The 72,089-nt window shown below is 34.6% G+C and overlaps 1 protein-coding gene across 1 annotated transcript; it reads right to left on the bottom strand.

Moving 5' to 3' along the window:
- Nucleotides 1–27,765: 27,765 nt before the first annotated feature.
- On the bottom strand, nt 27,766–67,342 carry LOC149551751 (zinc ion binding protein). Its single transcript, XM_089787254.1, has 4 exons — nt 67,083–67,342; nt 66,395–66,590; nt 36,776–37,279; nt 27,766–28,081 (listed from the first exon to the last, which is right to left on the bottom strand). Exons 1-4 carry the CDS (start codon nt 67,250–67,252, stop codon nt 27,902–27,904), a joined length of 1,050 nt encoding a protein of 349 aa, XP_089643380.1. The 5' UTR covers nt 67,253–67,342; the 3' UTR covers nt 27,766–27,901.
- Nucleotides 67,343–72,089: the final 4,747 nt, after the last annotated feature.

Below are 72,089 nucleotides of genomic sequence, written 5' to 3'. Positions count from 1 at the left end.
TTCCATTGTTCTACAAGGAATAATACATAGATCGTTTGGACTTTAAGTTCATTGATCTTGCCCCTGAAGCTATTTGAGCAGTGGGTGCATCTACCTTCCACAACTCCTAACAGGGATTCAAAGTCTCCTAATAGGGACTGATATGTATTGAATATTTTCATAGACTCCTAAAAGGCTCCATCCTTTAACAAGGAATATTTATATTAGTACATCATCTTGTGGGTTCCATCCCCACTAGGCTTTTCCATCTGATCAAGGGTTTCCCTAGTTAACATGTATCGTGTTATTGTGCACAAGTATCTTGTTATGGTTTCCAGCTATCATAGTTAACGCCATCAAAATTAGGACTATCCTTTCTGAAATGACTTGTCATTGATCTCCCAAAGTTTTTAAGCTTTCCCTTCAAGGACCTAAGGCTCTAATACCAATTGTTAGAATATATAGTCCACCAATATAATTGGAGGGGGGTGTGAATCAGTTATCCAACTACTATCACAATTATTTAAGATTTAATAAGGTTGATAATTGTGATAATAGTTGGATAACTAATTCACACCCCCCCACCCCGTTATATTGGTGGACTATATATTCTAAAAATTGGTATTAGAGCCTCGGGTCCTTGAAGCTTAACAGCTTTGGGAGATCAATGACGAGTCATTTCAGAAAGGATGGTCCTAATTTTGATGGGGTTAACTATGATAGCTAGAAAGGATAAGATGAAAACTCATCTGTTATGTATAGGTCCAGCAAAAAGATATTTGTTTATGTGTAATATGAGAGCCAGAGAAGCCTTTCTATCAGCTCTTCCAGAGAATGAATACCATCAGGTAAAGTCACTACTAACATCTTATGAGATTTGGAAAGCTTTAGAATCTACTTTTGAAGGTGATACACATACAAAAACAATAAGATTGCATAATTGGATATGCTTGTTTCAAGATGCTAAAATGATGAAAGATAAATATGTAAGAAGTTATATTGGTAGGATATCTGAGATTGTTGCAAAAAAATCAAATTATATGGTGGAACCAAAGAAGAAGATGAAGTTGCATGGAAGATCTTGAAGACCCTGACACCACCATTCAAGCAAGTGGCACAGATGATTGAACTTTTGATACCCTATACTGAGAAGTTCACCAGGGAAACCTTGCTTGGAGATTGGAAGCAGTAGAATATGGCTTGAGAAAAACTGGAGAATTGAGTAGAGTGGAGAGAGCTTTTAGTGCCTTAAGTGTCCGTCCATGTCTATCTAGAAGTGCAAGCACTCATGGAGATTTTTCTAGTAGTAGTAGAACTAGATCTGACAAAGATAGGAAGATTGAAGAAGGTATAGTCCTTCTTTTAAGAAGAGAACTAGATGGTAAGAATAACTTTAAGTGTTGGACTTGTAATGAATTTGGTCATTATGCATCTAAATTTCCTAAAAGAGAGAAAATGTATAAAGGGGAGTTTAAGCCTAGAAGACCTAGAAAATTTTTATATGCAAATGAAGATGAGGAATATGAGGAAAGAGTTCAAAGTGAAAGTGATGATGAGCTAGGATTTGTAGCCATTAACGAAGATGATCTTGACATAGAAATTAGAGAAGATAAAGCTCAAGTTTCCCAAGTTGAAATGAAATATGATTGGATAATAAATAGTGGATGTTTACATCACATGACTGGTGAACAAGTTTGTTAAATTTAAGAATCATGATGGAGGTATTGTTAGAGTTGGTAACAATGCAGCCTGTCACATAACAGGGATAGGATCTATTACTCTTGATGAAAATACTAATACTGATGATGTTTACTGTATTGATGGTTTAAAGCATAACTTGTTGAGTGTTGGAAAATTGGTTGATAAAGGTTATCATTTGCAATTCACTGAAAAGACTTGCATTATCAAAGACAAAGATGGAAAGTTGATTGGAACATGTACAAAATCTAGGGGCAATGTATTTCATTTGAATCCCACTAAGATGACATGTTTGGTTGCTAAAGTGGATAACATTTGGTTATGGTGTAATGCCTACCTCTACTTGACTTTTCTGATTTGTTTTGACCAGATTCTTTTAGGCATATGCTATGATTATGTTCGATGATGATATATATATGTTCATGTATTGACTTTTAGTTATTGAATGATGTTAGTTAGATGAATGATTTTTATGTGGTTTCTATGGATACTTACCCCATACTTGCATGTGTATGGTGTGCGTGTATGTTTTCTTTATGTTTGACATTTATGATGTGATTGAGGAAGTGAGTCATAGTCACCTGCTAGTCAGGATCTACACGATGCACCACTTCCTACCATTGCTTAGTTTAGAATATTGTGTTTGTACATGCATTCATTTTATGTAGATTGCAAGTACCGGTATCAACTTCCTTGAATTGCCAAGATGAGCATACCCTATCACAGTATTTCAATTGTATAAGTGGGGAGATAACTCTTGAGTCCAAATCCTAAACTAAGCCAATTGCCCTGGAAAATAGGACAAGTATCTGAGTTAGTTTCACCTTTCCAAATTCATCAAATGATATGAATTCATGACTTTGACCTTGAAATTTGATTTTTGTCCTTTGTCTTTAGTGGAGTTGTCATTATTTGATTTTGTGGGTCTATTGTGATTTTCTGTTATAATTAAATCAAATTAAAAGATAAATAAATTATTTAAGTTGATAGAAATTTTATAAAGAAATTTGGTATTTAATTAATTGAGAAATTAATTAAATAAAAGAACTTAATTTAAAGATTTTATTAAAGTTCTATTTTTAATGTATTTATATTTATTTAATTTAATGATAATTATTTAGGAGTTTTATTTTAATAATAAACTCTAAATAATTTTATTAATTAAGTTAATAAATATATTATTTAAAAAGTCTTGTAAATTAATTAAATAAAAGAATAAAATTTAAAGATAAAGTTATAGTTTTAATTTTGACATATTTATAATTATTTAATTTAATAATAATTTATTTAAGATTTTTATTAATAAACTCTAAATAATATTATTAGTTAAATTAATAAATATGATATTAAAAATGTCTCATGATTAATTAAAGTGAGAAAGAAAAATAATTTAATAAAGATATTTTAATTTTAATTTCATAAAATTGTTACATGAAAATTGTATATAGAAAATTCAATATTTAATTATATTTAAAAAATTAATTAAATAAAAGAATTAAATTTAAGATTAAATTAAAGTTCTAATTTAAGGATATTTATATTTATTTAATTTAATAATTATTATTTAAGAGTTTTATTTTAATAATAAACTCTAAATAATATTATTAGTTGAGCAATAAATATTATTTGATTAAAAAGAAAACATTAAAATATGTGAATATTTGATTAATTAAAAACTAATTAAATTTATACTTTAATTTAGAAGTCTAAAATTAGAGGTCTAAATTTAGAAAATTGGTTAAAGAAAGATTAAAATATGATGTTATTTAATTAATTAGAAATTAATTAAATATGTACTTCAGTTTAAAATATTTATTTTAAAAGTCTAATTTAAGAAGTTGGATAAAAATAGAATTAAAATATTAAAATATTTAATATTTAATATTATTTAATTATGATTATTTAATTAATAATTACTAAATTAGAATTGCATTTAAATAATGAGCTTTAATTATTCTTATTAATTTAAATAAACTATGCTTTAAATATTGCTTACACTAATTACTAAAGTGGAGGAAAAGAAAATATAAAAGAATATTTTAATTAAAAAGTTCTTTAAATGTGCAGGAAAGAATTAAATTTAAAATATTTGATTAAAATTCTAATTTAGGCATATTTATATTTATTTAATGTAATAATAATTAAATTTAAAAGATTTGATTAAAGTACTAATTTAGACATATTTATATTTATTTAATCTAATAATAATTTATTTAAGAGTTTTATTTTTAATAAACTCTAAATAATATTATTAGTTAAATTAATAAATATTATATAAAAAGTGCCGCATGATTTAATAAAGGAGGGAAAATTTTAATTTAATAAAGTTTATTTTAATTAAATTGCATAAAGTGTGTGCATGAAAATTAAAATATAGTAATTAAAGACAAAGGGTTTTCGAATGATTGCATGATCACAGCCTTGACTGGGGGAAAAACTCTTTATTAAGGAAATTAGAGTTCATTTCCAGATACACAAGTTTCGAGGAGCCAATTTCCAAAAAGAGGGTTTTCGAAGGAAAAGAAAGGTTCTTGCATATTTGTGCATTCATTGTTTTAGCATCAAATCCAGGTTGGATCTTGTGGGTTTGTGCAGTAGTTGCTCATTCTTTGAATTCCTGTCTTCTTCGTGTCTGTTGTGTTTCTGTTTTTAGAATTTCTCTGGGTTGAAGCTCTTGTTTGAGAAAATTGATTTCCATTATAGAATTGTCTGTGATTTAATCTAAAAACTTTTAGTAAATATTGAACTTTAGGGTTTTCAAAACCTAATGAATTATTAAATTCACTTTTGTATGCACTTTATGTGACATGTGATTTACTGATGTTGGGGTTTTCGGATTTGACTTAGCTTTGGCCAGTCAAGATGCTTACCAAAAGCTCGAGAGTTCTGTTTTGTGATGTCATGGTGATGTTTTGATCTTGATCTTTTATACTCAACCATGGTAATGTGTCTGATATGCTCTATGAGATGTTTTGATGCATTGATTGTTATTGCTTTCCAGTGTTCTTTTGTGAAGCTGAGGTGAATGGTGTGACCTATCTAATATAACCTTTGAGTCTTTGATCAATTGTATTCGGATTACTTTCCAATCACTTTTATAGGGCTGAAGTGTTTGTATGATTTGTTCTTGGTGATGTCATGTTATAACATGGATTGGTTTATGTATACTTCATTTTGGGATCAGTCCTGTTAGGATGATTGTATTGGTGGAATCTATGATTATGATTAATAATTTTTAGTACTAGTCAGTTGCTTGTTTAAGAACTAATTTATGGTATGTGGTCTTTTGTGATCTTTTGATTTTACTAAGCTTAGGGTAGGTTATCTAATGTAATGTCAAGAAGTGGCTTGCAATGGAGATCGGGGCCCAAAGTGACTGCCAGGGTAACCTATTGTAAGTTGTTTATTAAGATAAAACACTACACTAAATGGGAATAAAATCAACCTAATAAGAGTCTTTATATGTTCTCGCCCATGCCTTAAGTGCTAGTACAGACTAGGATGGGAGTAGAGAGAACGCTTGGTTGTGACCATGCATTGTTAATATGCCTTGTCAATACAAAAGGATACTAGTGCCGCATAGAGTCACTAGGGGGCCGGGGTCAAGTTAGACTGCCAGGGTAACTCTAACGTTGATTCGTGTGATGACACTTGCCCACTTGCATAGTAGATTCCCTATGTGTCTATGTTTGCCTCTGGGTCTAGATGTCAATTTATCTTGGAACCTTTGAGTTAGATTACTTTTAAGGTTTCCTTGACTTAGATATTACTTTTGATTTTGGGATTAATATCCTATTTGGGACATGAGAATATCTCCTCAGTGCACTAGGAGTGGACCTTTTTGGGTTACCACAAGGTCGGGTGGTAGTGCTTTCTCTTATACCATTGAGATTCGACCATCAGATGTCATTGTTGGATGTGTTTGTGCAGATGTTCCTTTCTATCTATTCTTGTATTTCTATGATGGATGGTTCTACTTTTGTATTGTATTTGATTTCATAAGAACTTAAGAGATGATGTAATTTATTTCATGATGTATATTATTTCAGCCTTTCATACCATGTGACCCGTATAGTGGATGATTATGCATTATGTTTATTGCAAAGTGGCATCATATATAATTATATATTATTTAAATGGATTCATACTAGTATATTATTATTTTATGTAGACTTATTATATATTATATTTATTATTAATCATACTTAAATGTGATTCAACGTCATGGGACCTTTAAGAGTTGTAACCTGTTTATGTGTTGTTGATGTATGTGTATGTTAATTGCTTCTGCTATATTATTGTGTTGTTGTTAAGTTATTATCTTTGAACAACAAAAAATGTTTGACAAACTTAGTAAGACTTTAGGTTAACTTCTTTTGGGTCACATGGTGGGGCATTACATATGGCATAGGAGATTTTGTCATATAAACTTTGATAACATTGTGAAGGTTAGTAGCACATTTACAATTAGAGATTTACCTAAGATTATGAAGCCTACTAATTTTGTTTGTAAAGAATGTATCATGCCTAAGCAGAAGAAGGTATCATTTACCAACAAGAAGTTTACTACTACAGAGAAGCTAGAGATTGTTGACATAGATTTAAGTGGCCCTACTATGACACGAGGATTCTATGGAGAAAGGTATTTCATGATTTTTGTCGATGATTTCACTAGAATGATGTGGGTAGCATTTCTTAAAGATAAATCTAAAGCATTTGAGAAGTTTAGGATATTTAAGAATAGATTTGAGAATGAGTATGGTATTAAGATAAAATGTTTAAGATTAGATAGAGGAGGAGAGTTTACCTTTAGAGAATTTAACATGTTTTGTGAAGAGAATGGAATTAAGAGACAGTTATATTCACCCAAAACCCCTAAGCAGAATGGGATAGCAAAAAGGAGAAATAGATCAGTATTAGAGGTAGCAAGAGAAATTATGTTTGAGAATGATGTATCCAAGAAATTTTGGAGAGAGGTAGTCAATACAATAGTATACACCATGAAAAAAGTACAAATTAGAAAAGGTATGAATAAGACCCCTTATGAATTATTGTTTGGTCACACACCTTCAGCAAAATATTTCAGAATTTTTGGAAGCAAGTGTTACATAAAGAGAGATGATGATGATGATAAATTTGATGCAAGAAGTGATGAAGGTATGTTTCTTGGATTGAAAAGCAAAGTTTATAGATGTTTTAGTCATAGAACCAAGACAATAGTTGAATGTGCAAATGTAAAAGTTGATGAAAATTTTGGAATTAAGGAAAAGATGATGGATTACAATTTTGATGAAGAAGAAAATAATGGAATTGTTAGAGAGAATGTTGAAGTTTTCTTTGAGACTGACAATGATCTACAGAATGATGTGCAAATTGTTGAGAAAAGAGGAGAACAGAGATCTGACCAAGAGAAGAAGTAAGAGTTGAGTTAGCAACTCCTACCTCCAACATAAACATGACAAAGAATCACCCCCCAAAATAGATAATTGGAAGCAAAGACAAATGGGCGATGACAAGAAATAGAGTTAATAAGGAACTATGTTTGATTTCTCAAGTTGAACCTAAGAGTATAGATAAAGCATGCAAAGATAATCATTGGATTCAAGCAATGAAGAAAGAATTGGATCAGATTGTGAAGAATGAAACATGGGAATTAGTCCCTAGACCTGAGGACAAGAATGTTATAGGAACCAAATAGGTATTCATTAACAAAATGAGTGAACAAGGCAAAGTTGGAAGAAACAAGGCCAGACTTGTGTGCAAAGGATATTCACAAAAAGAAGGAATAGACTATGAGAAGATATATGCCCCTATAGCCAGAATGGAAGCAATTAGAAGTTTCTTGGCTTAGGCAGAAAATAAGAAATTCAAAGTGTATCAGATGGATGTTAAATCAGCCTTCCTAAATAGAGAACTTAAAGAAGAGGTATACATTGAGCATCTTGAAGGTTTCCCTCTAACAGAAGAAAAATATATGGTATGCAAATTGAGGAAATATTTGTATGGTCTAAAGAAAGCACCTAGAACCTAGTATGCAAGGTTGGACAAGTATTTGGCAAAACTTGGATTTGCTAAAGGTATGGCAGATAGTAACTTGTATCTAAAAGAAATTGAGAATAGTTTTTGATAATAGTAATATTTTTTGATGAAATAATATTTGGACACAATGATGAAGCAAGTCATAAGTTTGCTGAAGAAATCAAGAATGAGTTTGAAATGAGCATGATAGAAGAGATGAAGTTCTTTCTAGGTTTGCAGATTGTGCAAAACAGTAATGGCATTTTCATTTCACAAGCCAAGTATTTGAAAAACTTATTGAAAAAGGTTTGGATTGAAAAATTGTAAGCTTGTTGGTACACCAATGATAACTGGTCACAAGTTATCTAGAAAGGATGAAACACCTATAGCTGAGCAGAAGTACAAATCCATGATTGGAGGTTTGCAATATCTAACTCACACTAGACTATATATAGCGAATGCAGTTGGGATTGTAGCAAGATTTCAAGTTGATCCTAAAGAGTATCACTATGAAAAAGTAAAGAGGATATTCAGATATTTGAAAGGAACATCTGATTATGGGATATGGTATGAAAAATCAAGTGATTTCACTCTATGTGTCTATACTGATGTGGATTGGGCAGGCAGTATGGGGGATAGAAAAAGTACTAGTGGTGGAGCATTCTTTACTAGAGAAAGATTGTTTTTTTGGCTAAGAAAGAAATACGATTGTATTTTGCAAAGTATAGTAGAGGCAGAGTATGTAGCAATAGAAAATAATTGCAATCAAGTCATATGGATGAAGCATATGTTGAAGAATATTGGGATAGAATTCTTAGAATCTATTACCATATATTGTGATAACAAAAGTAATTCTAAGATTAAGCATATATCTATTAAGTATCATATTTTGAGAGAGAAGGTAGCAGAAAAAGAGATCATATTGGAGTATGTCAATACTTAAGATCAAATTGCAAATATCTTTACAAAGCCTTTGCCTAAAGATATATTTGAGTACTTGAGAGGTATACTTGGGGTTATGCCACTGCCTACTTCAGAGTAGATGATGTAGAGATTGCATCAGTCTAGTGGTACAGAGCATTATTGTCTGACTAGACTGAATGTTGATGCTTCATGTATGCGGGAGTATCTAAGATGAGCAGAGTCATTTAGTACTCTGTGTAATTGGTCTTGAACAGTGTCTTTGGACACTTGAGCTGGTTGAAGACTTGGAACAAATAATTGACATAACGAGATCTTTGACATTAATGTCAATAAAGGATATTTGTACATGAAAAACATCTCTACTTTATTAGGGAGATTTAGAAAGATTCATGTAAGAAAGGAGAAGGAATATCTATGTGGGGAGATATAAAGCATGAAGAACTATGATGTATGGGGGAGAAGCTGAGTTGTTTAGTATGTGAACAACTAATGCCAATCCAAAGAAGATGCAGAATAGAGCAGTGTTCCAAAAGGATTTTAGATTTGAGTGATGAAGAGGATTTGAAAAGATGAGAACAACAACAAGAGCAGTGGAGTATTGTTTGGTATTCTTGGAACCTAGATGTTTTTTAATCTATATTTCCATCAATGCCAAAGCGAGAGATTATTAGCATGAATTATGATGGTATTCCTTTGGGGGGGTATCCTAAGCATTGGAGAGCATGTGGTAGTATTGACATGTTGCATTCATGAATGTGTTTCTCATTGATGTCAATCTAGCAGTAATTCTGCGAAGATTGGCAAAGTAGTAGATAGAGATCATGGTCATATGAATAAATTTTTGATGATCAAGTGATGTGCAATTAATGAAATGTTCCACAATGTGTCTTGATGATGAGGTTAAGTTCACGTAACCTAAGTTGAAGACATATAGAAGTTAGAAGTGATTTACAGAAAGCAGTGTACAAACAAAGTACCTAAAAGTAGTTTTTGATGATCATATTATATCTTATAACACAAAAATAATCTGGAGGTGGGAAGTTAGATAGTAACAAAGGAAAACCTGATGATGATTATGTCAGTGACTGCGCAAGTCTTGGAGTCACACGTGAGAATTTATATAGACTGTGAGCCGACAATACTATATGGTTGTGAAATAATTAATTGTCTTATTTTGGTCCTATTATAATTAATTGGGAAAGCCTCAAGGATGACTCAAGTAATTTTTTTGAGGACTTGGTATAAATAAAATTATTTTCCTTGTTTGTAAAATGTATGAGAATGCAAAGTGTTCAAGGAAGTGAGAATAAGAGCAGGGTGTTTGGTAAATGCGAGTAAGCGATCCAATGGATTATTAGATGTGAAGTTTTGTGATCTAGTATTGAGATTAGAAGGAGCAAAAGTCTAGTTGATAGGACAGAGGAAGAGGAAGGAGAAGTATAGTTCAATTCTATTATTCTGCAAGGAATAATTCAGAGCTCATTTGGACACTAATTTCATTGGTCTTGCCCCTGAAGTTGTTTGAGAAGTGGATCCATCTGCCTTCCACAACTCCTAATAGGGTTGGAATCTCCTAACAGGGATTCAAAGTCTCCTAACAGGGACTGATATGTATTGAATGTTTACATAGACTCCTAATAGGTTCCATCCTCTAACAAAGAATATTTCTATTAGTACATCATCTTGTGCGTACCATCCCCACCAAGATTTTCCCTCTAATTAAGGATTTCCCTAGTTAACATATCTGGTGTTATTGTGCATGTTGTTATGGTTTCTGATTATATTGATTATATGGTTAAGATTTAATAAGGTTGATACTTGTGATAATATTTAAATAAGTATTCTCCTCAACTTGATATGACCCTTCAATCCTAAAAGAAGGGAAGTAAAGGTAAGACTTAGTTTTCCCTTTAGTTTTGTTGGTTGGGGGATTAGTTTATCCCTATCAGATGGTTTGGACTTAATATTTATCCTTTTTATCTATCTTTGTTTGTTGGTCCTAGATTGAGCTATCCTTGGCTATCTTTTTCTGATCTATTTTGGGATGGTAGACAGGTAATGCTTTGCAGTGGCAGTTTTTGACTTGTGTAAATGGTTTTGAGGCCCCTTCAAAATATGGTTTTACCATTAATCAAAAATAGAATGCAATTCTATGAATATCCTCAACATAGATACTCTTCATTTATGCATATATATTCACTCGTCAACTCTGATATTTTCCTACATATACCTTTGCTAATGAAGGGTTTTTCATTAATCTTCTCCCCCTTTAACATCAATAGAAAATGTGCCAAATATCAAGATAACTTATTGATCTTCTCCCTTTTTTAAGTTTTATCCCCCTTTGATGTTGATCTTCATAAATAAATCTACATTAGATCAAGTCAATCTTCAAAAGGTAGGTACCTTCCTCCCTTTGATAGTTAGATATAGGAAGGTAGGGACCATGTTCCCACCCACCTTCCTCTCTTTTATGTTTTCTCTTTGCTGGTATTGAGTAGGGGGATAGCAGATGGTTCTTGGGAACAACAAATGGTATTGGGTAGGGGGCTGGAACATTGTTATGGAAAAAAATCATTGCATAAGAGTTATATGATTAGCTCATCACAATGTGACCATTCCCCATAAGGAGTAGTAACAAGCATCACATCCAGATGAATGCATGTTCTCTTAATACACTAGGCTGATGCAAATCTTCATTAATTACTCTACACAAGGTGGTTCCATTACCCCAAGCATACCTCTAAGGTACTCAAAAGTGTCGCTAGTCAACGTTTTAGTGATATATCTTCTACCTTCTCTTTTGTGCTCACATATTCCAATCCAATTTCCTTCTTAGCAACTTTCACTCTTAGAAAATAAAACTTAATTGCAATATTCTTAGTCTTTGAATATAAAACTAGGATCTTAGACATGTTAATTGTACTTGTATAATCACAATGCATAACAATAGGTTCACGGAATGCTATATCAATATCCTTTAGCATATTTTTTATCCACATTAATTGATTACAATTATTTGTTGTTACTACATATTCTTCTTCTAATGTAGTTTATGAAATGCAGTCTTGTTTCTTGCTCAACCATGATACTAATCTTCCTCCAAGGAAAAATGCTCCTCCATTAGTACTTTTTTCATCATCAACATTTATTTCCCAATCATCATCAGCATAAGCATATAATGCATATTCATTTTATTTATTATACCATAAACCAAATTCCAAAGCTTCCTTGAAGTATTTGAATATCCTTTTTACTACAGCAGGATGTGATTCCTTGGGATCTACCTGATACCTTACCAAAATACCAACTGCACTAGCTATATCAAGTATAGTATAAATCAAATATTGTAAACCACCAATCATATATCTATATCTTATTTGTATAGTACTAGGGAAATCATCATTATTAGTCAGCTTACATCCTATAACCATAGCTGATCCAACTAGTTTACAATTTTCCATACCAAATCTTACCAATAATTCATTAAGGTACTTAGTTTGACATATAAAAGTACCATCTTTTGTTTGAGTTATTTCAAAAACCAAAAATTACTTTATCTTTCCTATCATAGACATCTCAAATTATCCTTTCATTTCATCAAAAAATTTATTACCTACTTCACTATTTCCTCCAAAAATGATGTCATTCCCTTTCTATAATTAATAAGGCATTTGAATTAACTCTTAAGTACAGATTTTTTTCTACATTGTCCTTTTTAAATGAATGTCTAACAATTATTTATCTAACCTCACATACCAAGCTCTAGGTGTGTGTTTCAGTTTATAAAGTGCTTTCTTCAACTTGCATATTGTATCTTCTTGTTTTGTCAATGAAAATTCATCAGGTTTCTCATTGTATGCTTCTTCTTCTAGTTCTCCATTCAAGACAGTTGATTTCACATCTATCTGATACACTTTGAAATTATTATTAGATGCATAAGACAAAAATAATCTATGATTCTAATCTTTCTACAAGGGCAAAGGTTTCTTCAGAATCAATATCTTAATGTAAGTCATGATAGATCTCCTCAAGATATTAAGTTTTCTTAACAAATAGGATATGATTCTCTGGTACCAATTGTTAAGAAGTAAAGTCCACACACAATTGAGAGGGGGGTGAATCAATTGTGTACAAATATAATTAAATCCAAATTTATCAATTCAATTTCCAACAATTAAAATAATGATACACAACAAAAAGAGCCATACACATAACACAATAATTTGTTGATTAGGGAAATCCTTGAAGAGATGGAAAACTCGAGTGGGGATGGTACCCACAAGACAATGTACTAATATATAAATTCTTTATGAAAGGATGTGACCTTTTGGGAGTCAAATACAATGCATTTAGTGCAATAGTCCTTGTTAAAGGATAGATCCTTGTTAAAAGATCTTTTACCCTTATTAGAAGATTCTATCCCTATTAAGGGTCGATAAGAAAAATAGACCCATTGCCTAAATTCTCCAACATTTGTGAAAGACAATATTTTCAAGATAACATATCCAATAACAAGAATTGACTGATTTGCACCTTACTTGCCAAAACAGTTCCTTTGAAGTCCACTTTAATCAACCAACATCATCTTCATTCTACTCTAACTATCTAGCATAAAATTTCACATTATACATCATCTCATGCATACTTTGTTTGCTTTCCCAAGCAAGGAAGACAACTTTCCTTTATACCCTTTAAAAAATTAATTAGGCCATCATTTTAGAACTTCCACAATATACAATTAATTACATAGGACCATTCTAAGGCATACCCACCTTCATAAGCATCATTACAACCATTATATTAAGTTTTCACATGTTACAACAAATATATTGCATTTGTCAATGATAAATAACACGTTTTCTCAACACAATCAGCTGCTAGTAAAATATACCACATTTTTCACACTAACAACCTTCCCAAAATAATCCAAACGCTTCTCACTCTCAAACATATGTGTGCAAACAAGTATTCTATCACCTTCTAAGATTGTGAGGGTTAATTCTTGTTCGCCAAAAAGATATATCCAAAATACTTGCAACTCTCTCTATCATTGTTTCCTGTACACTAGTATGCTACCAATCTTCACCAAAAAATCCATAACTTAACAAATTTATTACATAAAGCATAGAAAACATAGAAATGATATATATACCCATTCTACTACACACATGTAAGGGCGCATGAATAATCACGTCACCAAAAAATTTCATTGAATTGATAAATCACCTGCGATATACAAAATCTATATATGTCATGAACATAAGAACATATGTTGTCATCAATGATAAAACTGATCATCAATACAAAATCTATGTAACTCATTAAAGTGCCAACAACGGCCTTAATTCCTAACATTTTCCTCCTCAAAATGTTTGGCCTCATATGCTTATTCATCATTTTCAAATCATGCATCAAAATATTTGTCTCCTTCTATGGGAACATCTTCAAATGAAACATCCTCATGAAAAAGCTTGGCAATAACCACTTCCAAGTCACCAAATAAAAGGCTACTATATTCCTTGTCATTAACCATAGTTGATTTCATCTCCTTACAAACTTGAGTATCATTTTATTGGGGTTTAATTGTTGGATTATTATCTTCTTCAATGTTGATTCAAAATGTTTGGGCTGACTCATCTTCCTTTTGGTTCCCACATATGTGATCAAGTGACCAAGTATGTTGGCATGTAAAACAAATATTCTCTTTTCTCATTTGGTTCTTGTGCATTTTTAAAGATCCGGTAACCCATATGCTTTTTAATCTTAGCTCATTTTCATTCACAAACTCCTTGAACATTTCAATCTTATGCTCTATCAATTCATTTGAGAGCTCATAAGCCATCGGTGATATTTTATGTTCCCTTCTCCAAACTGCCAACAAATCTAATTGTAATTGCTTGCATACATCATCATTCTCATCTAATAATAAGGGATAGTCTTTATAAAAACCCTCATATTGTTTGGATGATTCTTCCTAAATTCACTTAAGAAACATTGAAACATCTCTAATACTATTTTTTCACAACTGAGATTCAACATGATTAAAAAAATGGCCTTTTCTATAAGTTTCAAGATCTTAGCCCTCTTACCAAAGGTAGGGCTTCTAACATCATGAAATCCACCTAAGTTGTCTATGATTAGTTGTAGAATCTTCTTCAAGATGTTATCATTATAAGTTGTAACAACAATTATTATTTTGATGATTTTATTGAGACAAGAAACTATTGTTAGTCTCACGTCTTCACATGGATGCTCTATAAACCTGTAGTGGACTAAATAAACCATGTATATCTATAGAGCCTTATTTAATAATCTCCAATCAGACGTGTCCATTTTAGACAAACATGAATCTAATTCTTCGAATTAAAAAATAACACCATTCGAAGATTGCACAAATGCTAATTGCAAACCCTTTATATAGATTTCATTACCAATTTCTTCTTCTTTCTAGAGGTCTCTTAATGTTTCACCATTGAATGTCTCATTAAAATATTTAGTTAAACAATATTCTCGTTGTCCTTTTTTTTCAAACTAAAGCTAGTTGGAGATCATTGACTACCCTATTGTGTACTAACTCTTGTACTTTGTCTTAAGGTAATTTTGTCAAGCTTCCAATCTTGAACAAATGAAGTAAGCTACCATGTTTTTTGTTCTAATTTGTGAACCATGATTGGTACCTCCTTCTGATGAAAAATTGTAAGAGCAGCATAGGTAGATGTTTGTTTAAAGACTACTGAAAAACATTTTGCTACATAAGTGCCACTGCTACCAAATATAGGGATATTAACAAATTATGAAATAAACTTGACCAAATCTAAATCAAATCCTTGTCCTTGCCATTTTTTCGAAGCAAACAATATATTGCGTCCAGTTTAAAAAGTATAACATTTATGTCTATTGATTGTTCATTAAAATACATCACACATTTATTTTCTTTAGGTGACAGTGAAAATTCAATTCTCAATGTGTTACAACGGTTGAACTTTACTCAACAATAGGAAGAAATGAATCAATTTTCTACAATATGGTTAATCAATGTATTTTTGTACAATCCAATAATCACTATGATGCCACTATAATAAGCACTGTAAAATGTACCTCTGGTCTTACCCAAGATTTTTCCCTTTACCAAATTCAACTTCAATAAATTGTAGGTTATTCAAATTCTCAGTCCAGAACAAAAGAAAAATCATTCAAGATATTATTTCTAAGTTTTACTAATGATTTTTGTTTTAAAACTAGGTTCCACAATGACTATTAAATTTATCATTTCATTAGCATGTCCTCATATGAGTGAAGTCATAAGTATGCCATGAACAAGTTTGACAAACATATGATATTAAGAATGTTTGTTTGAAATAAATAAGACATAAAATTCTACAACTTTATACTAAAAGGAATCCAACCTCAGTATTTGCACGATAGGAAGATTTAGTCTATGTCTTCTTTTAAGCCATCACATGTAATATTTTCCATATCCTCTGGTTCTAAAATTGCTCAATTCTACTCATTTATCAACATTAAGGCACTTGTCGTGATTTTAGATCTTACACAACCAAGAGAGATCTCTGCCCAATTAACATTCACACATTGTATTTCAGAGGTTGTTTGGAAATGGAAAATTATTTTTGTTATTCTACTTTCATACTAAACTTTTTTTCAGATTCACCATGAATGCTAGCCCAATCAAAATATGAGGCCTAGCAGAAACTACATTGTTGATTTACATGTTGTTTGTTTTGAATACACTCTTGATAGTGGACACCTTCCCCATTCACTAGATACCCAAAATATCTTTTTCATAGTTGTTCAAGGTTGGTTTTGGCTCAAAAAACTTTGAAATCCTTCCCTATACATCCAAACTCAACCTCATCTACATATAGCAATTCTTCAACGAGTGTGGAAATATGTTATGCAGATATATGTGATACTTTGTGACTAGTTGATAGGTAGTAATTCTTGATCAACCAAATACCTATTTATTGGAGTTGGTCAATAATATTAATTCTCATTCCAACAAATGATTAACTACAATGATAATAGAATCAATAAAGTTTCCTTTGTAAATAGTAAGTCAAGCATTCAGAATTGTTCTCCTAGTCTCCATCAATGTTACTCCACTTGAAGTGTTGAAGACAATGTCATGTTCAATCTCCAAATTAAATTTCTGGCAATTCTCATTCAACTATATGACTTCCACAATTTCCTCTACTCTAATAGCTACCTAGAAAATTGTATTCCATTGTTTCACAACAATATGGTTCTTGTTTGAGGAAAAACTCTACAATTAGTTTAGAAATTATATACGATGCCCAAGTTGGGAGTATGACATGCCCAACAATTTCCTCAATGTCTCAAAAATTTATTCAAAATATTATGCATGGAATAGATATTTAAGGCAACTTAATATTTCACACCAACTTAATATTTCTAAAATTTATTCAAAATATTATGCATGGAATAGATGTTCAAGGCAACTTGATATTTCACACCAACTTAATATTTCCAAGGCACAATATTATGTCTTACGGATCAAATATCAAATATTATATAAATACCTGGCTTGGCATTAAAAAACCTCAACCATTAATATTTGCAAAAAAAAATTCATACATATTTTCCCTCTTTCTTGTTGAGGCACAAAATATTTCTCCAATATCATTAACTAGCATAAGCAAAGGGGAATCTTAAGTTGAAAGAGTTGGTTGATTGGGTAGTTGGTTGTTTAAATGTCCTTTCCTTCTAGACTACCTCTTTTTGTTTTTGTAAAGAGAATTACTTTGTCTTGTTCCCCTTTCCTTGCCTATGTCCTATCTTATTTATGCTTTGTTCTTGTTTGTGGCCCTCGACACTTATCTTTTGATGTGGGTTTCATGTCCCTCCTAAATCCTTCTTTGTAAAATGTTTCAGGGCTCTTTCAAAACCTTATTTCACTTTATCAAAAAAAAAAAAAAAAAAAATTCACACTGATACACTTTAGAAATTAGGACCCATCTACCCAGCTTAAATATTTATTGAGAATGTGACAATATAATTTTCTACCACATAACAATGTTTGAGAAATCAAATACTTTCAAGCATAGGTCAAAAATTTTATACTATAATGAATCCTAAAGTGAGTTGGTTGTTAATCAAATTGCATTCTGTTCCAAAGCACTAAAATGTCAAATTCATAAGCCAAAGAGGGAAAATAAAATGTCAAAACTCGAGATTATCTACAACATACAAATTGGCCAATGGAATCTTCATTTCATTCATACAAATTTTTAATGTGTGCACTAGTTTTTCCCCTCAACAAACTCCAAACTCCCAAAAGAAAAGTGACGAAAATATTTATTCCCAAGGTAGTAGACAATGTGTTTGCATGCAACATTTGGCAATCCTAATGTATGCACACCTTAGAATAGATGGCCTAAATTTATAATATATGCCAAGCAAAAATTAGTTTATTTTCCTACATCAAAATAAAGTTTCAAATTGTAATTAAAAACCTCAATTCTTTGTTACTAGTGAAATATCACATGGCAGGAAAACCAACTCTTATACCACTGAGAAATCCCCAATGGATATTTACCCCAAATTTCTCAAACATTTTTTCATAAATTTAAACAAATAAACTCATACAAAAGCTTTTAGAATAACCAGTTGATTTCCAATATATTCTCAGACAAGATATACTAAAAATTGTTGTTGCATTTAATGTCTAGTGGTATAATAACATAATCCAATCTCAAATACAAAAAAAACTATAGCTAGATTGGATAACAACAAATGAATCGGTAATACAATGTAAACTCCATCGTGAATCCACTCTGAAGATAAACTGGGTTTTCATCCAATCCACCAAGAAGCCTAAAAGTTTTTGTCCTCAAGATGTAGAACAAAAAGCTCAAAGCTTCCCAAATCTATTGAAGAGAAATCACAAATCAAAACATGTCCAAGCATTTCCAAGATGAAGTTAGCTTCTTCTTTTAATGTCCAATGCAGTTACTCTTCAACTTCTCATTTATATCTTTCCTCGTCTCCCTCTTTTGTCACCTTTCTCCCTTTTTAAATAAAATGACTTATTTTAATAATTTCCTAATAAGTCACTTTTTTATTATTTTATCAATTGACTTCTAATTTCCTAATGTCACAAATTGGGATCAGTATAGAATACCAATGAAGATTTACATACTTTGTTCATTAATGGAAGATTGGATTCTTGCCTAGCTTCATAACTCCTTGATTATCACAAAACAAGAGGGTAGGGCCCACTAGAGGCATATGCAAGTTAGAAAACATTTTTCGAATCCAAATTTCTACACATGTTACCTTAATTGTTCTATATTCAGCTTTAGTAGAGGAGACTGATATTGCTCATTGGTTATTCTTGGTCCATGTGACTATAATTGTGCCCAAATAGAAAACATATAGAAAAGTATACTTTCAATCATCAATAAAAACTTTACAATTTGAGTTTGTGCAACCAATAACATGAGGATCTTGACATCTAATATACAAAATGCCAAAACAAGGAGTTCCCTTCAAATATCATAGCACATACTTTGTAGCAACCCAATGTTCAACCTTTAGGATTTTTATGAAGCGAGACATGTAATTAACAACATAGCTAGTGCCAAGTTTAGTGGAAGTGAAATAGATAAGGTTACCCACTAATTTCTTGAATGTTCACTCGTTTTACACCAATGCATCTACTTTAGCTGAAAGTTTAGCCCTTTATCACTAGATGTAGAGGCGGATTTGCAATCCTACATCCAAAATTTGTCAAAAAAATTGGCATACTTTGACTGATATATCATAATAAAGTATATTTTTGTCAACCCTCTTCACCAAGATAGTAATGGAAAAGCCTCAAATCTATCATGTCAAATGTCTATCACAAATTATTTTTGTCTTCTCAACCAAATGTGTTGCACTACCAATAATGATCAGATCATCAATATATATGATAAGAATAAGAATCTCACCACTTGCATGCATTGATACTCTTCATTAATCAAATACTTATCAATCTTGATGTACAATGCATGTGGTGTCAACTTAAGATCATAAAGAGATTTTACCAATTTCCAAACCTGATATTATTTACCTAAAATCAATGAAGCTAGAGGTTGCATCATGTTAACCTCTTTCTACAAACCACCATTAAGAAAAGCACTCTTGACATTCATCTGATGAATGTGCCAACCAAACTAAGTTGAAAGGGATGGGACAAGACAAGTGGTAATCATTTTGGCAGTGGGAGTAAATGTCTTCTCATAGTCAATGCCCTTCTTTAGTGAGAACCTTTAGAAACTAATTGTGTCTTGTACTTTTCAAGAGTGATAGTAGCCTTATACTTGACCTTATAGACCCGTTTGCATCCAATGGGCTTCTCCCCTAGTGGAATATTAGACAACACTCAAGTGTTATTTTTCAAGAGATTGGTGTTCAGTTATCATAGCTTGTTACAAATCTGGTAGACCATTAGCCTCAAAATATGTTTGTGGTTCAAAAATACTATGAATACTGGCCATGAGAACAAAATTGACTATGGCATGTTGCTTGCTCATCATCATGACGATCATTGATAATCTTGGCCCACCAATTAGGTCAAAGAATAGAACCAACAACCATTGCAGTAGGAAAATCTTGGAATCACTGATTGTGGAGCCTGAATACCATGTGAAGAGGTTGGTTGCACACTATCAAATGAATGCCTCCCATCAAGAGAGCCAAACGAAAGACAAATATCCATCTTTGGAGCCTATAGAGACTAATCTTTGGGGATATAAACTAGAGAAGATTGAAATGGACCTTGGTTTTCATCAAACACCACAATGTGACTAAATATGAGACAATCAATGTCAACATCAATAAGTGGATAAGCCTTATTTCTATCATTGTATCTTGTAAACATTAATGTATGATGAATTCCAATTTGGTGTGCTTCACATTTGGATATCAAATATATGATGTAAAAAGAAAAACCTTCAGATGACCTATTTTGGGCTTCTATCAAAACCAGGCTTCCTTTATACTCCTCTTATTAACAACTTGTGTGGGGGATTGATTCATAAGATTAACTATAAAGAATGCATCTATTCAAAACTTCTTTGGAACATTGTGATGCTCCAACATTGATTGAGCCATCTCAATGACTATACAACTCATGTGCTTAACGTGATTCCTCAAGGCCAATTACAATTGTAGCGTGAGACTCCTTGGCAACAATAGTACACTAGTGTGAATTGAAGACAACATCCATCTGAGAAGAATGAAGTATAATCTAATAGACTGAGAGGAAATTGAGCTTCATGCCTCAAACAAAGTATACATTGAGACATGTCAAATTCTTCCCACAAAGTGAAACCTGTGCATTTCCTTTAGAACAACTATATACTCCTCGCCTCCTCCAAAAACAACTAAATCAAAGAAAGGGTGAACTTTGTGAACCAATCCCAACAACATATCAAATATCAAGAGCCATCAAAATCACTATACCTAGTTGATGATGTGTCATGAGTTGATAGGCATCTGGTCATAAACACATAGGAGTTAAATCCTCCTTATTAGAATGCATAGTAGCTTGGACCTTCTACTAAGACGCTTGGTGTGAAGATTGCACATCTACAAACTATTTCCTACAATCTATCTTCAGGTAGCCACACTGGTAATAGTCTTTCCATTGAGCACTCTTCTTAGAAGAAACTAGAGGTTTATATTTATGTTGGGTGGATTGAAATTTATGTTTATGTTTATCTGAGGCCTTTGTTGTGATGGCCACCTATTCCAAAGAGGAGGAACTGGCATGACTTCCAAACTATTACTTCCATCTATCGTACTGCAAAAATTTGTTGTAGTGATCATAGAATGTCAGGGTGACACTAGTAGAAGTGATATTGAGCATCTTTATCAAGTGCTCACAGAATTGGGCTAGGCTTTTCAACATGATCACTACAATATCTTCTTCCTCCATTTGGTGGCCAGTAGTCTAATTGTTCACGTAGGACCTTGATGTCTGTAAGATGTGCCCAAAGAGATGCCTTCTCATCCATCATGATTGAAAATTCATTTTCTTCAAAAAGAAAGTGTAGTTCTTGTCAAATGTCTCATAAAGGTGCTTCAAGATTTCCCAAATTTCTTTACTTGTTTTTACCAAAAAGCACCTAAGGGAGAAGATCATTAGTAACTAAAAGTTTGAGCAACATGAAAGCTTCCTTATTACATTCATTTTATTTATGATATCTATTAGAACTTGAGTAGGATATGCTTCCATCCCCAAAATAAGTTTATCAAGACAACAATATTCAAAAAACATCATTAAATGCTACCGAGTGTTGTAGTTGCAGCCATTGAACTATTGGTCTCCTTCCAACCTAATGTTGGTCAAAGATATCATCATTGACAAAGGTTGTTGTCAACCTTTTGAAGAGAAAAAAAGTGAGACAAACTAAACAAGTTCAAGGGGGAAAATGGATTAGACAAACCTACCAAAAATTTTGTAATGAAAAATTTTGGAAAAGTTTAGTGTGACAAAATTTGAGGAAAAAAATATCAATTTTCAATTTTTAAGTTCCCAAAAAAATGTTGGTAGTAATGCTCCAAAAAAATCTCAGAATTCCCAAAAATCATGGGTTGAGAAAACTTTTGTTAAAAGCGCAGAGAAAGAAAAGTTTGCTAGAAAATTTGTGCTTAGTGAAAAAGAAAAAGAAAATGAACATTGAAACCCACCAAAAAAATAAGTGTTGACTAGTCACAAGTGATAGGAAAAACTTGTAGTCTTGGGTGTTGAGTTGTTGACTAGTCACAAGTGATAGGAAAAACTTGTGGTCCTGGGTGTTGAGTTGGACATCTAACACCAAAAAAAAATTGACCTGCTAGCAACCAAAAAAAAAAAGACTCGCTAGCTACCAAAAGGTCGCAGGTCAAGAAAAGGAGTGCGGCTTGAAATTGCAACAATAAGTAGAAAACAAATGTCCCTAACTAACAAAAAATAGGTTACAAGTTTTCAAAGAAAACCAAGAAAATGTAATTGGGACAACAAAAATTGAGTTAAAAAAATCATTGTCTGACAACAACGCAAGCCCCTCTCTCTTCTAAAAATCAAGAATTTTGACTTGTGTGATTTTAGCTCACCAAAATATTGATGCAACACTTTGCAAGCAAAAACCCTAATCAAGTTTTGTAGTTGATAGGAAATTAATGGACCAATTTAAATTTATTTATTTTCATGTATTTTTCCAAATATGAATTACAAAATAATAACCGCTGAAAAAAAATTCTCCGATAAATAAAATGATTAAAAACAAAATGAATAAGTGTATTAATAATACACTATTAAATAGATTTTTTAAAGGCTATAATAACATGAACCAAAAAGAAAAGTTGTCCAGTAAAGCAAACAACTCAAAATAGACTAAATTGGAAAACTAAAAAGAAAGCTCAAATGAACATTTACCAACAGTCTGGAAGAATGAACTAAGTATTGCAATAACCTAAGATACTAAAAGTAATCTAATAGTAATTGTCAACTCTTACTCCCATGTTCATTCAAACTTCTTTGTATATCCATACAAACAAGCACTTTGTATACCTCGTACTCCCTGGCAATGTTTATGCAACACCCAAAATGTTTCATTTACTAAATTTATTAATTAATTTAAATTTGAAAAATAATGATTATAGCATTTTTTTATTAATTAATAATTATAGTTGAAGACACAATCTAGGTGTCTTAGACAATCGTATCCTCCTTATGCAAATCTCAAATAAAAAGGGAAGTTCACACCTTGTGAGAAACTGGAAACAATAAAGATAATTTTTTGCTTAAGCTTTCAAGTTTGAGTATGTACTAAGTGATTTTCCAAATCCATGTGAACCTAAATATTTGCATTTGACATCTTATGACAAGTGCATAAGAATTGTTGTTCATCGTGAACAAATCACATGTGCTTCACTTATTCCCTAAGTTTCCTCATGGTGATCAAACAAATATGCTTCTAATATAGTTTATTCATTAATGGTGGGGGTTTTATCAAGTGTTCTCTAGAAACTGTCTACGTCAAGAATTTTATACTTGCAATTTGCACCATTTTGTGAGATTTCCCCTCCAATGTAAAGTGTTTATACTCTTGATTTCCTTCTCAATATATGGGGTCATATAAGTATACCACAGTGCTCCCAAATTTAGATATTTATTATCAGTTGTTGATCTGAGAAGAGTACCATTAAGAAAGCCACATGAAAACGTTGTTGAAGAAATTTTCTTAAAGTTGTAAACTACTGTTGGAAGTCTTAATTGGACACCAAGATATTAAGCGAGGGGGGGTGAATCGGGATGCATAACACTTTAACCTTTTCAACAATTCTATAATGCATTCACCACATTTACCATCTCTTATCCAATTGCTTATGCATGCATAACTTATAAAATCAAACTGTAATAGCATATAAATCTAATCTATCATTCACATGCATGAAAAGTGATCACATGACACAAAGATTTTGGTTGCCAAAAACACTTCAGAATGAAGGTAAAACTGGGATAGGGATGACACACACAAATCTTCACTATTGTCATAATAAAGTTAACCTGTTAGGGTTACAATGTTTGACCATATCCAATGATCTACCCTATGAGGGGTATGCCCTGTTAAAAGCTTTTGAGACTGTTAGATCTCACCCTGTAGAGGATTTTACACTTACAACAAAGTAAGGACTCTGTTAGGAGATTTGCAAAGATCTATTAAGACAACTTTGTTAAGAGATTTACCCTGACTCAATATGTTAAAATTGATTCAATACCTGATCCTCGGTTTGCTCTAGTAAGCTAATGTTGGATCTCCTCTTTCCAATCTAATCTGATAACAGTAGAACTCTTTGCCTCCTCTACAATGTTCACACATTCACACTTGAATTGTATGAATAGCTTGTTTGCTCCTCTGTATCATATTCTTGACCATAACATGGCATGCAAAACTAAGTTAAGTTTTGCCCTATTTAAAGATTTCATAAAGAGTTTTCTAGATGCTTCCTAGTTTCGCCTCTCCATTTGATTCATTCATCACATAACATAGGGATCTGTGATCTAAGTCATTAAAATGCATAAAAATCTCTGTAATAAACTCTACAAATATTAAATATCACGTCCATGTCAGCTTGAAACGATTTACCTAGTTTGTATCATTCTTGACTTGAATATATATTCTGTGTTGCTCAACAATTATTGTTTCTAACACTCGACACTCACTGTATATGCTACTGACACTCAGTCTCTACTATGCTCGATACCTTTTGTGTAGCTCGACTTGCATATGCTCAAACTGCTCGGTCAACATTAGACTCAGCTTACATTGAGAATAATCAGGCGACCATAAACTTACTCGGCTGCTATAGAGCTCGATATACACAAGTTTATATACAAGTCTTCACATGACTCAGCCTATATAGAGTAGCTTAGTTGTAGTGATGATTGTCTAACTCTACCTAGTAAATGACTAAATGGTTGACACTAAGAGGGAACAATAGTTAAAGAGACCAACAACTATATCATCATGAGAAAATGGTTTTGGTGCATGTTGATCTTTATCAATACATTTTATCTCCTTAAGATAGGAAATGTTTAAATCATCATTCCTTATTGCATCGATTCCTTCAACAATGTGTATGATATCTATAGACTTATTTGCTTCTTGTTCCATAGGAGTGATTGCAATAGATGACTGATTTTCTACTTTGTACAATGAACAATGAGACTTACTTGGCTACAAGGGAAGGTCATCAACTTCTTTTTCTTTTTCTTTTGCCAACTTAATTGTAAGGTAAAAGAAGGTCGTCAACTTCTTTTTCTTTTTCTTTTGCCAACTTGATTGCAAGGTCCCTATCCTTGAGCAATTGCAAGTAATCAAATTTTGTTCTTTCTAATGCCTCTTTGATTGAGAAATCATATTTGCCTTTCCTCAGTTTCGATCTTCCAAAAGAGGTCTGAAATGTAATTATGAGTTATATCATCTCTTGATTATAATTTCACAACTTCTAAAAATATAAAACAATCCTCTAGATATTACAAATCCAGAGGTCATTGATAAACTTCACCAAGGGCAATGGGGATTCCACTCAATAATTTTCAGATGTACTATCGTCAATAGGGGTTGGTTCACTATTGTTGACATGCAATCTTCTATATATATGAAAGAACGAAATTAACTACAAACTCTCATACTCTTTATTGGCCTTATCAATGTTGATTTCTAGTCAACCAACAAAGAGTTAGGTGTATCCTTCGTCTATGAAAGTGATTCTTGCTTTTCTTTTGCTAAATTAAATTCTATGATCTCTTGAAAATAAAGGCATTCCTTATAAGCACATCATGAATAAATCAACTTATTCCCCAAGCTTCCCTTCTCTATCATTTTCTTCTACCAACACCCCAACCATTTTCCCTATACATGCATGATTAGGTTCCCAAATCTCTTTGCAAAAGAACAAAGATTATATCTTATCAATTCCATCTTGCTGAAATTCTAAATTATTTCAATAGAAGGCCATTGGTCAATGTTTTGGTGGCTTGTCCTAAAGGTGTTGTGTTCTTGAATGTGATTGACACTATAAACAAAAGGAAAACTTCCAAATATATATTTCAAATATTAGAGGAATCCATTCTTGAAATAAGGGTGACAAATGTGGTTCAAGTGGTAAATCATAGTGCAAAAAATTATGTGGTAGCTGGGAAACTGATTCTAGAGAAGTACCCCGAAATATACTAGAGTCCATGTGGAGCACATTGTTTGGATTTGTTGCTTCATGATGTGGCTCAATTTCTATGGATATATGAAGCAATTCACAAAGAAAGAAATCGTAAATTTCATTAAAAAAATGGGCATCTTACAATAAGCCTTTATAAGAAAAATGCATCTAGGGATTTGGTGAGGCCTTCGAACACAAGGTTTGCTTCATTTTACATCACTTTGAAAAGAATGGTTGAGGAGAGATCTATTGTTTGTTCCAATAAGTGGGAAAGTTCAACGCTTTCTACAAATGCTAAGGTGAACAATATAGAACAAATTAGTTTATATAACAACTTTAAGGAAAGTGGAGCATAGGTTTTGAGTGTATGTGAGCCAATTAATAATATCCTTTGTATGATTAATGGTGACACTCCTACTCTTGGCATGCTTTATCAAAGCATGGACCATTGTAAGTAAGCTATTCAACAAGCACTAAACAATGTGGAAGAAAAGTCCATGGAGATATGGGAGATAGTTGCTTCCAAATGGAAAATGATGTGCACACCTTTACATGCAGCGAACTCAAATAATTTCACATCGATAGACAAGGTGATAGTGAAGTTATGGAGGCTTTTATGAAGCTCTTAGCAAATTTAAACTAGATCCAACAGTTGGAACACTAATCAAAGACTAAGGTTGAAGGAATGTTTGGAATAGTAGTAGCCACATATGATATGGCACAAGATGAGGTACGTAGCTGTAGAGATGGTGGATGAGCTATGGAGCACAAACTCCTGAACTTCAGCACTTCACCATTCCTATATTGAGTCAAGGAACAAGCATCAACTTGTGAGAAGAATTATTGTTGCTTTCACTACATCCATTACAAAATGAAGAACAAGTTGTCTAGAAAGTTGGCAGGTCTTGTTTATGTTCGCAGCAATTTAGAAGTGTACATGAACAAATCAGCAAATGACTCCATATCAACAAATTTTAAAAGACATTGCAGTGCCAAGTGCAAATAAGTTTTAATTTTGTGGAACTGAGTAGTAATATTAATGATGACACACCATCTGAGCCGAGTGCTTTTGGTGATTTAGAGCTCTTCTGGTATTCTAAAGTCTTTACTTTTGATTGTACCCTTTTGATAATAAGACATCTTTGCAATCATGATTTAACATGTTCCTTGCATTATAAATTTATCAAATGTGCCATCCTTTTATAATGATTTCAAATCTATTTAGCAATGTTAACTATTTTGACAATATGTTACATATATTTTTTATATTTCAAAATAAATAAAATTTAGTCAAAGTAAATTTAATCCGAATTTTTTTCCTGATCTTCATGGTTGTCAAACTTGAACTCGAACTCAAACCTTGTGACTTAGGTTACAAATATTTTTTTTTAGCAAATATCAACAAAAAGCTGCTTAGCAAAACAGGCAATCAATTACATTAATTTTAATATAGAATCAGACATATCTCTTTCTATCATTGAGTTGATGATTCTGGAGTACACAATTCTGAAGTGAATTAGTTTTTCTAGCTTGCATAAGTAACTAACTTTTATGTTCCCACATAGGGTCCACGCACAGCCACTGGTGGACCATATGAGTATCGCCATTGTTCACATGCAGAACACTTATCTAAGTTGACTGGATTTTCCAACGTACATGTCCTGCATGCCCAACTTTTTGACTCCCCTGATTTCTCAGTGCCACAAGCTCCACAAATCAATGCCAGGGGCTGTATGGGTGAACCCAAATACAAAAAATGAGCAGAGACCAAAAATATGCCATAAAGACTAGAAGAACACTAAACATAAGCTACTAAGAAGAATATGAATGCATCATTGAAAATATTTAGAGATAATTATCAATAGCAGATGATAAAAGGTAACAGTTTCTACATGCAATTTAGGCACCACAAAATTGTACTCAGGTTCTTGTGTACAAATATTACATTATCACATTCTCCGTAGTTACCCATGACAAGAAGATTGTTCAAATTTTATGATTCAAATAATATTATGACTACTAGAACATTTCTGTCAAACTCTAAGACAGGTTTTCTCTCCTGTATCACTCCTCTATCACAAAATGGCATATTTTTTCATTTGTATCAGTATGTATTTTTTCAGCTAGCAAATTTCCAGAGGAAAATTCACTATAGATCAAATCTAATAAAAGAAAGCAAGGAAGACCCCCTTTCATGAAAACAACACTCATAAATGGACCTCTTCAACTGTTGCACGCAACTGGGAGGTTGCAAAGAGGAAAAGCTTGTGGCACAGTATGCCCACAAGGAAGCTGTTAGAAGGCATCTAAGAATAGTAAACTATAAGTAAGGTGTGACTTGACAACTTGATACATAGAATACTCATATCTCTCAAACTGGATAAGGAGGGTGGACTTTTAGTGCTGTGAGTGCAAAGTGGACTTTTAGCAACCTTGAGATGTGTGAAGTTATATCAATATGTAACAAATGAGACATGAGAAATGTAAATTTGCTCATGTATTTGATAACTATCTTCCTCTTTGAAAGATATAAAGTTGCATTGAAAGACTTTATCAATTATCTTGTAATCTTTCTTCATAATCTCTGTTGAAACAAACTTGTGCTTCAATTGTCATTTGGTGCAGCTCAAAGAGACACTAAACGCATATGTGATTATGTCACAACCAAAGTGAATGAAATTTTTTAGATGAGCACGTCCGCAGTTGCACAATGACTAACCTCTTAGAAACAAGTATAATTGTGAGGTATAAACATGTGAAATATGTTTTCCTGTTATATCTATGGCTAGGACACAATTCACAGCTAAGAGATGAGTACAGCTTAATTGTTTCACAATCTTTTTATCTTAGAAATTATGGCATACAGCTCATTACCACAAATATTGGGTGTATCTTGAAACTTTAAACTCACAAAACAAAACAAAAGCAATATGGTAAGAACAAATAAACAAACACAGGGGCACATGTACTTTTCTATACAACCTGGGTTACATGCTATTTAGTTTCAGCGTCTCATAATATTTCACTATATTTGCAATACAATTAATCGCTTTTTACCATACAGTGGCAACAAAAGCATGCATACACAGTAAAAGACGTATAAATTATTAACCTCATGAAGTATTAAAATCTGCTTACAAAGCACATACATACGTTAAACCACTGAATTTCTCATGGAAAACAGCTATTAGAGATATTATCATTAGCATCTAGAGATTAAACCAGAATTAAACACAATTTCAGTATATACCACGAACTCTGTGTAAAATTACACACCCACACAGAGGTACATGTACTTTTCCACACAACCTAGGCTAAATGCTATTTAGTCTCAGCATCTCATTATAGTTTATATCTCACTGTATTTTCTAATTCAATGCATTGCTTTAGACCATACATTGGAAGCAAAAGCATGCATGTACAGTGAAAGGCACTTATAAGTTGTTAAATTCATAAAATATTAAAAAAACTACTTACTAAGTTGCCAATAGTAGCATGTTGTGGTGGTTATGTTATTGCATTGTCGAATTTTTCTACCACCAATTTTGGATCAGCCCCCGCACGACTTCAAAAACTGAGATATTTTTTATTTTTGGCAATCACAGAATAGACAAAATTTGTTTGTTCCACATCACCAGCAGTGTCAAAAGTATTTTTTTCCTGAAGGCTCGAGACTTATGAAATTATCACTCCAACTCAGCACCACATATCTCAATCCAAACACCCAATTTTTCTACCCCCACGATAATCATGTCTGCCATTTTTTGGTGATACATCCACATGCATTTGCAATTTTCAGATGCCCATCTCTGTTTTGCGTGCCATTAAACCCGACTAGAGTTTCTGCAGCACCTGACACAAGTTAACATAAACAGGAAAAATGTAGGCAGAAATTTTTTCGACATTTTGAGTTGAAACTTGAAGGTGAAACCCTAACCCAAAAAAATTGGGTTTCTACATTTGGGTTTATGCCTTTTATGGGTGATTAGGGTTTTCCGATAAATTTTCTATAAAAAAAAAATTCTGAAGATTTTAATTGCAGGTTCATCTAGTTTATTTTTTCCAACGTGTCTTATCTGTCTTGATTTTTGAGGCTTCACTAGGTTGACCAGCACTTAGTTTCAGTGACGGCCTCTTTGTCCAACATGATGTTTGGAAGTCATACCAATTCCTCCTCTTCTGAACAAGTGGCCTTCACAGCTAAAGCCTCAGATAAGCATAAAAGTAAGCCTCGGTCCACCCAACAGAAAGACTCAGGTAAACCTCCAGTTTTGTTAAGAAGAAGAGTGTTCAATGTAATTATTGTCACCAATAGAGTCACCTGAAGGTAGATTGCCAAAAGCAGTTGGTTGCTGCACAGTCTTTACATAAACGGTCTCAACATCAGGCCCAAACTGCTATGCATTCTGATCAGAAGGAACCTACCTCCTATGCGCTCATGGCCACACTTGTCGGTAAAGGAAATCTACAAATTTCACTTTGTGGGAGAGATTTGACATTTCTCAATGTGTACTTTGCTCCAGTCATGAAGCTAAATCTATTGTCAGTTAGTCAGATAATGCTTAATTCTTTTCAATTGGATGTTGTTTTGAGTGCACAGTCAAAAGTACTTCCATCTGCAATCTTGGCCCCGTGATGTGGGCGTCTGAATATCCACTCTCTCTCTTGGTTGACACAAGATAGTCTTGGTGTTGGCTTACCTGTGATTCAGACACAACATGATGGAGTGTGCAGAGCATGTCAGGTTGGGAAGCAACATCGGACTTCATTTTCAGATGCTGATGGTTGGAGGGAAACCAAGCCCTTGCAGTTGGTCCATGCAAATGTTTGTGGGTGCATGAACAGTCTACCAATCACAAGATGCAAATATTTTCTCTTGATTGTTGATGATTTCAGCAAGAATATGTGGGTGTATTTTCTTCAACATAATTCAGAGGTAGTCGGTGTGTTCAAAAGTTCCAAGGCCTTAGTGGAAAAAGAATCTAATTGTCAAATTGTCACACTTAGATACAACAATGGTGGAGAATTTTGTTCATCTGAATTCTCTGAATTTTGTGCATCACAAATGATTAAGCACCAGCACTATACCTCACACCCCATTGCAAAACAATGTTGTTGAGCAAAGGAATCGTACAGTCAATGAGATCATCGATCAATGTTGAAGCATCGCAATGTATCACACAGGATTAAGCACCAGCTTACTATACCTTACGCCCCATTGCATAACAATGTTGTTAAGCAAAGGAATTGTATAGTCACTGAGATTGCTCGTTCAATGTTGAAGCACAGCAATGTTCCAAAAAAAAATTGGGCAGAAGCAGTCTTCACAACTGTTTATCTTCTGAATTGGTCTCCCACACAATTCGTTAAGAAGATGAGTCCAGAAAAAGCTAGGTCTGGCAAAAGCATAAAATCAGTCATCTTAAGGTTTTTGGCTCTACATCATATATTTGGATTCCAGATGCCAAGCGCACCAAACTGGATTTCAAGACTCAGAGATTGATGTTCGCAGGATACAGTAGCACACATAAGGTTTATCAGTTGATTAATGTTGACATTAATGCTCTTGTATTCAATACCAATGTTGTGTTTAATGAAGATCATGGTCCATTTGAGCCTTCTCCTAAGAATTGGCCTCCATAAGCTATAGAGATGGATGTCCAACTTCCATTTGGTTCTCTTGATGGGAGTGATCCCCTTGACATTACGCCACCAGCTCCTCGTTCAGGTTCCATATCCAAATATTCCAGGTCCTATTGTTCCTACTGCAACAGATGTCAGTCCTACTTTCCAGCCTAAGTGGTGGGCCAAGACCACGGATCATCTTCATGATGATGAATTAGTTGAGGGTAGATCTTGCTACAATAAGAGAAAGCAGCATACCACAGTCAGTTTTTCTCTTATGAGGCTAAGGGTATACCAGAATGGGAACAGGCAATGGCAACTGAACATCAAAGTCTCATGAAGAACAAGATTGGGCGTTGTCCGATCTTCCACCAGGGAAGATATCCAATGGCTGCAATGGGTCTACAAGGTCAAGTATGAGAGTGATCACACACTTGATAAGGCACAACTGGTTGCTAAAGAGTTCTCACAGAGGGAGGGCATTGACTATGAAGAGGAACTTTACTCTTACTGCCAAATTGAGTACCATTCGTCTTGTCCTAGCCCTTTCAGCATAGTTCAGTTGGCACATTCATCAAATGGATGTCAAGAAAGCTTTTTTGAATGGTGATTTGCAGCAAGAGGTTTACATGACACAGCCTCCAAGTTTTCAGATTGCAAGTAAAGAGCATCGGCTCTAAAAATTGGTAAATGCTCTCTATGGCCTCAAACACGCACTCCATGCATGGTACATCAAGATTGATAAGTATTTGATTGATCAGGGGTTTCAGCACAGTCCTACAGATTCTAATTTGCATGTCAATCGTTTATGTTAATGATTCAATAATTGCTGGTAGCACAACACTTTTGATTGAGCTGGCGAAACAGAATTTGTGCCAGACATTTGACATGACAGATTTGGGACTTCATTATTATCTTGGTGTAGAAGTGTAGCAGACAGATACTTCCATTTTCATATCTCAGTCAAAAGTATGCCAAAAGTTTGTTAGACAAATTTTGGATGCAGGATTGCAATCACATTTCTACACCTATGAAATAAGGGCTAAATTTTCAATTAAATTAGACTCACCAGAAGATAATGAGCCAACACAGTGGGCAGCCTTATCTATCTCACTGCCACTAGACTTAACACCAACTATGTTGTTAGTCATCTTTCTCACTTCATGACAGCCCCAAAGGCTAAACATTTGACTGTCACAAAGTGTGTGCTGCAAAATGTGAAGGGCACTCTTGATTTTGGCATTTTGTATGATCCTCAACTCATTAATTATACAGACTCAGATTGAGAAAGTTTATTGATGATCGGAAGTCTAATTCTGAGTATGTATAGTTGGGGCACAAATGCAGGCACATGGACCAGCAAGAAGGAGCAGGCAGTATCACTGTCATCTACTGAAGTTGAATACAGAGGAACAGTTAAGGCCGCTTGTAAAGCATTTTGGCTTTGTCGAATGCTTGCGGACTTGCATATGCCTCAAGCAAGCCCTACTCCCCTCTTCTATGATAATGAGGGGGTTTTGAAGTTGGCCAAGAATCCAGTCTTCATAAACGGACAAAGAATGTAGATATTCATTGTCACTAAATCCACCAACTTGTCAAAGACGGAACTGTGATGTTGCAGTATGTACACACTACGGACAATACTGTAGAAATTCTCACCAAGTCTCTCAAACAAAATTAGTTTATCAAGTTTAGGGGGCAACTTGGTGTAGTTGATAGAAAGACCATTATGGGAAGGTATTTGAATATTTTAAAAAAATTTAGTCTCTCGCTATATTTAGCTAGTTCTACTTAATGGTCATTTACACTTTCTTTTTTGTTTTCTCATTGGGTTCTATTTTTAGCATTTATATACTCTATTTAAGAGTTCATTGATAATACAATTATCATCCCATTTAAACTGGTAATAAATAAGAGAGCAAAGCGGGACTTGGAAATGTCATATCAGAATGAAGTTAGAGGCATTGTCAAGCAAGACAGAGAAATGCATCTATTGAAATGGATTGGCATTTAATGTTGTTCACTCACCGTATTGGTTAAAAATGGTGAGATCAAATTAATGAACCTCCGATGGGATTCAAGGGCCCAAGATATGACAAAGTGTGCACCACTTTATTGGACAAAGAGGTGAAACATGTAGAGGATTTCTTGGTGCTCATCAACAATTCATGGATCGAAACAGGTATGTCAATAGTATCTAATGGATGGAAAGATGCAAGAAATTGCCTTTTAGTCAATATTATTGCAGTGTTCACAAGAGGTGCAATGTTTTTGAGAGACATGAATTATCATGGGGAAGTGAAGGGCAGTCCATTCATTGCAAACATTCTCATCCAAGCCATTGAATGAGTTCATCCTCAAAATATTATTCAGGTCACAACAGACTATGCAAAATATAGTAGGGTCGTCGGGTTATTGGTTAAGGAGCATTTCTAACATTTTTTTTGGACACATTGTGTTATCCACTCACTTACCTAATGCAGAAAAAAATTGGCAAGAAAATTGAGTGGATTGAAAAAATGTATGGAGATGCCCAAGAGATCCAAAAGTTTGTCACGAACCACCATATGTCACAAGCCATATGTAGACAATTCCCAAGATTGCAGCTCTTAAAGGTAAGTTAAATTATGTAAAATTTAAATATGTTTTAGATTTTAGTTTTGTTAACTTTCTAGGTTTTTTATTTTAATTACTTTATTATTGTTTTAATTTTGAAATAGGTTGTTGAGACCCATTTTACCTCCAACACTATTATTTTGAGGCGTCTTGTGAAATTCAAAGAGGCATTGTCTAGAATGGTAATCAGTGCTACTTGGAGTATATGAAGGCAATCTAGTAGTACAATGGCAGCTACCATTATGGCGATGATACTAGATGACACTCTTGGTGGGATCATGCAAAGTACCTCCTAAAACTCATGAAGCCTATATTGAGCCTGACTAGATACACTGACAAGAATTGCCCCTGTTTGGGTGAGGTATATGATAGCATAGACTGCATGATTAAAGATATTAAGAAAATCATAAATGAGAAAGAACAAGATCCTATACATTCTTCAAGGAACTACTGCAAATCATGGTGGAGAGATGGAACAAAATGACTAATTACATCTCCTTGCCTTTGCATTGAGCCCTAGGTACTATAGTGATACAGCCCTCGAGGAGAGTAGCACTAGAGTTGCCCCATACAAAGATCTTGAAGTTGGTTATGAATACAAGGCAGCCCTTTGTAGATCTATACCAATCACATAGTACCTACATTTAGGGCTGTTCATGAGTTTTGCAAGTACTAATGATTGTGGTCTTGAGGCTAATGAAGAAAAGAACAATGCTAATGCTCAAAAATGGCAGTACTTCCATGAAATAATATACCAACACCGACAACCTGTTTCCATCAAAAAAATTATCACAAGCTCTTAACTTTAAGATTCTAATTTATAAATTATTGTTGATGAATATTGAATTTTTATTTTTATTTTTATTTTTTGTTCATAACTCTTAACTCTCGAATTCCAAAATTGAAAATCTTGATAGGTTGCTAGTTCATCATCATCCGAGAGGAATTGCAGCACATACTCCATCCACTCAAGAAAACACAATAGAATACAGTCCAAGAAGGCAAAATACTTGGTCTATGTGCATTCAACCTTGAGGCTTATAACACATAAAGACAATACCTACAAAAAAGGGGAGGCAAAGCATTGGGATGTTGAATCAGACCGTGCAAAGTTGGGAGAGTTGATTGCTTTCTTTAATGCATTTATAGTTGATGATGACTATCGCAAACTACCTAGTGATACTAAGGCTGACATTGCTAATACTGATGCCAATGGCATTATTTGTGCTTCTAATTTTCTAGTTGGACAAAGATGATATGTTTGATGATTTTTGATGTTATGTTGACATTATTATTTTTAAACAGGAACATTGATATGGTGGTATATTTTGCTATGCTGCTTTCCTGTTATCATTCTTGCGTCGGAACTCATTTGCTGCTACATATAATACATACATACATTTGTCTATATATATATATGGAAAAACATATCTTTTTTGTACGAACGAACCCAAAACAAATTTGAACCCACCAAAAAAAAAAAAAACATTTGATTGAATCTTGAACCCAAATCCAAATCAGCAACTTAGGTCTTAAACATAAACAGTTAAGACAAGGACCTTGAAATTTATGAGGATCTATAATCATGCCTTCTATAATGTGGTTTCCAAATAATGCTAAATCTACTTCAGGATTGTCTGTCTTCTTCAGGCACTAAAACATTCATTGGGACATTGTATTGTCATAGTGATCTATAAATCTTGGAAAACCTAAAAAAGCCATCGAAACCTTTTTTCATTTATGGTTTATCAAACAGTTCTTCACTATAAGACAAAGTTAGGGAAATGATATTTACAAAGCCAACAAACTCAAGAGTTGCACTAGAGAAATCTCACAAACATATAGAATCATAGTGTCCTTGATTCCTTCTAGCTAGTCAATTTGATAGCTTTTGTGATAAAACTAATCAATCTTTTTGAAATTATTAACACAGACCACTAATCCTAACTTCATTCATCACTTGAAAGATTTTTTATAAAGAGCCAGTAATAACAAGCCTTCCATTAAGGAACTTATGACCAGATTTTCATGGAATTGTAATAAGATGTGTGTGCATGTGCAAGTGAACACCCTGCAAACTCATACACAAACAAGCACGTGGGGATGTAAGTATTTGTTGAGAAATCAATCATAACTTCAACACCAACTAATAAAAAAAATTTGTGGCAACAGCTGTACATACCGGATTAAGGAGAGTGCATACGCTACATTTCCACATAGAATCACCTTTGCTTGTACTTGTTGGATTTTCCACTGTGGCTGTTGAAGTCGAAGACCCTGAAAAAACAATACCTTTATGCCTACCATCTCTTTCACTAGTTTGGTCCTCAACTGCTCTTGAAGGGCCAGAAAATCCATTCTCTCTTTCCATAGCTCTTTGAACTCCATCATTCCCAGAAGTGACTGGAGCAGCACACCAAATATCATCTCTAAGTCTTCTTTCTGCAGCCATAGCAGCTGCTTGAGTTGGAGTCAAAAGTGTCATCATCTCTCTGTCACCCCCTACACGATTTGGCCCTGATGGTATTAAATTCCCTCGTCGAGCTCTTTTTTCTGCAGCAGCCAAAGCACTTTGTCTGAGTGATGTCAAAGGAGGATTATGGGAAAACCCTCCCAAACGTCTCCCAGGGGCATCAAACCCTTGGCCAGTTCCACTGATCCCCTTAGCCATCAGCTCCTCACATTCCTACATAAGCATGCATAAGAAAACATTTGATTAAAAAAAAAATAACACAAACTATTCCATTTTGATCAGCATTATGTCAGTGCTTTATGTCTATTAAAGCAACCACATTTCACTAAATTAAAACTCCCTTTTTTAACAGCACCTAAAACAATTTAAGCTATATGAAAAAAAAAATTTAATTTAATTTGAATCTCTCCTACTATTATGCATTGAATAAAATCTAAGTATCAGCCTAGACCAAATCAGGGGATCCTACAAGCATTACCTGTCAATGTCAGTAATTAAAAATGTTGTGCATGTGGGAATTAACTAGCATTGGGTAAAATCTTTCCCATGTATATCAACATGCTGTAACATTAACTGTGGTTCAAGATGTGATCTGCATGCCAACAACTTTGTAAATGTGCATAACCTCCATAATTGATGTCCCCATGCGAACACATTGAAAGCATAAAGATTAATCACAAAGGAAGGCAGAGTCAAACCTGCTTCATCTTGACAACTGTCCATGCTTGTCTGAAGCTCATATTTAAAATGTGTCAAGGATGCTTAATTTTCTATGTGTCATGTACAGCCAATTATCAAAGACCAATGTTTGAATCTAATTTGCTTAGAGGTAATGGAAAAAAGTTATATTTTGCATCTTCAGGATTATCAAATTGACCCTGGTCCATTGTTCAAAGAAAGCTGTCAAATCTAGTCACAGCTTCATAAATTGTGATTCTATGGTTGAAAATTTATAGAAGTTGGCTTGTTTCTCGTTGAAATGGTTACTTTATTTATTATCAAGACAGTTCGTTTATGTCTCAATGAGACGATCAATTTCTACATTGGGATCCGAGTCAATCATAGTTGCCAATCTCTGAAGACTGCATTAGGGCCAGTGTTCTTTATATAATACTTTGTCTTGGGCCTTTTAAGGGTATTGATGTTGACGTGTCCAAATCTTGTGGACTTAGGTAAAGCAGAAAAAGGTAATAATGTTTATATTCATGTCGAATCTGTTTTACCCCAAGCATTATAGTTGGACTAACCAATGCAGACAATCAAAATTACTTGCAGTTTAGCTATCAAGTTGTAGGCCCAAAATGTTAGTAAGCAGCACCTTTTAAGACAGTTGGCCAGAGGTGTCGTTATTTGATCAGTCACAGGGTGACTATATGGCTTGTTTACGTCGGCCAATATCACAAGAAGCAAATAAATACTCACCAAAGCGTCATCTAGTTTCAAACAAAAACCCTCTCCATGATGTGAATAATTCATAACTAGTTGACAATTTCGAAGGATAATGATATGGTAATACCTTTAGGGATTAGTTTGCTAAACTATTCTTATTCTTGATTAGTTAACTATCACACTAGTAGTAAAATCTTTTTTAAGTTTTCAGAAAGCTCTTTTTAAAATAGCATATGAGATTTGGTTGATTAGTTATGGATTGTCAAAGAATGTCTACTTTTGCGAACTTTCTTACGTCTTCTTATTACAGTTATACAGATAGGGTTTTAAATGTAATGGTACTTCTCTATTTCAGATTTACAAAAATGTTTGCACATTTCTTCATGTTTAGACTCTGTTGTCTGATGGAGTATGGCACCAATCAGTTTCAGTGATATAATCATTCCACATTTTGAATACCATCCCTCTTCAGATTAGCCAAAGTTAGTGTCCTAAAAGTTTGCATAGGTCGATAATGCATACCTTTGCTATATCCTTGAGATCTTGCATTTGTTATCCATTTTCAGCGACTGATGCATTGCATGTGAAGTAATCACATAAGAATCTACATGTGGATATATAAATTTGAGTTGCATCTTTAGTTGAATGTGTAACCTGATACTAATCTGTTGTACAATGTTAACAGATCTTTGGTTACCAGGAGCACTAAACCAGTACAAGGAGTGATTAAACATTTGGAGTATCTATATGCAAAGCCAAAGGTTGTGGCAAAGTTGTGTGACCAGTTCTTTGTTTCTCTTTAACTGTCCATAAGATCTCTAGGAATAACCCCCTTGACCTACAAAATCATACGTATAGAAGAATTACCCACCATTGTCAATTGGCTAAAAATTGCCTAGAGTCTGATCACAATTCTTGCCTTGTCAAACTAAATTCAACAAAAATCCCCAAGCTTAGGTCTTATGTGCATTCTCTACAATTGAAGGATAAAATTTGGACCACTGATGCAATGGAGCCTAGTGAAACTGATCACAAGGTGATCAACTAGCCCAAGAATCCTCTTCACTGAAGTCCTTCAACCAAATCTCTTGGTAAAGATGATCAAATGTGCAAGCACCAATCAAAAGTGCTACAAGGATGATAATAGGTCATCACAACCCTACACCCAAACAAGGAAAACCCTAATCACTAGGGAACCCTATGAATAAGACAACTTATCACAAGTTGCTCAAAATGCACAAATTGACCAATTTGGAAAAACAGCCTTAAACTTGTTTAAATGACCAAGGAAGACTCCAACACATTGGAATAGTCTATTTAGGTCACCAATGACGTGAGAAAATGGTTAAAACCAAACTACGTAAGTTTTTCCACATAGTCGCTTTGTTAAATCATCCAAAAAGACAAGTAGCCCTTTTTTGATAAAAATCAGATTTTAAAGGAAATATCTCCACACAACCAAGGGAACAAAGTTCATTTTTGGACACCCTTTCGGGACTTACTAAAACATGCTAAGGCACCAAGGTTTGATGACACAAACAAATGAGCTTTTGTTCACTTTCTCGCTAGGCAACTAGGGCAAATAGGCCTCCACTCACAAAGGGAGTACATGTTCTAGGACTCCATACTACAAAACAATGATGAGAACATGTGAGGATAGCCCTAGACAAGTTACAAACTTGATTTCAAGCCTTGATGCCAAGTCTAGTTAGAGTTGTGGAAGATGTTGCATCCTTTTCCTAGCATGCACATGGGAAATGCATGCCTAGGGCATCAAATTTCTCAATGATCCCTGGAAGTACAAACTTAAAACCACTTGCATCTTAAAATACATATCCAATACTTGGATTTCATCAAAGGCCATTAAATTCCCAAGGTGAAATCCTCCTCTATGCTTGAAAATGCTTCAAAACCCTAGGTTAGCAAGAAATCTGGACCTACTTACACAAAAATGTGAATATCTTGAGTTAGGGAATAGATGGAGACTTCAAACCAGAAGCATTGGAAAGTTAGTTCATCCACCTATCCAAAGATGTAGGTCTTAAACTTTAGAAGAAATCCGTACAACACAGAACAACAGATTGTTGCAATAAAAACAAGGTATTTTATTGATTGAAAATTGAAAGTACATCGTCTCTCTGCCTATCACCCACCTGAAAGGGCTTATTATAGGCCTTCCAACAGTCACAACAATATTTCAAACTTGCTATGGCCATTGGGGAAGTTTTTTATTTGAATTACAAAAAGTTGCTTAACAACTTTTCAAGCAATCTTTGCATTTTTTTACTTTTTGTGCTTTACAAGCAAATGTTATGAAAATTTAAATCTAATGACCCAAATAGGTCCTCAACATAATAAAACATGAAAAGATCCAAAATCCGAAGATTCCAAGCCCTCTGACCATCTTTGACCATAGTTGACTAAGGGCTTATAATAATGCCAATCTTGGAACTAGGTCATACAATTTTGGTCAAGATACCTATTAATTAATATTTCCAAGGTTTTATATTGAGATCTGAGGTTTTATATGTGGCTTTGAGGTTTAATATTGATTTATTGTAGGTGCTCCTGCACCATACTCCCCTTGCGTTTGAAAACTCAAGTTCCTACTTGAGGGTAATTGCTTCACAGAAGTACCATGTTGTTTGATCTAGTCTTCTGTCATCCACATTGCATCAATATTGGGGAGCCCTTTCCATTTGACTAAGTACTGCATTTACTTCTTGGTTTTGGTTTGTTTTAGCAACTTAGTGTCCAAAATTTCTTCTAACTCCACTGGTTTTCTTTAAAGGAGACTAGTTACATAGTCTTCACTGTGGATGTCTGCTTGCTCACTTTGTTCACTTGCTGAATCTACTATTCCTTTGTATGGGGTGAGGTCTGCAACAGTGAAGACACGAGAAATTTGCAAGGTAGGAGGAAAAGAGATCTCATATGCATTTTCACCCATCTTGTTGAGTATACTACATGGTCCAACTTTCTTCATCTTAAGTTTGAAATATCTACCTTTAGTTAGTCTCTCTTTTCTCGAATATGCCCAAACCTTGTCTCCAATTTTGAAGTGGATTTCCCTTCTTTTCTAATCAGCATGTTCCTTGTATTTCAGTGTTGATCTCTGTAATGCTTCCTTGACCTCACGTTGCACCTTTGTAATGAGTTCTGCTAACACTTCTCCTTGAACACTGATTTTGAAATCAGATGGTACTTCTACCAGGTCCAGTGGTCCCTTGGGATGAAGACCATACACTGCTTGGAAGGGAGTCTTGCCTGTTGATCTATTCATGGAGTCATTAAATGCAACTCTGCTTGGGGCAAGAGTAGATCCCAACTTTGAGCATACTGCTTTGTGAGGCATCTTAAGAGATTTGCTAAAGATCTATTTACCACCTCAATCTGCCCATAAGTTTGTGGATGGTAGGCAGAACTATAGGTTAGGTTAGTACCAAGTTTCATAACAATCGTTCTCCAAAAATGGCCTTGAAATTTTACATCCCTATCTGATACAATAGTTTGTGGTAAACCATGGATCCTAACTACTCCTTAAAGAAAAGATGTGCAATATGAGAAGCATCATTTGTGCTTTTACATGGTATAAAGTGAACCATTTTATTGAATCTATCCACTACCACAAAAACACTATCAAAACCTTACTTAGTTCTAGGTAGCCCCATGACAAAATCCATTGAGATTGATTCCCAAGGTCTTGTGGGGATTTGTAAGGGTTGATATAACCCCTGATTTGTTGAAACACCTTTGGTTTGTTGACTAATGGTACAAGTTAAATGAACTTCTTTACCTCGTTGTTTATCTTTGGCCCAAATAGCTTCTTTTCACCGTGTTTGTTGTCTTGTCAACGACAAAATGTCCACCTAGATCACCACAGTGTTTCTCCTTGATGATATTTGTCCTCATTAAGCATTTCGGAATGCATAAGTGAGCTCCTTTGAATAGAAGTCCATTATGAATCAGATATTCAGAGAAATTTGTATGGTATCTTCCAACCATCTCTATGCAGACTTGAAAAATCTCTGCAAAATCAGTATCATCAGCATATAAGTGCTTGAGCGAATCAATTCCCACACTTTGTAGTTGTACTTCTTCAACTAGACCAACCCTTCTACTAAGGGCATCAACAACTTTGTTTGCAACACCTTTCTTATGTTTGATGTTGAAAGTATAAGCCTACAACTGCTCCATCCATTTCAGATTTCTAACAGATAGCTTTTCCTGAGAATTGAAGAAACTCAATGCATGGTTGTCAGTGTATACTACAAACTCCTTTGGAATTAGATAGTGCCTCCATTTCTTGAGGTCTTGTACCATGGCATAAAGCTCCAAGTCATAAGTTGAAAACTTTTTCTTAGCATCATTCAGTTTCTCATAAAAGAAAGCTACTACCTTACCTTCCTGACTTAGGACTGCACCTATGGCCAAATTGATTGCATCAGTTTCCACAGTGAAAACCTTATTAAAATCAGGTAGAACCAAGATTGGGTACTGAGAGACTCTGTTCTTCAAGTACTGAAATGCATCATTGGCTTCCTTTGTCCAAGCAAATTTAGTCTTCTTTCCTCCTTTGATGGTGTTAAGCATGGGTGCACACACGACTGAAGTTTTTGATAAACTTCCTACAGAAGGTGGCAAGACCATGGAAGCTTCTTACATCACCTTGGTTCTTTGGTGGGGGCCAATTGATTATTGCTTCAACCTTCTCAAGGTCCATCTTGAGGGTACCTTGTGAGATCACAAATCCTAGGAATACAAGTTCCTTCTTCGTAAACATGCACTTTTCCAAGTTGATCACCAACTTGTGCTGATAAAGCCTCCTCAGTACCTGTTCCACATGATCAAGATGTTCCTCCTTGCTATGACTGAATATTAGTATGCCATCAAGGTAAATAACAACAAATTTGCCAGTAAAATCTATGAATATCTCATTCATAAGCCTCATAAAAGTGCTAGGGGCATTGCTTAACCCAAAGGGCATTACTAACCATTCAAACAAACCTTCAGTAGTTTTGAATGTTGTCTTCCATTCATCACCTGGTTTTATTCTGATTTGATGGTAGTGAGACTTCAAGTCTATCTTGGTGAAATAGCAAGCTCCTCCTAGTTGATCCAATAGATCCTCAATTCTGGGCATGGGGAATCTATACCTTATGGTAATCTTGTTGATGGCCCTGCTATCAGTACACAACCTCCATTTTCCATCCTTTTTAGGAGCAAGGACAGATGGAACAGCACAAGGACTTGAAGTCCTTTGTATTAGACCTTTTTCCAACAAATCATTCACCTGCTTGGCAATTTCAGCATGTTGAGTTGGTGACATTTTATAGGGTGCCTTGTTAGGTAGGGCAGAGCCAGGTATCAAGTCAATTTGGTAACTATTATCTCTAATGGGAGGAAGGCTTGTGGGCAGATCAGTAATAGTAACCTGACTGTATTCTTGCAACAGATCTTTTATTTCTTTAGGGACAGGATCCTTCTCCTTAGAAGTTATGTTCTCCTTTGGCTTAGAGACCAAAATAAAACCTTGGGCATCAAGTTCCTTCAAGGCTTTAATCATTTCTTTCTCCCCTATGGTTACAATAGTAGGTTCAGCTTTAGGATCAGGCATGGGCTTCATGTTGAAAGTTACACCATTCCTAGTTATAGAATAAGTATTCTTCTTGCAATAGTGGATGGCATCAACATCATATTGCCAAGGTCTTCCTAGAAGTATATGAGATGCATCCATTTCTACAACATCACAAAGTATCTTATCCTTGAAATCTGCTAGAGAAAATTCTACCCATGCTTGTTCTATCATTAAGGTTTGTTGACCCTTTGTTAGCCAAGAGATATGGAAAGGGGTGGGATTTCTTAGGTATTTTAAGTTTTTCTACCATTTCAGAAGAAACTAGATTTTCAGTAGAACCTGAATCAATCAACAAATTGTATACCTTGCCTTGGCACTTGATCCTTGTCCTAAAGAGGTTCTTTCTCGGGGTGGCTCTTGGGTGTGAGGGATCTGCAAAAATGCTTGCTCATCATTAGACATGCTCCTTCCTCAAGTTCAAGTTCTCTGCAATCAAATTGCTCTTCTTCCACAATTTGTGCTCTTCTTCCCCTTGATTATTGTTTCTCTTTTCAGGGCACTTTCCTACATGGTGTCCTGTTTCAGTACAATTGTAGCATGTGAGAGGGTCATTGCCTCTTCGTCTGCCTCTGAAAGACTTTCTTCCTCTATAGTTTCCCTTAGAATTTTGTCCTCCCTGATCCTTATTCTAATCAGTAGGTTTGTTTCCACTATTCTGCCCCTTGTTCCAAGAATTGTTCTTGGGCTTTAAGTTCTTATTATTCTCCTTGCCTTTATTTTGATCCTGCCTCCTCTTCCATTTTTCTTCCACCTTGAGTGCTAATTGATAGCACTTGTTCACAAAACTAGGGGTGTCAAGGCTGAGTTCTTCTTGGATGGGTAACTTAAGGCCATTCATGTACCTTGACAGTTTTTATTCCTCATCCTCTACTGTGTTGGTTTTCATACACAATTTTAAGAACTCCTCTGTATAGGAACTAACATCTAGATCCTTTTGCTTCAAACTTTGTTTCCTTCTATGGAGTTGTACACCATAGTCTTCAAGCACATATGTCTCCTTGACAAGTGTCACCATTCCATCCCAAGAAGAAATCATGTTTCTTCCTTTCTTTACCCTTTCTATCTGGATGAGGTTACACCAAGTTAGGGCTGCTCCCTTCAACTTGGACTTTGCCATCTTTACCCTCTACTTCTCTAGGATGTCTTCACACTCAAAGAAACTAGTTAGGGCTTCTATCCAATCCAATGCTACATCAATATTCATTTTTCCATTGAAAGTTGGTAGTTCGAACTTCCCCTCCATGGTTCTTTTCTCCATGGATTTGAAAGCATTCAAGAGAGGTCTCAGTTCAGCAGGTACTTCGCCTTCTTCTTCAAGGTCATCAGCCTCAGCATCCTGATCTTCATGATCAGATTGTGCCCTTTTTTGCTTGTCTACCCTGCCTTCCAGTTCTCTCAACCTCTGTGCAAGAGCAGCATTGGCTACTCTTTGTTCTCTCACTATTTTTACTAGTTCAGCATTTGTTACCGTTGTAGGGATTTCTTCATCTTCTTTAGTAAGAGCCATGGCTTTGATACCACTTCATGCAATGGATCCTAGTAAGACTGATCACAAGGTGATCAACTGGTCCAAAAATCATCTTCACTGAAGTCCTTCAACCAAATCTCTTGGTAAAGATGATCAAATGTGCAAGCACCAATCACAAGTGCTACAAGGGTGATACCAAGTTATCACAACCCTACACCCAAACAAGGAAAACCGTAATCACTAGGGAACCCTATGAATAAGACAACTTATCACAAGTTGCTCACAATGCACAAATTGACCAATTTGGAAAAACAACCTTAAACTTCTTAAAATGACCAAGGAAGACCCCAACACATTGGAATAGTCTATTTCGATCACCAATGACATGAAACAATGGTTAAAACCAAACTATGTAAGTTTTCCACATAGTTGCTTTGTTAAATCATCCAAAAAGACTAGTAGCCCTTTTTTGATGAAAATCAGATTTTAAAGGAAATATCTCCACACCAACCTAGGGAACAAAGTTCAGTTTTGGACACCCTTTCAGGACTTACAAAACATACTAAGGCACTAAGGTTTGATGACACAAACAAATGGGCTTTTGTTCACTTTCTCACTAGGCAACTAGGGCAAATAGGCCTCCGCTTACAAAGGGAGTACATGTTTTAGGACTCCATCCTACAAAACAATGATGATAACATGTGAGGATAACCCTAGACAAGTTACAAACTTGATTTCAAGCCTTGATGCCAAGTCTGGTTAGAGTTTTGGAAGATGTTGCATCCTTTTCCTAGCATGCGCATGGGAAATGCATGCCTCTAGGGCATCAAATTTCTCAATGATCCCTGCAAGTACAAACTTAAAACCACTTGCATCTTACAATACATATCCAATACTTGGATTTCACCAAAGGCTGTTAAATTCCCATGGTGAAATCCTCCTCTATGCTTGACAATGCTTCAAAACCCTAGGTTAGCAAGAAATCCGGACCTCCTTACAAAAAAATGTGAATATGGAGACTTCAAACCAGAAGCATTGGAAAGTTATTTCATCCACCTATCCAGAGATGTAGGTCTTAAACTTCGGAAGAAATCCATACGACACAGAACAACAGACTGTTGCAGTAAAAACAGGGTATTTTATTGATTGAAAATTGAAAGTACATTGTCTCTCTGCCTATCACCCGCCTGAAAGGGCTTATTATAGGCCTTCCAACAGTCACAACAATATTTCAAACTTGTTATGGCTGTTGGGGAAGTTTTTGCTTTGAATTACAAAAAGTTGCTTAACAACTTTTTAAGCAATTTTTGCATTTTTTCACTTTTCGTGCTTTTCAAGCAAATGTTATGGAAACTTAAATCGAATGACCCAAATAGGTCCTAAACATGATAAAACATGAAAAGATCCAAACTCCTAAGATTCTAGGCCCTCTAACCATCTTTCACCATAGTTGACCAAGGGCTTATAAAAATGCCAATCTTGGAACTAGGTCATACAATTTTGGTCTAGATGCCTATTAATTAATATTTCCGAGGTTTTATATGTGGATCCGAGGTTTGATATTGATTTATTGTAGGTGCTCCTACACCAACCACCAACATGCATCCTGGCCCAAATGGCTTTCTTGTTTTTTCCTTGCAGCATTTTTGGGACTTAATCCATCAAGGTCTTTAGGAAGTTGTCAAAGAGTCCAAGGTTTCCAAATCTATGCTCATATTAATCAACTCTACCATTCTAGTTCTCATTCCAAAGAAAGATGAGGCTTTCAATCCTAAGGACTTCAGACACATCTATTGAAGATTGTAACTGCAATAGAGATCTTTAACTCTGATTTTGCTATATATTAATGAGATAATGCCTATATATTGTGTTTACAGTTGGAGAAGATATTTCAGATTTTTATTTGAGTTAATATCATATGAAGAAATGTGTCAAACATCATGTGAAGAGACGTGTTTGGAAATATCAAAAGACTTGTTTTTAGAAATTGAAGAGACCTTCAGTTGTGAGATGAAGTCTCTCAATTCTTTATATATATCATGTTCAATGGAAAGCATTGTACTTGAACATTTCATTATCAGCTAAAGTGATATTTTTGTTGTGTGGCTGTGTTTTTCCCTTCAAGTGGAAGGGTTTTCCCAAGATAAATATTTTGCATCTTTTGTTCTTATTTATGTTATTCTTATTCCCGTTATCATTATTTTTGGGCAATCTTTAACAACATCTTCCTCAATAACAGGGTTATTTCTAAAGTGGTAGTTAACAAGCTAAAATTAATCCTCCCCAACATCATTTTGGATAAACGGTAGGCTTTTTCCAAGAAAAGCAAATGTTTGTTGGAATCAAGCTACCCATTATCCTGTTCAGTGTTTTGGCTGGAAGCATAGGAAAGGCCTTGTCATTAAGTTGAACACTTCTCAAGGCTTATGATAGAGTTGGTCAGTCCTCATTGATAAAGTGCTAGATAAATTTGGATCCAAGAAGGATTGAAGACATTGGATTTGAAGTTGATATACTACCCCCAATTTCTCTATTGTCAAAAATGGCTCTTTGAAGGGCTTATTCAGCAATTCCAAAGGATTACATAAGTGAGGTCCCCTCTCCCCTTATCTTTTCATCATCATGATGTAGGCTCTTCAAAGATATTTGGAGCACTCAAGGGAGAAAAGGAAATTCTAATGGTAAGACTCCTAATGCATCAACACTATGATGATGATATCATGATGTTTTCACTGCCTATATTGACAAAAGTGAGAAATCTAAGAGATTTGTTTCAGATTTATGAAATGGCTTTTGGGCAAAAAATAATCAACTAAAATCAAAAAAGTTTTTTCCCTTAATATCAATAAAAAAGCATTTTTCTATAAGTAGGCTTCTTTCCTTAGAAAAAAAAAGCTCCCAAATTCAAGTTTTGTAACCCCCTCCCAAAAAGACCCCAGAATTTTGGGATGGGAATTATTAGCATATAATAATGTTTCTTTAATGATCATCTTAGTTAGTCTTTAGTGTATTAGGTAGTTTCTATTTCCGTCTTTAGTTCATGGTTGTTTCTTTTAGAAACATCGTCTTTTGTAAATCTATATAAGGAGTTTTCATCTCCTTTATTTAATACAACTACAACAACATTGATTTGCCATAACATGGTATCAAAGCGGGACAATGGGATTTCATAAAATTTGGCAAAAATTTGAGCCTTGTCTACTCTGGATTTTTTTCCCAAAAATTTGTTTTTGGATTTTTTTATAAAAATTGTAAGAGGCATTTTATGAAATTTTGTGGTTCATCTTTGAAGATTTTTGGTGAAAATTGCAAGCCTGGATCAGATTTTGATTGCGCGACATCTTGGTTTGGGCAAAAGACTTTGATTTCCGAAGGTTGCATGTGAGTTGCATGTCCTTGCATGTGCATTTTGTTACTTTTGTGTACTTGCATATGCTGTTTTACCATGTGAAGTCTCGTGTTTTGCCACATGAAGGTTTCTCTAATGGGCTTTCATATTTTTTTCCCTTAAAAATAATCTGATGGCTTTCATAAATTTTCCCTCGAAAATTTTTTAATTCTGTAATTCACAAAGTTGCATGGAATTCCTATGTGGGTTTACAATTTTTTCCTTAAAAATTATCTAGCAGGTTTATAATTTTTCCTCAAAAGTTATTTGTTAGGTTTTATCATTTTTCCTCAAAAATGACGTTTTGTATTTTGTTATCTGTTTGGGTTCGATTGATGTTTCAACTCAAAAATCATCTTGTGTTTTGATCAACTTTCCACCTCAAAATTTGTGTTGGGTTTTCATTTATGTTTCTCATAAAATATCATGGCTTTTTGCAATCTGTTTGGGTTTGATTGATGTTTCAACTCAAAAATCATGTTGGGTTTTGATCGACTTTCCACCTCAAAATTTGTGTTGGGTTTTCATCTATTTTTCTCTTAAAATATCATGGCTTTTTGCAATCTGTTTTGCAGCATCATGCTCATATGCAATGTTTAGAGGGTTTGTCGACTTTTTCTCAAAATTGTGCTAGTTTTTCTCACTATTTGTCTCTGTTTCCAGGAAAGAGCAGCTCCATTATCGAACATCAAATGTTGTGTTGATTCTAGGATGGTCAGTGGCAAGCTCTTGTCTCCTTTTTCAAAGCATTCTAAAGTAGGGGACACCTTTCTTTGGTTCTTTTTATACACAAATTTTGGCTTCTCGGTCATTTACATTTTGTAGATCCAAAGGGAGTCTTACCAACAACAAGATGTTCTAAGGAAATTGTGACCAAAGACAATAGTTAGATGATTATTAAGAGAGTGTATTAGAATATTATAATGTTTCTCTAATTATCATCTTAGTTAGCCTTTAGTTTATTAGGTAGTTTCTACTCCATCTTTAGTTCACGATTGTTTATTTTAGAAGCATTGTCTTTGTAAATCTATATAAGGATTTTTCATCTCCTTTGTATAATACAACTACAACATCGATTTACCATAACAAGGATGCCTCCGAGATGGGGGGGTAGGGATGGATGTCCCCCCACCATCCTCCCACCACCACTCAAGTGCAAGAAACTAGCCTGAGACACCAAGGGCACCCAACAATCCCTCAAGTGTCTCAAGGATGCTGTAAAGTCCAGTAGTTGTAGTTATGAGGAGTTTGGGGATGATTAAAGGTTTGCCTTCACTACAATTTAGTATTTTGTACACATGTTGATATTATGCAACTCACTATAATCATCTTTATGATATTTTCAACATAATAGAAATCTCCAATTTCACATTTGCATTTGTCAAATTTTATTCAGTATTCAAGTATTTAAAATTTTATTGTTTAGTATTTGTAACTTTGTTATTTTACTAATTTACCAAAGTTAGGTTTGAAATGTAATTTGTATACATCATTTTATAGCTAGTGTTCCAAGTCCTATATGTATATCAGTGCTACCCTCCACCATCCCCAAACTTAGGTCCCTAGTCCCTCATCCCTTGGTACTGAAGCTTTGTGGAATATTTGGGTTTCCCTCTTTTATGGGTAAGGAATAAGGAGTTGAGGTATGCCAATCTTCAAAAGCTCATATGTAACTTGTGAGCTAGAAAGGTAAATTCCCATCCTCCCCTGGCAAGTTAACTCTACTCAAGCATCTTTTTATAAGACATTCATTTATGCTAGTTCTCTAATGCTTGTGCTTCTACAAAATCTAATTATGATTGACAAACCTATAAAGTCCTTCCTATGGCTTGATATGATGATGCATGCCTATTGGGCATGGAGAAGGCGGTACCCATAATATGAGTATTTTTAATGAGGCTTGAGTTGCCCAACTTATATGACTCTTCACTAAGGACAACTCATCTAACTAGACCAATATCATTGAGGATAAATAATTAGAAACAAAAGGTAGGTTTTCTTTATGAAAATTCATCCTATAAGTCCAACCATATGGAAATGTATGAAAGTTGTTAGGTCATTGGTCCAAAAGTAGGTCTTCTATATTAGAAATAATGACAAGTTGATGGATTTGTAAAATAATTTTGCAAGATATGGACTATGAGATCTTGCACCTCCAAACTACCAACCCCTAGGGAGAAAAGGTTCACAATTATTGGATTGAGTAAGATTCTAGATATGTCATTTCAAGAGCTTGGAAAGGCTATCATTCTTGGTCCCACCAAGGGATGTTGACATAAACAATTTTCACATCCTTCTCAATCGTTTTAAACCAATGTTAGGAAATAAGGGAACATTTTATCTTAGGATAGAAAAGGTAGTGGGTTTTAACCTATGAAAGGTGGTTAACACAATTTCCTTGCGATTGAGGGTGATCCTCCCTTGGCCCCTTGGAAGCATAATTGTTTCTCAAATGCTTGGCCCAAAAACACAATTTCCCTTGGTTGGTAATGTAGGACAAAACTTCACCTTATTAGAAATTAATCAAAAGAGGTTTTTCTAGTCCAAGCCAATGCATAGTGCATTTCAAGCATTTAGAAGGGTTCAATCATTTATTTCTTCACTAGTCCTTTGTATTTATGTTATTGTAGCTATGGTTGGATTCCTTCAGGCACACATAGACAACATTAAGGTTGTGATAATATAATAATTATATTGAAAATATATAATTATACTATATGATTATTATATTATATAATAATATGAAAAATATTATATTATACATTATAACATTATTACTATGATAATATTGCTATATTATAATTATGCTAGAATTATTATATTGAAAATATAATATAATTTATTGGTAATATAGTTATATTATGTTATTATAATAACATAATTGGGGTGTCCCTTGGTGATAAATCCACATGTTTATTACAATCACTCATGTTACTATGGAATCAAACAAGTACATTTGTGAATAGGAAATTGCTCCTATGAACAATGTTGTAATCATTAAACAAATAATCATGTGCCTATGATGAGGAGACCTATTGCAATAGATTCTACTCTAATGCATCTTGCGGTAGAATTGCTCATCCAAACTGAAGAGGTGTTGCAGAAGTAATCAAGAGAGTATGCTCAGTTCTAGACACAATTTGGAACACGATGGACCAAACATCAATCTGGTACTTTGATTAAGTATATGCAAGATAAATCAAGTGATTTGGAATGAGGTCAGGAAGGAAATTCCTACACTATTAGTAGCAGCAACCAAGTAGGCTGATTCGCCCATCAATGGAATCATATGAGATAATTCAGACCTGATTGCATTCTTGGATATCTTCCATGACTTCATGTGAGCAAGGTATGCTTCTATGACAAAGGGAGTAGTTGGAGGATTTGCTTCAGTTAATATTTAAGAATTTTAGTGATATTGGTTCAAAGGGAGTGGAACATGTCAAGATGGCTTCTCTAGTGATCAAGTATACTTCCATTTGGACCATGACTTCTCCAGTTCTTTCATGAGATGGAAGTTGCATCAGTGAGATAAGATGGTCGATTTCCTCTTTGGATTTTGTAGCAATCAGATGATTATGACTCATAGGATGTAGTTCCATGTATGTAGGCTGGAAGGCCTTTATGCTAACACCTAGGTCGTGATATTCTAGGATAAATGGATACTTGGTGAGCTTGGGATCCATCAAGAGTGATGCAGAGTCCAACCTTGTATTTCATGATAGATCAAAGTATGTGGAGATCAAATATAACTATATTAGAGATATGGTGCAAAGGAATGTTATTCAATTGAGGTGCATTAGCACTAAAGAACAGATAGTCGATATTCTTGTAGAAGTTGTCAATCCAACTTCATGAAGCCAAGATCACTTGCATGCAAACATGTTATTGGGAAGAATGGAATAACAAAGCAAGGGTTTGCATTTTGAAAATATGAAAGATTATAATATTAGATGAAAAAAATCAATAAAGATTACAATGACCAATCCTTGTAAAGGAGATCATGAGTTCTAAAATAAGAAACCCTAAAAGGTAATGATTTAATAATGATTACATGTCACTAATGCATAAAGTGTTATCTTAAAAGAGAAGTAAAGGTAACTTAACAATCAAATCAAGATAACTTAATAATTAAGTTACTAATTTATTCTAACACCGACAATGCAGCTACAAACCATGCATGAAAAGCAAAGGCAACTACAATGTAGAAAGCAAACTTGGGTCCTGATGAAATGGCCTAATGAGGTACCCTCAAATCTCTGTAAAGCGGAGATATAGAGAAAACCTCATGGGAAAAACACTACTCCAAGAAGAGATGGAAAGAATACTGAAAAATTAGTAAAGGACTACAGAAACCTCCAAACTAGAGGATGTCCTAGAAAATAGGAACAAAGGAATGATTGTGAAGAACAACACTAAAGCATGAAGAAGTTGCAAAGCTCCATAGGAAAGTAACTGCTAATCAAAAGAACCGCCACTAGAATAGAGCATGACCAAGTAGTGAAGACGGTAATCTATATGAGTGCCCTCACATGACATTACTCGAATCAAGAGGCAAACAAAGGTAAACAACTGAAATTGAAGATACAAATGGAGTAAAACACCGAAGTCTGAAAAGTTGATCAATCAAACATAAAAAATGACCAAATAGAGATGACTGTAATCTTCATGAGTGCCCTCAAATGACACTACTCAAATCAGGAGGTAAACAAAGGCAAACAACTTTGAAGATACAAATAGCATAAAAAGCCAAACTCTAAAGAGTTGATCAATGAACATCGAAAGTTGCCTCCAAAATAGGAATGAAAAAAGTATCTATATGGTAAATGATCCATCTCACCGAAATGCACATCTACCCAGCCACTGCATCCACCTAGCACATAGGAACAAATACTAAATGCATAGCTCACTCCATCAAACCAAAGAAGCATTAGAACCCCCCCAATGCAGAGAAGGGTGCGGTGTTTGGCAACTGAACAAGATGGCCAACAAGAACTACATGTCAAGGAATCAAGATCAAGATGCACAGAAAATACATAATTGTGTCATGAGGTGATCAGTTTGTGGACACATCATGAGGCTATTGTTGTCGAACGAACACTCACTTGACAAAGGTAGATGGCAAAGAAAGGCAAATATCAACCCCCCCATGGCACTTAATCAAAGTAGGTCATGTATAATAAAGCACGAGATATGATAGATCCCAAGAATACAATCATCTATATGAGTGCCCTCAGATGACACTCCTTGAAACAAAAAGAAAGACAAAGACAAACAACTGGAGTCAAAAATACAGATAGAATATGGCACTTTATCTCAGTGCATTTGCATAAATGCTTACAAAAGATGTCAACAAAGATCAAAAGAGACTAAGACTGCTCCAACAGGAAATACAACCCAAGACAAGTCATCCCATGCAACGAAAATGATCCTCGGACCTGAAACAACCAAGATATTCACCAAAGTGCAAAATATTGAATAGAATGTATCTAAAGCAGAATCTAGAAAAAAGACCATCATCATGGAAAGAGCACAAAATAAGCTTTCTAGCAATATAAAATCTTTGAAAAATAGTCTCAATGTTCAAGATATGTCTCTTTAAGTGTTCGAAAAATATAATCGCTAGCTTTGATAGCAAAACACGTCATCAAAAAGGCAAAATCAATAAATCAAACTTGCACCAACGCGATAAGCTCGAAACCAACTTTCTGGCGATATCTCATTTGCAAAAACAAAGTTTGTATGAGCAAGATACATCCAAAAAACCATAAGTAGCTCCAAACAGGGCCAAAAGGACTAGGAAGTATGATGCAATAATGATGTCATCATTTTCCTGGCCTAAATTGACGACCAAATGATTGTCAAGGAAAAAAAATGGCACATTTTGCTGACATGGCATGATGATGTGGCACTAACTGTGCAAGGTGATGTGGCACATGGTGACGTGGTAACATTGTTGATGTGTTTGTTGATGTGTTTGTTGATGTGCCCTATTGGTGGACCTATGCACTGACATGGCATGTGTACTATCCTTTCTCACTGATGTGGAGTCCCTATTGTACTTGGTTGATGTTAGTAGAATCTAGAAAAAAGACCATCATCATGGAAAGAGCACAAAATAAGCTTTCTAGCAATATAAAATCTTTGAAAAATAGAGTCTCGATGTTCAAGATATGTCTCTTTAAGTGTTTGAAAAATAGAATCGCTAGCTTTGACAGCAAAACACGTCATCAAAAAGGCAAAATCAATAAATCAAACTTGCACCAATGCGATAGGCTCGAAACCAACTTTCTGGCGATATCTCATTTGCAAAAACAAAGTTCGTATGAGCCAGATGCATCCAAAAAAACCATAAGTAGCTCCAAACAGGGCCAAAAGGACTAGGAAGCATGATGCAGTAATGATGTCATCATTTTGCTAGCCTAAATTGACGACCAAACGATCGTCAAGGAAAAAAAGGCACATTTTGCTGACATGGCATGATGATGTGGCACTAACTGTGCAAGGTGATTTGGCGCATGGTGACGTGGTAAAATTGTTGATGTGTTTGTTGATGTGCCCTATTGGTGGACCTATGCACTGACATGGCATGTGTACCATCCTTTCTCACTGATGTGGCGTCCCTATTGTACTTGGTTGATGTTAGTAGAATCTAGAAAAAAGACCATCATCATGGAAAGAGCACAAAATAAGCTTTCTAGCAATATAAAATCTTTGAAAAATAGAGTCTCGATGTTCAAGATATGTCTCTTTAAGTGTTTGAAAAATAGAATCGCTAGCTTTGACAGCAAAACACGTCATCAATAAGGCAAAATCAATAAATCAAACTTGCACCAACGCGATAGGCTCGAAACTAGCTTTCTAGCAATATCTCATTTGCAAAAATGGAGTTCGTATGAGCAAGATATGTCCAAAAAAACCATAAGTAGCTCCAAACAAGGCCAAACGGACTAGGAAGCATGATGCAGTAATGATGTCATCATTTTGCTGGCCTAAATTGACAACCAAACGATCGTCAAGGCAAAAAAAATGGCACATTTTGCTGACATGGCATGATGATGTGGCACTAACTGTGCAGGGTGATGTGGCGCATGGTGACGTGGTAACATTGTTGATGTGTTTGTTGACGTGCCCTATTGGTGGACTATGCGCTGACATGGCATGCGTACTATCCTTTCTCACTGATGTGGCATCCCTATTGTACTTGGTTGATGTTAGTAATGACACGCGTTAGTAATGACATGCGTTAGTACTTGCTCTGAAAAGTGCATATGCAATATTTTAAAAAGATGAAGCACAAGTTTTTTTATAAAAGGAGAGCTTTAAAAAAAACATGCATATGCACTTTTTAATAAAGTGCTTTTATAAAAGATTTTTGCTTTGGAAAAACTTTTTTTTAAAGCAAACCCCCTTTTTAATTTTATTTTATTTAAATATTATCGTCCTCAAGAAGCATTGGAGGCAAAAAAAATTACCTCACCAGTCAACTACATCCAAACTTGACAAATTTTATAAGGGAATTAGGGGTTTTTTGGCGCTACAAATCCAACAACAAGGTGTGTTTTGTTAAATCTGGACTAGACACTTATAAATAAAACATCTGCATATATCCTGGGAAAAACCCTCTTCAATCAGGGAAACAACCCAGCACCAAAAATGAATCCTTTATTCATATATAAACCTTCATTACATATTGACAAAGCTACAACTCTATGAACACGTGAACCATTAATCAGATTTGATCACCTCTTATCAAGGCAAATAAAAATCTGATAACACCAAGCAAATCAGAATCATTAAGTACAATATCGAAAAAGTCTATCTGAGAGACATAACTCTGAAGTATATATCTTATGATCAATGAATCATAGATTGTCATATATCAAGAAGAAAAACTGATGATACTATAAAGTCGTTCTTACAAAAGACTCATCAACTCGCTGAATCGAATATGATGTGTTGCCGTGAGATGATATTCACTAATGATATCATAACTGTTGTCGACGCCTCTTACACTTGGAGAATGATATTATAATCATAAAGCAAGCGGTGATTAAGGAAGAATAAAACACATTGAATGGCATTTTTAATAACTGAAAACAAGAAGCCTTCAGCGATATCCTTCTTGGCAATACGTAATCGCTAAGAGGAGAAAACTGATGCCAGCGAAGAACGCGGGACCCAGAATAGAACAAAAGATGAAATATAATACACCCTGTTTTGAGTACACAAACAAATTTCTCCATACAAACATTCATATTTAATGCAAATTTATCATTAAATCGTAATTTCCAGAATTTCATATATGGCTAACATATTTAACACTCCCTCTTAGCTGATATGAAATTTAGAAACTAGATGAGAATGCATTCATATGCTTAACACAGTAATCCAATTTGTTTATAATCATGGAATATCTCACATGAAAAATAATTTATTCATAACTAATAATTATGGAATTTGCTCAACATGAAAAAATTGTAAGACTACAACTAAGCCTTTATTCACGGACTCTCAACGTGAACAATCATGGAATCTCTCAACATGACATAAAACTCTCATCACGGAATTTCTCAACGTGATAATATCATGGACTCTCTCAACATGATATTCACTATCGCATGGTGGAAGAGTTGTCATAGCTGATCTTACAATATTTATTAGTTCACACATCAAAAATGATAATAGATAAATCTTAATAAACTAGACTTAGTTCCACTTAAGTCTTAAGATTTACCATACCTAGCTTATCTCTAAAATGATGAAGTTTCACCTTAGACAGGGGATCTGATCTTCAGTGCTGATATACTTCAACTCCACAGCCTTTCGGAGTACCATGTCCCTTAAATAATGGTACTTGATTTCTATATGCTTGACTTGTCATGGAACACTAGATTTATAGAAATCTTTATGCAGCTCTAGTTATCACAGAAAATTGTAGTAGGTTTAGAGGATTTTCCAAATAATCCACTTATAAGTTTTGGAAGCCAAACAGCTTCTCGAGCTACTGAGCAGGCTGTCACATATTCAGCTTCAGCAGTACTTTGAGATACACATTTTTGCTTCCTACTGCACCAAGCAATCATGGCTAAACAAAGACTAAAACAAAAACCTGAGGTACTCTTTCTGTCCACGATACAACCAGCCCAATCAGACTCTGAGAAACCATCAAGTTGCAGACCATTAGAACAAGAGAAGCTCAATCCATACTGTAAGGTCCCTCTGACATATCTCAAAATATGTTTAGCTGCAATGAAATGATATTTTCTTGGCTCACTCATAAACTGACTCAAAGTATTAACAGCAAAGCAAATATCAGGTCTTGTATTGATGAGATACATGAGAGAACCAATAAGCTGCCTATAAGGAGTACAATCAATTAATTCTGAATCAGTGGAAACTACTTCAAGTTTTCTCAAGTTAGATTCCATAGAAGTCGCATTTGGCTTACAATCAAGCATACCAAATCTCTTAAGAATATCTAGAGCATATTTACCTTGACTGATACTGATCTCATTAGATTGCTACCAAAATACTAGACCAAGGAAGTAGTGCATTATTATTAGATCTTTCATCTCAAATTCAGAGGTTAAATCCTTTTTGCATTTGAAAATCATTTCATCATCTCCTATAATAAAGAGATCGTCAACATAAATAACAAGGATCAACATAAGAGCTTTATACCTTTTGAGATAAATGTTTGGATCAGCTTCATTTTTTGTGAAACCCAAACTCAAGAGATAGCCATCAATGCGCTCATACCAGGCTCGAGGTGCTTGTTTAAGGCCATTCAATGCATTATTTAATTTGTATACATGAGATTCTTTGTTATGAATGATGAATCCATCAGGCTGCTCTACATAAACCTCTTCATTAATAAAACCATTGAGAAAGGTTGTTTTGACATCCGTATGATGAAGCTTCCATTTTTTACTCGCAGCAATAGCAATAATGGTTCTGATGGAGGTGTACCTTGCTATGGGAGCAAAAAATTCATCATAATCTATACCTTCCTTTTGACTGAAACCTCTACCTACAAATATAGCTTTGAATTTGTCCACACTCCCATCAACAGCATGTTTTGTTTTGAATAACCACCTAGAGGAGATGACTGATTTATTTTTAAGACAAGGAACAATCTTCCAAACTTTATTTTTTAGAATAGACTCATATTCTTCTAACACGGCATCCTTCCAAACCTACTGACCTATTGCTGATTCAAAACAAGAAGGTTCAGCGTCAATGAGATTACACATTAAAGCAAAATAGTTATCAAATGTTTGAGGTCTTTTACTTTCCCAAAACGTTCCGTTAGGGGCTGAAAAAATTTCAGCTTCTTGCATAATGTTTCTTGCTCACAAAGGTCTCTTCTTCTCATTCATGTGAACACTAGGACCAGCTTCAGAGATGTCCTGAATCTTAAGGGAAGAAGGAGAATCCTCCCTCTCAGAAAAGATGGAAGAAGTAGGAGCAGCAAGAGGAGGATTTTGAGGAACCAGAGGAATATCCAAATCAACCTCAAGTGAAGAATCAGCAGATTTGCAACAATCAAAATTTTCTTCAAAAGAAACATCTCTACTTAGCTCTATTGATTTTTGCCCCGAAATGTAAATTCTATAAGCTTTTGAAGATTCACTATAACCAACAAAAATTCCCTTCTTACTTGAAGGATCTAATTTTGATCTTTTATCTTTGGGAATATGAACATAAACTGATGAACCAAAAACTTTCAAATGACTTACATCAGGTTTAGAGCTGGAGAATGCTTCTTCAGGAGTCATATCATTAAGTTCTATTTTGAACATAAATTGCTGTCCTACAAGCCTTTGCCCAAAGAAAAATCTGCAAATTTTGATCATGAATCATAGCTTTAGCAACCTCAACAATTGACCTGTTTTTTCTTTCAGCAACTCCATTCTGCTAAGGATTGTAGGGGACACAATACTCCCTCTTGATTCTTGCTTCAGAACAAAAGGATTGAAAAGAACCTGAAATAAATTCACCTCCATTATCAGATCTACGAGTCTTAATTTTCTTTCATAAAGGTTTTCGACTAAGGCTTTAATTCCTTAAATTTGTATAGGACTTCATCAAACTCTTTGGGTTTAAGAAAGTAAATCCATGTTTTGCGAGAACAATCATCAATAAAGGTGACATAGTACCAAAAACCACTTAAGGAAGCTGATGTCATTGGTCCACATAGATCTGAATGGATCAGTTCTAATACATGCTTAGATTTACTTTCACTTGAATGAAAAGGACTCTTTGAAAATTTTCCCAAAGAAGAACCTTTGCAAACACCATCATGAGAGGGGCTGATAGGAGGGAGACCTACAACAAAGTTCCCTAAGGATGAAAGTGATTTAAAGTTGAGGTGACCAAATCTCTTATGCCATAACAAATTGCTATTAGAAGCAACATAATTTAGAACATGAACTTGATTAGCTGCAAGCTTATAGAGACTTCCATGACGTTCTCCAATAATTTGAGCAAAATTGAAATCAGAATCTTTCTTCCAAGCCACCACACTTCCATTAGAAAAAGCAATATTGAAACCTTTATCTTCTAAGGCTGAAATGGAAATTAAATTCCTCGTGATACCAGGAACAAATAAAACATCACTTAGATGAATAGGAATACCAGATTTTAATTTTAAGGTGTTACTTGCCCCTTTGACAAAATAAGATGCATCATCACCAATGACCACTTGAAGATGAGAATCTCATTCAATCATATTCGAAATGTGTTGCTTGAACCCGAAGATGTGACGATAAGCACCACTATCTATCAACCAAGTATTATGATCAACTTGTACATGACTAGACAAGGCTGATATAAGTACAAGACCTTCTAAATGATCACAAGAATCCTTTGAATGAGAAGAATCTTTCGAATCAAACACAGTTACATTATGAAGATTGAGTTTCACAGTGCAATGCTTAGCAAAATAACCAAGTTTTTCACACCTAAAGCATTTAATCTTGGAGAAATCTTTTTTTCTTTTAAACTCAAAAGACGAGGAAGGATTTTTATCTTCAAATCTTTTGAAATACTGCTTTCTTCCTCTTTTCCTTGAAGTGTGAGAAGTAAGCACTCGATCTTCCACATTGTTAGATTTACGAGAACTCTCTCTAGCCTCCAGACGACATTCCTCTTGAATATAATTAGTTCTCAATCTTTCAAAGGTTGGAAAATCACTTCTGCTACTGATGCCTTGGATGAATGATTCCCAAGAATGAGGGAGACCATTCATTGCAAGCATAATTAGTTCTTTGTCATTGACAATCTCTCCAATGGTGCTTAACTGATCCTTTAGCTCAGAGATCTTCAAGAAGAAAGAGACAATGGAGTCGCTTTTACACATCTTAATGTGAAGAAGTTGCATATGAAGTACCAAAGTTCTGCTAGTATTATTTATCTCATACACACTATGCAATGAATCAAACATTTCCTTGGCAAATTTTAGCTTGGAGACAGTAGGAACTAAATGATCCTTCATGGAGTCAATGATTATTCTCTTGGCCAGAATTGTATTCTTCTTCCAAGTTGCCTTTTCTGTAGGGTCAATGGGTTCTTGAACTTTAGATTCCACAAAAGAAAGAAGATCATTTTCTTGCAGTACTAATAAGATTCTAGATTTCCAAGAAATGAAATTTGATGATCCTTCCAATCGATCTTCAACTTTCAAACCAAGCACCATGATGAAAATGAAGAAGAAAAAAATAATCTAGTCCAACATTAAAAATTATAAACCAAGCTCTAATACCATGTTAAATCTGGACTAGAAACTTATAAATAAAACATTTGCATACATCCTCGGAAAAATCCTCTTCAATGAGGGAAACAACCCAACCCCAAAAATGAATCCTTTATTCATATATAAGCCTTCATTACATACTGACAAAGCTACAACCCTGTGAACACATGAACCATTAATCATATTCGATCACCTCTAATCAAGGCAAATAAAAACCTGATAACACTAAGCAAATCAGAATCATTAAGTACAATATCAAAAAAGTCTATCTGAGACACGTAACTCTAAAGTATATATCTTCTGATCAATGAATCACAGATTGTCGTATATCAAGAAGAAAAATTGATGATATTATAAAGCCGTTCTTACAAAAGACTCATCAACTCGTTGAATCGAATATGATATGTTGCTATGAGATTATATTCACTAATGATATCATAACTACTGTCGACGCCTCTTACACTTGGAGAATAATATTATAATCATAAAGCAAGTGGTGACTAAAGGAAGAATAAACACGTTGAATGGCATTTTTAATAACTAAAAACAAGAAGCCTTCAGCGATATCCTTCTTGGCAATACGTGACCGCTAAGAGGAGACAACTGATGCTAGCAAAGAACGCAAGACCCAGAATAGAGCAAAAGATGAAATATAATACACCCTGTTTTGAATACACAAACAAATTTCTCCATACAAACATTAATTCATATTTAATGCAAATTTATCATTAAATCATAATTTCCAGAATTTCATAAATGGCTAACATATTTAACACCTTTAAGCTCAAAGTGCACTTAAAAAAGTGATCCCTTATTTCATAAAAATTTAATCAAAACTATGATTCATCTAAACAAACCCCCATCACTCCAAAATTCTTCAAAAAACCGGAACATGCTACAGCAGGTCAACACTCTAATACCATGTAGAAGTTGTTAACCCAACTTCATCAAACCAATCACCTGAATGCACAAATAACTTGTCACCGAGAAGAATGGAATAACAAAGCAAGGGTTGGGTTTTGAAAACATGAAAGATTATATTCTCACATCGAACGAATCAATAAAGAATACAATGATCAATCCTTATAAAGGAGATCGTGAATTTTAAAATAAGAAACCCTAAAAGACAATCGTTTAATAATTAATATAATTATTAAATGTCACTAATGCATAAAGTGTTATCTTAAGAGAAAAGTAAAGGTAACTTAACGATCAAGTCAAGATGACTTAATAATTAAGTTATTACTTTATTCTAACAATTCTCACCAAGCCTCTTTTCAAAGTGAAGTTTGTGCATTTCCGAGACAAGCTTGAAGTTGTGGAGAATGAAGCCCTTGTTGAAAGGGAATCTCAACATCAATGATTTCTTGAGATGTACTTTAACGCATTTTTCTCTAAGACAAAGAAATTTGAGGTGAAAGCCCTTGCAGCATTTTTCTCTAAGACAAAGAAATTTGAGGTGTCAACCCTTGTAATGCCTTTTTCTCTGAGATAGAGAATTTTGAAGTGGAAGGCATTGCAGCATTTTTCTCTAAGACGGAGAAATTTGAGGTGTCAGTCCTTGTAATGCATTCTTCTCTGCGAGAGAAGTTTGAGGTGAAAGCCCTTGTTCCACTCTCTAGGAGTCACTATGTTGGATCCACCCTTTCGAAGTGGTCATGGTGGATGTCATGAGAGAGGATCCATGACTTTACCCTTCTATTTGTTCACCCTCTAGGAGTAGCTATGGTGAATGTCGTAATGAGATGGCAACATCACATTGAGTGATTATGTGATGGGCACTTGTGCACTTGTTATTTTCACCCTCTCTAAGTAGCTATGGCGGATGTCATGTGAAAGACTACATGACTTTAACACTTGTATTTATTCACCCTCAAGGAAATAACACTATTAGCATACAATCACTAATTATCTTAGTGTACATTGCCATGGGTCTAGCATATTATTGGCAATATAAATATTCTAATGCAATTAGCATATAATTATAATCAAAAATATTATTATAAATATTATGTCAATAATCCTTATTGTAATAATAATATAACATTTTGTCCAAGGAAGGAGTTGACCTTAAGGGTTAAAACATTGGGGTTTCATTTAAACTAGAGTTGAATTCCCCGTGGTGACATCTAAAGTAGAATCCTAAGTTGTGACTCTCAGGTCTTCCCTAATTAGCTTCTAATATGGAGGTGATTTCTGAATAAAAGTAGTTTTTGAGGTAGTGACTCTTGGCCTTCCATTGGTGATTTCTAGTGTGTTTGCTCATAAGGAGCTTGTATTGGTCTCATTTTGATGCTCAATTTCAAGTAAGATATCAGTAATCAAATATGCAATTCAAAAAATATTAAAATATTACAATTACAGCTGTGTTACCGGTACGCTACAAGCAGGCCATGGGTCTGAGTCTAGATCCAGTTGTCTTGTGCGACTGCCCAAGGTGCCAAGTTTCACCTGTTAGTCCATCCCAAGCGAATTTGGTGGGTACCAACACCCAGCCAGTGAAATTCACCTTTTTTATTTTTATTTTTACTTTTTGTTTACTAGAAAGTGCAATTTAACCCCAAACCCTAAAATGAGGAAAGAATATGACTGCTATCGCTATTAACAAGTAAAAGACTTTGTAAAGAAACTGGATCTTTTGAGAAGAATGGAGACATTTGCAATAAATATTGGGACAATTTGATGCAGCAAGTGGCTTGTGTTTCACAGAATAAAATCAACAGTCAACGAACTTCTACTAATGTAAGACTGGATCAGAAAGTTATCTGGCTAAGAATACAATACTAGGAAAATACATAGATTAGCATGTGGATTATTTTCTACAATACAATGACTCCATAAAGGATAGCAAGTCACTGAGTTTCCAAGGTTTGTGCATAGGATGGATGCAAAAGATAACTTGGACTTCTCAAAGAGAGATGCAGTGTACACCGCAATTTCTCTGACTGGGGGGCATAGTCTTTGTCACACGTTACAACAATATCAGTATACAAGCAGAGCTGGTAGTGTGCTAGAACTCATTGAGTTTGTAACAAAAACTGCTGCTGCATCTTGAAACCCTAAAATAAAGCAACAATGTCGCATTAGCCTATACATGCAAAGAATACAACAGAATTCTGGAATTTTAGACTACAGATCATCTCCGAGAGCCTGAATACTGCTGAAGATGTAACAATAATTACTGATTTTTCATCAGCGTCAGAAAATTTTCATAAAGCAATTTACAGGATAAGAGTAATTAATTTCTGCTAGTGTGCGAACTTACCTCACAGATACTGTTTGAAATGACGAAAATGAACAATCTGAACAAGACCAATGTTTGAAACTGTCACACTGTCATTTGTCGAAAATGTTCTCCCTTAACCAATCCACTGTGACAGTTTCACAGAAGAGAATTTGAAGGACTTTAAAGTTCCTTGTTCAGTCCTGGTCCTCAAGTTATCCCAAATAATCTCCCCAATTTACTCCAGGACAAAAAATGGTGTTAGCAAGACCTCTTTGATGTCAGACATATTTCACTGTAAAATTTTCCTTGTAGATAGCTCAGAGCAGTATTTTAAGGATATCAGTGCCCAAGAAATAAAACCTCGTTATTAGCAAAGGAACTGAAAGGTCTAAGATGCGTCATTCCCAGGTTGTACAAAATAACAATAAACAGCAATGTTTAAACTTGGTGTTCCTGAGCACCAAATTTTACTACAAGGTTAAAATATTTACTCTGTTGCCAAGTTGTTGATACTGTAAGGCAATAAAAAGTTTTTATTGAGCAATAAAAAGTTCTTATTCAGGCAAACAAAGGGTGCCACCACTGCTGAGAAACAGAGTACAAAACTTGAGGCGTACCAAGATGTCATTCTAATCGATCACTCACAAAAAGAAATCATTCAGGACTCTATGAAACCTATTTATAGACTATAACCTTTCCATCAAGACGGCCATTGAATACGATTTCCTTTGAGAGACTTCAAAATACTAAAATTAAGGAATTATTGCTGCTGCTTTTAATATGGTTTGAGCAATTAAAGATCAACATTGTTTGCAGTATTTTTTTCTTACTGCCTGACTTGATGTCAGAAAGTTGATCATAGGGATAGAGCCCTGTGAAAGAGCTTTTGATGTGTTCACAATTCAAAGCAGCTTTATGCTTATAGCCTTATAGGTAATTAAGCTTCATGACACACCTGACCAAAATTTCATCAACATTTGTTATTTTTCGACAGTAACCAATGGGAAAAGCCTATTACAGATGGACCAGTTTGTACTATTGAAAAGAAAAACATAGTAAGATGGTCATGCTTAAGCCCAATTGCCTGCCCATGCTTATTTAGACACCCAAATTTGAAACCTAGATGCAAAGAAAACCCCTGAAACAGAATTATCACAAAAGTCACAGAAAAGAATCAAGCTACTGCGACTAATTATTGGAGGAATTGTCCAAGCCACGTGAATGAAGAAAACGCAACATTTCACTAATGTGTTGTAGCTAGGGAAATTCCTCTACCATTTTGGCTTAGTTTGCAATACAATGGCTAGATATCCAGCATTTTGATGTTCAACAACCATAGACAAAACACCACCTCAAAGGAAAGAAACTCATCCTATGTAAAACATCGTATAAAAACTCGCTTCAAATTGGGATATTTACTTCATAAATCAAAATCTAGTCAGAATCAAGAACACAATTTTACCTTGGTGATCTCATCAAGCAATTTGTAAAACTTAGCATCGTGTGGGCCATGTTCATTATGGGTGAGTTCATGTAACATCGTGCCCACCAAGTCCTCGTAAGGGTAAAACTCTGATTCTCTGCCAGGCCTCCTTAATCTGATCTTAATTTCTGCACCACCTCCGACATTTAATCCTAGAAGCGAAGAATTGCTGGGGCTGCAGTCAATAAAGGTAGCAGAAATTAATCACATTCTTAAAAACACCTGACGACTAATTCAAAATTCAAAAATCCTGTTGAAAGCACAGGCACAAAATTCAGTTCAGAGGCTTGGGCCTGATTGAAACTTTAAAAAAATGGTACTGGCAAGACCGGGATCGGAGCTCAAACGCCCCTCGGCACTAAAACAGCCCAATAATGTAGTGGGCGTGAGGCTGTTGTGTAACAAATGGCAATCTACCTATGCTATATTAAGGACGTAATCAAAGCTTATTCCCACACAACTTTAGAAACGACCCAAAACCTCACATAAGAACTACCACAGAAGACATAAAATTTTAACTTTTATCCCAGGAATCAAAACTTAAAACCCTCTGAACATAAATTAAAGCTTCAAAATACCCTTAAAACAAAAATCATACACTACAACGTGAAAGATTTCAAATCCGTGCTATACGGAAATATAGCGTAACCATGGCTAGAAGGAATACCAGAATTCAGATAAGAGCTTGACACGCCATTTGCGCTTGATCATAATTGGCTGGACCTGTTTGGCCACAGATTCGAGAAGCTTCTTCGCCTCGGCGTCTCTGCTTTTTCCCAGGGTTTTGATTTCCCATACCTTGCAAAGCTGCCCTGATTCAATTGAGGCCACTGGCATTCTCACCTTCGTAAAATCAAACACCTGAATTGCCTGGGGCCAAATAAAGGGAGAATCGAGATTGCTAGACCAAATATTATTATTTGAATTCTCCGACTCGTTAGAAATCTACTCTTTTATGCGACAGCTTTTAGTATTCATTTACCGTGTTTTTTAATAATGTGAATTTTAAGATGTTCTGGAAATTGCGGCAAAGGACCCCACGGAATTTTCAAATCAATTGGATGGCCCGAAAAGGGGCGTCTCATACAGTGATTAATGACAATAATTATAATTAGAAATTCGAAGTTTGTGTATATAATCTAATTGTCTGGTTTAGTAAAATGTGTATTTATTAGTTCCTGTCATAGGCAGGAATACTAGTGCATTCACAATAAAAAGTTATAAAATATCTTAGTTTAACCAATAAGATTCAAGTTTCGATGAAGCAGCTCGTGGTAATCCAAGTATAGCTAGCATCGGATGTATAATAAACAATGAGACTGGGGGTTGGATAGCCAAAAAAGCGATGTCTATCCAACCCACCTCTAACAATCTGGAGGTTCTCTATCAAGGGATTCAGTTATGTCTTAAGCTTAATTTACCTAAAGTCATCATTGAAGGCAATTCTCAAATTATCTTAAATGTCATTAGAAAAAGGTCCACTCCTAACTGGGTTCTTAGTTCACAATTGGAGGTGGTTCCCTCCCTAATGGACAAGTTGGAAGATTATAGGATATGTCTCATCTATAGGGAAGGTAACCAACTTGCAGATCAGCTAGCAAATTCGGGAGCAGAAGGAGTCAATTCTTTATTATTTAATGATGGTTATTCTCTTTCTCATTGAATTTGTGCTTATCTTTGGTCCCTGACTTTTATTTTTGTATTTTATTTAATTCAATTAGTATATTCTCGTATTGGTTTTTATATAAATAGTGTGATCTCATGCCTCATTCTATAGTTCGGTCATTTATGTATTAATTCCTAAGTCTAATGCTATCTATATTGGCTTATCCTTGGTAATTCGTGTGTGCATTGTATATATATCCTAAATGGTATGTGTACTATCCTTATTATTATTTCGTCAACCATAGTTTTTAGGCAGCTCAGAGTCTCGTGTAATCATTCCTTCCTTTATGGTGTATCTCGTGTCTTGGTACTTTGCATCTAAGTGCAATCTGTTGTTTTGCTTTTGTGATTTCGAGCCTATAATTTATATGATTGTGTCTAGATTTTTCCTTTTGCTATTTCTAAGTGTCCTCATCTATGTCTTTCGTTTTCATTTTCACTGTTAAGCATGGATTCCAACATTTATCTGTTCCATGCCTCTGAAAGTCGCACTATGGCTTTCTGTGGGTCGGTGAAACTAGAGAGGTGGAACCGAATTTTATATCTGGTGGATGACATGTCTCGACTTGCAATTAGTCGAGCTCTGGGAGAGGGAGTGTTCGATTATCAATATACTTGGATGACCAATAGCAATATAATCAGGTCATTTATCAGCTGCCTGGTAAGAGCCAGAGTGGAAGTGGACGACATCATCAGGCTCTGTCTTGACCTGTTTGTCCCTACTTGGAGAAAGGGATTGGAACAAGTGGTACATAGCATCGATAGCAAATTTAGGATTCCCCTTCCTGAAAAGTATATGAATCTTCCATTGGGGCATCTAGATTTAGTCACCACTCCTCCTCGTCTGTCCTTGGTCATCCGAGAAAGCTTAGCATTCTACCGTGAATGGCCCAAAATGGAGGCTAGTTTACATTTTCTCCTTCAATGGTGGGGGATCATTGCAGAAGTAAACAAGGGGTGGCTCCTCAACTATCTTCACCTCTCCAATGCCTACATTCAGCCAAGGGTAACATTTGACAATCTTGATGATCTGGACTTATGTACCCCAAATGCAAAAAAGACTAGCAGAGCGAAATTCAACTTCGAGTTTCCTCCCAGTTTTCAAGTGGAGTAGCCCAGCGATATCATGGAAGTGATCATGGTTTATTGGAAGGAAGGCAGGGGCCCTGCTTGATAGTTGATAGTCTATTTTGGTCAGGATTAGTACTATAGGTTTTCATGGTTTATATATAGTTAGCGGTTTTGCTATTATGCTTAATGAACTTGTGATATTAGACCTTCAGCTTAATCTATAAGTGTAATTTTTTGTAACTCGCTGTTATAAATCTCTTAGACTTATTTTTTATTGATTCTATGGACATTACAAAATATACAATAATATATGGTATTTAGACTATGCTCTGTTTATTTCATGGTTCTGGTGTTTAATACCTTTATTTTAATTGTTCAGATTTAAACTCTTAAATTTCTAATTTGGGTTGCTTGTTGGGTTGGTTTTTTGAATTGGGTTGTGGGTATGTCTCGACAATCAGCATAATTTTAGGTTTGTTATGCTACTTAGATTTGGTCTGTAATTAACCTATGAAACTGCACTACTTAGATTTGGTTTGTAATTATCCTATGAAACTGCACTTTTATAGCTTTTTGTATATGATAAATGTATGAGATCTACATCAAACTGTTGAAACCCTAAGACTTTAATACTATGGGAATATTATAATACCTTAAACACTCGGCTTATTTCTATTTTGGTTTGGTTAATTCATGCTTGATGATTCGGTTTTAAGCTTGTTGCTGCTATAATGTTGGTATCACTATTTAGGATGATTATTTAATCTCCTAGAGGGCATTTTTGGATTTAGTTCTCAAAAATATCTCAGCCATATCGAACTCGCTATTTGTTTTCCTACTTTAGAAAAGTTTTTCCGGTTTAAGCAATGTGGATGCAGTTGGTATTACTATGGTTTGAATTGTTTAAGCTGCTTCGTTAAGTCATAATGAATGATTTCGATCTTCAAAGATGGATTGGATATTACGCAAGCTTGAAGACTGTTAATTATGGATCTTCTGGGTTTAGCTCAGCCGCTCTGAAAACTTTGCCCTATTTAACCATTTTTAACTCAAGTACTATGTTAAAGTTTGCATTATTTATTACTCATGATTAGCAGCAAGGTTTCATTCTATCCCTAATTGGAGGGTGCCTGGCATTATGGTTTTGTTGTATTAGCTTTGTAGATTTTCAGTATGCTTCCAATATCAGTGAGATCTTGACATTCTGTCTGCCCTACCGATAAGGATTGTCTATGTAATGCATGGACTCTTTGTTTTCTATTTAATGACTTTTGATTCAAGGGTACGGTTTCGGTATTATGGCTTGGGCCTTTCATCTCTGTCCTCAAGAGCTTCAGTAGGCTATATCTTAGTATTATCACTTGTAGCTTTAGGATCATATTGGTTTACTCAATAAGCTTTCTATTAGGTCTTCATTTATTGCTTGTTGTCATCCTTTTGTATATGATTTAATAAGCTAGGTGTTAATTATTTTGGTAATAATTTACATATGCTCCTATTATTACATGATGGATTTTTAGTGGTATAGCTTGTAAAGAATTATCAATTCATTTTTAGTTATCATTTACCTTCGATCCTCTAAGGATCTTTTACAGATTTCCTTCATTCTATTTTAATACATCTAGTTTTTGTTAATATCAATTCATTAAATTATCAAGATTGGAATCATAATCATTTCAAACTCTATGGTTGAATAACCTTTTCTCTCTTTTTATTATGTCTACTAACCTCTTTTGAGTGATTAGCTTGTTAGATGGTAATCTGCAACAAGGATAAAGCGTTAGCTAGTAGACAGTCTACTGACTTTTGACCAAGAATCATCTAGCGAAGTTCATGTAATATACTGAGATGATGTAATTATCAGGGGTATGCCCTGTCTGTATGTAATAAAATCATGTAAATGAGTTCACTGGGGTATGCCCCTTTTAAAAATGTAATAATATAGGACATTTGTCCCAAGCAAGACTGGAGGTTTTCTTCTCCGTTCTTTCCTACCAGTGCCCGTTTGAATAGAGATAAGCTATTGTAATTTATCTTTTAATTAATAAAATATATCAAGGCCTTGGTCTTTTACTAATAAAATAAAATAAAAACCAATAAGATTCAAGAATTATTTTAGGTTCTAAGTAAGTTTGAACATTTTTATTATTAGTCCCTGCCTTTTAAAAGGCAGAGACTAATGTTTTCACTTGAATTATGAAGAATTAATTGTGCTTTGAAACTTCCAAAACATTAATATATCCTATGGTCATGGTATTTAATATCTCAAATTTTGAAATTTATTGAATTTTTGTATTTTCCTATTCATCGACTAGTTTTTGCCAACGGTTTAATTAGTTTTGTAAATTAAAAATAAAAAAGCGAGTAATGACGACATTTCCCAAATAGAATAGTTGTAAATCTTGTATTAATGTCCAATAGGACAGTTGCCTAGCTTTGCATGCTTCAATATTTACTCTCTTAATAATTGGTATTGAATGTCACCATTGTAAAGTCATAGCAGTACAATAGCAAGTCCAAATGTTAACAAGGGTAAAGTTAACTAGGATACCTGAGTCCGAAATCAATTTAGTGGCAAGTTTCACTTTAGGCTTCATGAAGACGTGACTATTATCTCTAATATGGAGAAGCAAGGGTGAAGATAACTAGGATTTTGATCCCCCTATTCCTTAAGATTGCCCTTTATTATCAACATCCATTGTAAAGTCATGGCAGTACAATAGCAAGTCAGAATGTTGCTTCATCAGAGCCTTAGAGGCCCAGCTTAGTTTCATGATTTTTGGCCTATTGTAGGATAATTAACTTAGATGCTTCATTTTGTGAACCCAAAGTGCAGTAGCACATCTTGTTTGGAACCATCTTTCCTAGTATACATTAGTAGTTATACGCAATGCAATGATTCAGGTTGTTTTTGAAATCTTCAACAATGGGAGCCTGA

The sequence above is a fragment of the Cupressus sempervirens genome, chromosome 6, assembly GCF_028749045.1.
Source record: "Cupressus sempervirens isolate cs-2001-9-10 chromosome 6, ASM2874904v1, whole genome shotgun sequence".
NCBI classification, from domain to species: Eukaryota; Viridiplantae; Streptophyta; class Pinopsida; order Cupressales; family Cupressaceae; genus Cupressus; species Cupressus sempervirens.
Note: the sequence above shows the minus strand (reverse complement) of the source record. Positions and strands in the feature narration are given on the sequence as shown.

What these genes read in the sequence shown, in the direction of transcription:
- LOC149551751 (XM_089787254.1), bottom strand. Translation starts at nt 67,252, where the DNA reads ATGCCAGTGGCCTCAATTGAATCAGGGCAGCTTTGCAAGGTATGGGAA. An exon ending in AAGCTCTTATCTGAATTCTG is followed by an intron (nt 66,591 to 67,082) that starts GTATTCCTTCTA and finishes TATTGACTGCAG; the next exon opens with CCCCAGCAATTCTTCGCTTC. An exon ending in TGCTTGATGAGATCACCAAG is followed by an intron (nt 37,280 to 66,394) that starts GTAAAATTGTGT and finishes ATGCTTATGTAG; the next exon opens with GAATGTGAGGAGCTGATGGC.